At 59.6% G+C, this 60948-nt stretch overlaps 3 protein-coding genes across 8 annotated transcripts in view; 2 read left to right on the forward strand and 1 right to left on the reverse strand.

Moving 5' to 3' along the window:
- TACC3 (transforming acidic coiled-coil containing protein 3) overlaps nt 1–539 on the forward strand; it is a 5018-nt gene extending 4479 nt beyond the window's left edge. The window contains exons 14-16 of the mRNA XM_055139419.1: nt 42–148; nt 219–339; nt 408–539. Of these exons, the coding sequence (XP_054995394.1) occupies nt 42–148; nt 219–339; nt 408–473 (294 nt within the window). The 3' untranslated portion in view covers nt 474–539. The remainder of the gene's footprint in view (nt 1–41; nt 149–218; nt 340–407) is intronic.
- A 21050-nt stretch (nt 540–21589) lies between these two features.
- Nucleotides 21590–30338, forward strand: FGFR3 (fibroblast growth factor receptor 3). Of its 3 annotated transcripts, none has more exons than XM_055139588.1 (17): nt 21590–21894; nt 23786–24052; nt 24161–24214; nt 24700–24869; nt 24950–25073; nt 25193–25383; nt 25610–25760; nt 26813–27003; nt 27105–27250; nt 27402–27523; nt 27652–27762; nt 27871–28061; nt 28138–28260; nt 28346–28416; nt 28485–28622; nt 28999–29104; nt 29175–30338. In XM_055139588.1, the coding sequence occupies exons 1-17, from the start codon at nt 21807–21809 to the stop codon at nt 29319–29321; spliced, it is 2391 nt and encodes a 796-aa protein (XP_054995563.1). In that variant the 5' UTR covers nt 21590–21806; the 3' UTR covers nt 29322–30338. The 3 variants fall into 3 exon arrangements, with proteins under 3 accessions (XP_054995563.1, XP_054995561.1, XP_054995562.1); XM_055139586.1 differs by lacking the exon at nt 25610–25760 and adding an exon at nt 26369–26513 and having other exon boundaries at nt 27102–27250; XM_055139587.1 differs by lacking the exon at nt 25610–25760 and adding an exon at nt 26369–26513.
- Nucleotides 30339–32225: 1887 nt separating this feature from the next.
- LETM1 (leucine zipper and EF-hand containing transmembrane protein 1) lies at nt 32226–55115 on the reverse strand. Of its 4 annotated transcripts, XM_055139104.1 has the most exons (14): nt 54829–55045; nt 52953–53013; nt 45857–46310; nt 44102–44245; nt 42644–42781; nt 41679–41882; nt 38211–38330; nt 37793–37924; nt 37449–37592; nt 37083–37217; nt 35987–36121; nt 34694–34884; nt 34280–34418; nt 32226–33870 (listed from the first exon to the last, which is right to left on the reverse strand). In XM_055139104.1, the coding sequence occupies exons 1-14, from the start codon at nt 54905–54907 to the stop codon at nt 33721–33723; spliced, it is 2226 nt and encodes a 741-aa protein (XP_054995079.1). In that variant the 5' UTR covers nt 54908–55045; the 3' UTR covers nt 32226–33720. The 4 variants fall into 4 exon arrangements, with proteins under 4 accessions (XP_054995079.1, XP_054995078.1, XP_054995077.1 ...); XM_055139103.1 differs by lacking the exon at nt 52953–53013 and having other exon boundaries at nt 37083–37214; nt 54829–55115; XM_055139102.1 differs by lacking the exon at nt 52953–53013 and having other exon boundaries at nt 54829–55112.
- Between the last annotated feature and the right edge of the window lie 5833 nt (nt 55116–60948).

Consider the following 60948-nt stretch of genomic DNA (forward strand, 5'->3'; position numbering starts at 1 on the left):
ACCCGGGGCCCCGCAGTCCTGATGGAGCCCGCCCCTCCCAGAACGAGGAGTTACTGAAGAAGTGCATGGAGGACCACGTGTTGCGGCTGGAGCAGGAGAGCCAGCGCTACCAGGCGCTGAAGGCGCAGGCCGAGGAGAAGCTTCGGCTGTGAGTGCGGGATCCCCAGGGGGCGGGTGGACACCTACCGGCCACCCCAGCTCAGCTGCCCCTACCCCAGGGCCAACGAGGAGATCGCCGCCGTGAGCAGTAAGGCCCTCGCCGAGACCTTTGCCATCCAGGCCAGCCTGCGCAAGGAGCAGATGCGAGGGCAGTCACTGGAGAGGGTCGTGGAGCAGAAGGTGAGGGGGGGGTGCACTGGCAGAGGGTCCGGGGCCTGCAGGGCAGCTCTGAGACCGCATTCCCTCAGACCCGGGAGAACGAGGAGCTGAGCAGAATATGTGACGACCTCATTTCCAAGATGGAGAAGATCTGACGGTCGCCCACGGCAGCTCTGTCTTCTGGCCACTTCCTACATCTAACCCCACCTATGAAAGAGCTAATAAAGTTTGTGATGCAAAGGCTCCTGGGACTGGTTCTGGCTTTGCCAAGGCCTGAGGGGATGCTGTGTCTGTCTGTCAGTCTGGGGGAGCTTGAGGGCTGAGCTCACCGGTGCCAGGATGGCATCTGCCACCAGGGGGCACTGCTTGCCTCGGGCGGCCTGGCAGCGGGGGCTGGGGCTGGGATCTGAGGGACAGCTGTCTTCACAGCCCCTCTCTGCCCCCCTCAATCCTGCTGCTGCCCCCTACCGTCCTCCCTCTGCTCGCCCGCCTCACAGGAGAGCAGGAGGGCCACCAGCCGGTCCCCTTCTCAGTCTGAGGGGACGGCCGGGGCTTGTCCCCTGGGAGCCTGCCCAGAGCAGGCCAGGGCAGGCGGCCACTTCAGGGCATCCTGTCTGGCCTGGGCTGCACCGAGGACAGCGGCCGGAGCCGGGACAAAGGGGCCTTATGTGGCCGAGTGGCTGTTTATCCTGGAGCCGGGCTGAGTCCTGGCTCCAGCCTCCAGGGGTAAACACGGCCACGGCGCCCAGGGCCTGCACTTCCTGTGCACAGGGGGTGGGAGCACTGGGAGAGGGGCTGGGCCCGGGGCCCCACAGATACACGGTGACCCCTGGACCACACTGGGGGGAACTCGCTGGCCGCCCTGTGGGCTCTGGGCCAGACACTATTGTGAGAGCCGAGGCTTCGCAGAGAAACAGCCCCTCCCAGGCACGGAGCCAATCGGTCTGGAGACAGGTACTCCCCTGAGCCCGTCCCCTGCCCGTGGCCACCCACCCCTGAGCCCTTCCCCAGGCTCAGACTCAAGGGGCTGTGGGGCCTTAGGACAGAGTCGCGCTGGCATCTCCCCATAGGACCCTGAGGGAAGCCAGCAGAGGGCCCCTGCCCACACAGGATGAGGACCGTGGCAGCCCCACACGCGGCCACTCTGGGGGACCCTTGGTTCCAGGCATGCTTGGTCAGGTGGCCTGCAGGGGGCACTGGTGGTCAGCCTGACCTCACTGGGCCCATCAGCCCAGGGCTGCCTCAGGATGGACATGGACAGTCACCTCTCCCTCCTTCCTGGCCAGCTGCCGGAGGGGCTTTCCTGGCCACTATCAGGGCTAAGGGTGCCACAGCCTGGTGTGGCCACAAATGTCCAGTGGGGTGCACCAAATGCCCCCACGGGTGAGGCCCACGGGTGTGTGCCAGGAGCACCCCAGGACCTCCACTTGAGTCAGCAGGCGAAAGGTCGGGGAGTGAAAGCTGCCGACAGAAGGACAGCATGAACGTGGGGGCGGTGGGACTGGGAGTGAAGGGAGTTCGTGAGTGAGCGTGTGAATGAAGAACGTGAATGGGTGAGTGTGAGTGGATGTGTGTGGGTGTGAGTGAAGGTGAGTGGACAAGAGTGTGGGTGTGAGTGGATGAGTGTGTATGTGAGCCTAGCGGTGAGCTGGAGTCCATCACCTCACTGATGATGTCTTGTCTTTCAGGCAGTTTATCTGATTCAGTTTACTCAGTTGGGTAATGCTGTGAATGTTGTCAAACTTTTCATTTATACCACTTTTTTTTTGGTATGGATATAAAAGAATAAGGTTGGGGGCTGGAGTGATAGCACGGTGGGTGGGGCGTTTGCCTTGCACGCAGCTGACCCGGGTTCAAATCCCAGCATCCCATATGGTCCCCTGAGCACCGCCAGGGGTGATTCCTGAGTGCATGAGCCAGGAGTGACCCCTGTGCATTGCTGGGTGTGACCCAAAAAGCAAAAATAAATAAATAAATAAAAGAATAAGGTCGGGGCCAAAGTGATAGTACAGAGAGGCAGACGTTTGCACACAGCTAACCCAGGTTTGATCCCCGGCATCCCATATGGTTCCCAGAGCACCATCAGGAGTAGTTTCTGAGCTAGGAATAACCCCTGAGCATCACTGGGTGTGACCCAAAAAAACAAACAAAAATTTTAAAAGAGTAAGACATATATTGGGACTGGAGTGAAAGCACAGTGGGTAGGGCATTTGCCTTGTACGCGGCCAACCCAGGTTCGATTCCCAGCATCCCATATGGTCCTCTGAGCACCACCAGAGGTGCCATTCCTGAGTGCAGAGCCAGGAGTAACACCTGTACATTGCCAGGTGTGACCCAAAAAGAAAAAAAAAAGAGTAAGGCATATATTGTGGTATAAGTTAGGTGCAGTGGGAAATAGTGGAGCAGGCATAGGCATATAGGGTCCTGGAAGGTTGGTGAAAGCAACAGTCCGGCAGGGTCTGCGTCTGCACAGCACTCGGTACGTACCTGGTATTCAAGAAAGGGTGGGGTGCACCAATAGCAATGAGATGCGTTCCCTGTCATGGGCAGGTCTGCCTATCATACAAGGAGATGGTTGTGTGGGTGGATAGTTACGTGGGTGGTGTATATCCCAGGGCTGTATTGTTTCTAGTAATAGTACAGGGTTTTTATAGACTAACACTGTGGTGAATGTGCATGTGAGGGGACATGGATTGTGAGACTGGGTGGATGAATGAAAGCAGTGTGATAGTGCGTGAGTGTGGAGATGAGTGGATATGTGTGAGCAGAGGAGTGTCAATGAAGGAGTTTGAGCGAATGGATGAGTGAATAAATGTGTGTGAGCAGAGAATGTGAATGGATGCATGTGGGTGTGGGGTAGATGAGTGTGAGATTAGAAGAGTGAGTCTGAGTGAACATGAGCAAATGAGTAAGTGACTGTATGTGTGTGAAAGTGAGAGAATAAGTGAGCAGGTCAGTATTAAGGAGTGTGTGAATGTGTGTGAATGGATGAGGGTGGGTTACTGTGCGTGAAATTGAGTGGAGGGCCTGAGCGATAGTCCAGTGGATAAGAAAGTCGCCTTGCATGTGGCTGACCCAGGTTCTATCCTTGGCATCACACATGGTGCCCCAAACACCACCAGGAGTGATCCTCGAACACGGAGCCAGGAGTGAGCCCTGAACACAGACCAAAATAAAACAAGAGAGTGAGAGGGAGAGTGAGTGTGACGTGACGTGACATGAGTGAGTGTCTGTCTGGTGCCCTGCAGCCCTGTCCTCCCTCCCGTGGGCAGGGCGTGCTCTTGGGACCAACTAGATCTGCCATGGTAGCACACCAGGAGGGCTTCTATCAGCCACAGGGGGCTCAACAGAGGAGGCTGAGAGGACCCTGCCCGTCAGCTCATGGTAGACCCCAACAGGGGCACAGTGTGGAGAGCCCCAGCCCTGCACGCACAGGTCATCTGTTCTCCCATGGGCTCACTGTGAAGGAGCAAGGCAGGTAGCACAAAAGATGGGGCGGCTTAGCCTGTGTCAGCTGCTCCTTCACAGGGCCTCCTGCTTGGCACCCTTGGGGGGACCCTCCGGGGCAGAAAGGCAGTCACAGACACACACACACAGCTCAGTGGCCAGCTACAGCCTCTTGCGTAAGCCCGCAGCCAAGTCTTATGGGAAGCACAGGGTCCCAAGTGGGTCCAAGCCCGTCAGCCCTGGCCATATACGCTGGCACAGCCACACCAGGGCCGGGCTCGGGGCCAGCACCTTCCGGCGCGGGGACACACCGTCCAGGCCAACCCTGACAGGGGGTCTGAGCCCCTGGCCCTGCCTGGCCCCTCAGGGTGAATCAAAGATTCCCCTTGGCGGTGGGTCCAGGTAAGAGAGGGCCCGGGGTCCCCACAGTGCTTCTCTCCGAAGCGAGGGGCCCTGGGCTGGGCTCCCCGAGAGAAGGGATGTGGGGGACGGGGTGCTTTTGTACCGAGGTCACCGTGCTGGGAGGACCCACCCGGCCAAGGGCCACGGGCCAGACAGGCCGGATGTGCCCTGACATGCCGCAGAGCCCCCGTGCCAGGTGCCAGCCGCCTGCCAGCGCGTGAGTTCACTGCGCCCGCGGCACCCACCCCACCCCGCCGCACCCCACAGGCGACGTGACTTGCCGAGGTCCCATGGCACCCTCAGGGTCCCCCTCCTCATTCCGGAGCACTGCGGGGCTCTGAGCTCCAGTGTCCTCAGCTGCAGGTCACAGGGCTGGCCGTGGCCCCCAGGGGCTGCTGGCCAGCCCAGTGGGGGCCCTGTGGAGCCTGGTCCCCTCCCGGCAGGAAGCAGGGCCGCCCTGCACCCCCTCCCCACACCTAGCAGGAATGTGCCCGCCCCGCCTGGGCTTGTCCACACCAGGTGCCCGCCACGCCCTGGCCCGCGGCTGGGGTGAGCCGCTTCCCGGAAGAGGAAGCTGGGGGCCCAGGTAGCCCCTCGCCTGGGCTCCGGGCCCCTCCCGATAGGAGGCCCCTGCAGCAGGACCAAGTCCACACCCGGCTCACTCTGGGAGGGGCTGGGAGGAAGGGGCCCGGGGAAGGCAGGGCAGGAAGCGCGCTGTGGGGGCTCCGTCAGACAGGAGCTGGCTCGTGCGCCCGTTGGGTGCCCCCATTCCTCCCAGCCAGGGGGGCCCCAGTCTTGGGAGCTCAGAGATGGCCTCAGACACGTCCCCGGCTATTGAGATTTTTCTTCCCAGCCCTTCCTTCCTCACCTGCTGACCACCGCCCTGGGCCCCTAACTCAGGCGCAGAATAGGGCGGGATGGGGGCGCAGCTGCTTCCCGAGGGGCCGGGCCTGAGTCCTGCCCTGCTCAGGCGTCAGGCGGGAGGGCCGGGCAGGGCTGTCCTCAGGCATCTCTGCCAGGCCAGGCGTCCGGCCTGGCTGCAGTGGTACACCCGCCCCAGCTGGGGGCCACGGGGACCCCCCAACTGCCCTCCCTGGCCAGCTCCTGACCTCTGGGCCTGTTTCTGGGCCAGTCTGCTGTGCCCCACGGGGCAGGGGTATTGAGAGTGGGGGAGGGGCGGGGCAGGGCCGCTGCAGAGGTCAGCGGAGGGCCACAGCAGGAGAGGACCCTCCTTGTCCCAGACCCCATGTGTGTGCCCAGCCTCTGTGCCCACAGGCCCCAGCCCAGGGGTGGTTGGGGGCAGGCCAGCCTGCATAGTGGCCCCTCCTGAGAAGAGGCAGGAGGGAGAAAGAAAAGGAGGGAGGGAGGAGGGAGAGTGCATCTCAGCTCCCCCCAACTTCCTGCAAGTGAGGATGAAGGCAGTGGTCCTTCCCCTGGCCCCCTGTGCCCCTCCAGGCCTGCCCGCCCTGCCCCAGATAGTGCTTCTGCCCCGGCCTGATCACCGCAAATCCCAGGAAGTCCCTGCCCAGTCCAGAAACCCCATCCAGCATCCCTGCCCCTGCCCCACCTCCGGGGAGAGCAAGGGGCCGCAGGGCCCCCAGCCCTGAACCTGACCAGCAGATGAGTGCCCATGGAGCCTGAGGGGAGATGCTGGGGGACCCAGAGAGGGGCAGGAAGGCAGCAGGGCAGCCGTGGGGGTCCTGCCTGGAGCAGGGGCCAGGGCAGCCCGACCCCAAAAGACCTAGGGCCCTTCCTGGGACAGTTCCCTGCCTGGGCTTAGCACTGAGCAGGGTGGCCGGCCCAGGGGCTGCGTCCAGCCTGCGATGACTCAATCTCAGTGGGCTTTGTCCCTGGCCCCACCCCCCTGGCCAGATCCTCTGCCCGCGGGCACCAGCCATGCGCCCACCCCGGCTCCTAGCAACCTGCAGTGGAGCATGGGCAAATGGGGGGGCTCCCGGCCACAGGGCCTGGGAACAGCGCCGAGGTGGCCTGGGTGCGGCTGGCTCACCCGTGCCAGTCCCCACGAGGGCATCCTGGGAGTGGCTGAGGGAGGCCCAGGCAGGGGACTTTGTGCGCTGGGGGCCCCCCTCTTCCCGGGCCCCTTGCTCAGCCTTTCAGAGGCTCACAGAGGGAGACAAAGGCTCGGAGATGCAACGCAGGGGCAGAAGATGGGCCTGGACGAGCCGCTCCAGGGACAGCCCCGGACCCTGGCCCTGTGCCCCGCAGCATGGGAAGGCAGCTGTGGGGGATAGACCCCTAAACCCCAGCTTGAGCACATGCGTGAACCCCACTCTCTGCTCTCCTGGCCAGAGCCTGACCTGGCCTTCTGGGTGTGACCTCTGACCCTCCTTCCCGGAGGGGCTCTCAGGGCTGGGCTGTGGGGAAGAGTGGAGCTCCAGGCTATCCCCTGGGGCCAGAAATGGGCACCAGAGGAGGCTTGTAGAGAACAGAGGGACGGTCTGTGTGCCCTCTCCCATGCCGCCCCCTTTGGGCTGGGTCTCAGGGGGAAGGTGACCCAAGGTTGCAGCTAGGGTAGCCTGGGGCATCCAGGAGGCTGAAGGGGGCCAACAGGCCAGTGATGAAGGGGGCAGCAGATGGGACTGTCTCCTGGGGAACCAAACAGAGGGGCTAAATTCAAGTGACACAAGAAATAATGTGGGGCCCCGCTGTGTAACCTCGGGGTGTGGGGTCTGGGGTATTCGACGGGGAGTAGGGGGTCTGGGCTATGTGACAGGGGCCTGGCTGTGTGACAGGGGTCCGGGCTGTGTGATGGGGGTCCAGGCTGTGTGGTGGGGGTCCAGGCTGCGTGACAGGCGTGTGGGGTCCGGGTTGTGTGACGGGGGTTTGGGCTGTGTGACGGGGGTCTGGGTTGTGTGATAGGGGTGTGGGCTGTGTGACGGGGGTCCGGGCTGTGTGACGGGGGTGTGGGCTGTGTGACGGGGGTCCGGGCTGTGTGACGGGGGTGTGGGCTGTGTGACGGGGGTCTGGGCTGTGTGACGGGGGTGTGGGCTGTGTGACGGGGGTGTGGGCTGTGTGACAGGGGTGTGGGCTGTGTGACGGGGGTCCGGGCTGCATGAGGGGGTCCGGGCTGCGTGACGGGGGTCCGGGCTGCGTGACGAGGGTCCGGGCTGTGTGACGGGGGTGTGGGCTGTGTGACGGGGGTCCGGGCTGCGTGACGGGTGTCCGGGCTGTGTGACGGGGGTGTGGGCTGTGTGATGGGGGTCCGGGCTGTGTGACGGGGGTCCGGGCTGTGTGACGGGGGTGTGGGCTATGTGACAGGGGTGTGGGCTGTGTGAGACGGGGGTGTGGACTGTGTGACAGGGGTCCGGGCTTTGTGATGGGTGTCTGGGCTGTGTGACGGGGGTATGGGCTGTGTGACGGGGGTGTGGGCTGTGTGACGGGGGTCAGGGCTGTGTGACAGGGGTGTGGGCTGTGTGACGGGGGTGTGGGCTGTGTGACGGGGGTCCGGGCTGCGTGACGGGGGTGTGGGCTCTGTGACGGGGGTGTGGGCTGTGTGACAGGGGTGTGGGCTGTGTGACAGGGGTGTGGGCTGCGTGACGGGGGTCCGGGCTATGTGATGGGGGTGTGGGCTGTGTGACGGTGGTGTGGGCTGCGTGACGGGGAAGTGGGCTGTGTGACGGGGGTCCGAGCTGTGTGATGGTTTGGGGGTCCGGGCTGTGTGACCTGGGGGCCAGGCAGTGTTCCAAGCTGCCAGGGCACAAACAGGGTCTGTTCCGGGCGGGCTCTGTGGGTCCTTGCGTGTCTGGGCGAGGCTCGTGGCGGGACAGCAGCGGCCTGGAGGCGCCTGTGAGCCCCTGGGCCCGAGGCCGCGATCAATGGCCCAGTCATGGGCGGGAACTGCGTTCCTTGAAGCTATAAATTACGGAGCAGCCGGGCCAGCGCCACCGCAGGCTCTGGGAGGGGTGCGGCTCCTGAATCGGCCTTTCACCAAGGCCCGCGCAGGAAAGAAAACTTTGTTTTATTAAAGCAACAGCAGGGAGGCGCCGGCCAGGCCACAGCGCTGGGCACTGGGCAGGCGGGGCTCACTTGCACCCGCGGCAGAGAAAGGCCCGTTCAGGAGAGAGCCTGGGGGGGACTTGTCGGGCTCAGGGGGGGCTGGGGACCTCACTGATGTAGCTCCCAGGGTGCCGAGCTCGCCTGTGGCATATGGGAAGGAGGGGACAGTGGGGGCCCCTTCCAGAGACACGTCAGGGAGTCTTGTGGGGAGCAGCGTCCTTGGACTTGGCAGACCCTCAGCAGTGCCAGGGCCTGGCTATCAGGTCGTCTCTGCCCACGTGCCCTGGAGGGTGTCTGGAGGACCCCAGGGCCCAGAGAGCCTGCGCTCCTTTTGTTGGCTGGGGGCCACCCCTGGCCCTGGCGGTGCTCAGGGCACCATATGGCATGCTGGGGATGGAACCCAGGTCAGCAATGTGCAAGGCAAACGCCCTCCCCACTGTGCTCTCTGGCCCCCCTGCTCTCTGGGGGTGGGGGTGTTCCTGGGATGTCCAGAGTGGGGCAGGCTCCCTGGGTGACCCCGTGGACAGCAGCAGTCCCTCAGCCCTCCCTGGAGTCTGGGGTCTCTCTCTGCTGGCCAGCAGCTGACCCCTGCCCAAGGCCTGGTCTCAGGGAGAGGGGGGTTCCCCACCTCCCACATGTGCCAGGATGACTCCAAGCCAGCATCTATGACAGGCGGCCATGGACAGGCCCCACCGATGGCCCAGGCTGGGCACAGAGCAGAGAGCTGGACACAGAGGTCTGGGGCTGAGGCTGGGGGCTGCGGGGAGGCCCAGCATGCCCTGTTCCTGCGCTTCTGTGATGTGGTGGGCACAGCTTCAGGCCTGGGACACCTGGTACTACCTGATGCCCAGAGATGAAAGGCCTCCCCTCCCCCACACCCTCCTGTGCCCCAGGGACGGGTCCAGGCACAGAGGGGGCTGCCCAACCCGGCCACCCAGGGCCCGGCATCCAGGCCAGAGAGGGAATGCACAGCCCTGCGCTGGGCCGGGTCTCAGCCTGGCAGCTCAGACTCTCCTGGGTCAACTGGGGGTCTTCCGAGGGCTCCCCCAGCCCCCACCGCCTCTGCTGAGCCCTGAAGCCTGGCTGGGGCTTCCCGGGTTCGGGAGATTATGCAAATCCCGAGGCTCCTTAATTAAATCCTTAACGAGGCGCTGGGGCCCGGCCAGGGGGTGCTGAAAGCCGGGGTCACGCTCCGAGGGGCCCAGCTCCGAAGGCCCTGGGCCTGGGAACCGCCCGCGCCCGGCACAGCACCTGCGGCCAGGGGTCCCCCGCGGGCGGGCTGGGGCCGCCAGGGTCGGGGGCGGGCCGGTCCAGGCAGCCTCCCCCCCCCCGCGCCCTCCTCGCCCCTTTCAGACGCTCCTTGTTGGCCCAACAGGCAGGCTGGGCTCAAAGGCCGGGATTAGTGAACATTAGCGCCTGGGAGCCGCGGGGCGCCCCCCGCATGCCACCGCCCTGCCGCTCCTGGACAGGGCCAGGGCAAGTGGGGACAGGGACGATGGGGCACGGGGCTGGGGGAGACCCGGGACTGGAGGAGACCTGGGAACAGGGGGACCATGTGGGGTCCAGAGCCTGGGGTGCTGCAGGGGACAGGAACTGTGGGATCCAGGACTGGGGCGACCGAGGGGGTGAGGGGGGCTGGAGGGTGGGGTGCAGGGAGACAGTGGGCTTCTTTGCTGGGGAGGGTTTCTGCTCCCCCAGGGAAGAGGGGGCAGGATACAGGGGCCCTGGGGCTCGAGCATGCAGGTGGGCTAGTGGGGTGGCCACTGCAGTGTAGCTGCCGGCCCCCTCAAAATTTGGGGCGCAGAACCGGGATCAGCTGCTGACACTCCTCCTGACCCTGCCCACCCTGCTGGTGTCAGATGGACAGAAGGGTGTCCCAGGCGGGGCCCCAGGCCCTGTGCCCCCTTTCCCCAGAGGCTCGGTGCAGTGTGTGCCCCAGGGGACAGCAGAGGAAAGACCATTCCTCACCTGCATACGTGGGGCCTATGGGGGTCCCACAGCTCACAAAGAAGTAACCAGGAAAAGGGACCACACTTGCCCCTCCTCCGTACAGATGGGGAAACTGAGACACACTGCCGGTGAGTGTGGAGTGGAAGCCCCTGGGCCTCTGCCAGCAGACCAAAACATGTATGTACACATGCACACAAACCACATGTACATGGGGGCTGGTGGGGGATGGGGACCAAAAAACCCACATGTACACATGAACACACAAAAAGCACACTCAGAAACACATGTGCACTGGCACAGGGAGTATATTTGCACCACACATAAACACACATCGGATAATGTACATACATGGATAACGACATTCACAAACACATCTCACGCATCACATGCACATGTGCACACACATGCATACACACGTGCACTCATGGGCATGCACATCATACATGTGCATGACATCACACATGCATACACACATCACACACATGTGCACACGCATGCGTGCATACACACACACACACACACACACACACATACACACATTCCCCTCCCCGCGGCCCGCCCAGGAAGGGTAAACATCTCCAGAGGAGGCAGCTCCTGCTCACCCCAAAGAAAAATGTGGCCAAACCAGACCGGGGGCCGTTCAGCTCCCCAGACTCACCAGGGCTCTCTGTGCACTGAGAGAGCACTGTGGCCCCCAGGGGCCAGCCCCAGGGCCGAGGTGGGGGGTGTGGCTGGCAGAGTGCCACAGTGGAGGTGCCTGGCAGGCCCAGGGAGTCAGCTCTGGTCATTGTGGAAGGAGGGGACCCCCCAGCTGGGAGCAGCAGGGACGGCTCCGGGCCCTGGACTCCTGGGACACTGCCAGGCTCGCTTCTGCTGGCTGCAAAGGGCAAGGCCAGCAAGGCCAGGCGCTATCAGATGACTCGGCACAAACCACACAGAGCCTGGGGTTTGCAGCCGGACCCCCGCAAGTAATGACAGGGTTGTCTGTCGTGGGGGACGACTGCCATGGGTGAGGAGTCCCTACACCCCACCACAGAACTGGGCAGAGACAGAACCCCACAGACAGCCCCTCAGAACTGTGTTCCCCAGACAGCTCCTCAAATCTGTGTCCCCCACAGACAGCCCCCAGAACCTGTGTCCCTCACAGACCCCACAGACAGCCTCTCAAATCTGCGTCACCCCAGAACCTATGTCCCCATCTGTCAGCCACCAGCTGCCCTGCTCTGGCCTTCCTCATGCCCCCACCTGCCCCTCAGCCTGGAATCCATAGAACCTTCCAGAATCCTTGGAGCTGCTCTTTGGAGTCCAGCCTGAGTCGACAGGGCCCAGGGATGCTGGGTGTCCCCACAGCACAGTTGGGCCACGTGCCCCGTGAGGCTGCAGCTCTCTGAGCAGGCTTGGACCTTTCCTTGGACGCTGCCCAGCTGCTGGGGCCCCAGTCTGGATGGGCCCTTGGCGGGAAGCGGGAGTCCCCAGGGGGGACTCACCAGAAGCTGACTGGCATAAGGGGAAACTGAGGCAGGGCCCAGAGGAAGAGCAGGGGCTAAGGGGACAGGCGCTTGGTGCTCCTCCGCCAGGTCTGCTGCAGGCAGCTTTAATTGCCCCTTGCTGGGCCATTGAACCCGCTAATCCGGCCGCCACGGGCGGCTCAGGCAGCTGCCCCTCCCCCGTGGCCTGGGCTCCGGGGTCCCTGGGTTCCCACGTCCCGCCGGCCCCAATTAAAGCGAGATTGGCGGGGGCGGGGCAGCCTCGCTAATGAGCTCCCAGCTGGGCTCCCTGCCAGACCAGGGGGTGAAGCGGGACAGGGAGGGGTGCGGGACCCAGAGCCCGAGACCCACCTGTCCAGAAAGGCCTGTGACCCCAGTCAGGGACAGGCGCCCCCGCCAGCAACTAGAAGGACCTGGGCAGCACACTCTCGCCAGGTCAGGGCCTGGGGCTGGGAACTTCTGGGGCTCCCACCCAGCAGGTGATCCTGGGTGGCTGAGGGGCTCAGGCGGTTGTGATGGGGTGGGTGCGGAGCTGGGCACCCTGCAGGAAGACCCCATTCTGGCTACAGGACCACGTGGAGGCTCCTGGTCTGGCTGGGGCGGGGTGCTGGGGCCCGGGGCCAGCCTCACCAGGAGATGGCTCAGAACGGGGTCGGGGCTGACCACCCACCTCCCCGATCCTGGGGACCCCATCACCATTCCTGAGGCACTGGCAGGCCCAGAAGGCGGCAGCTCACCGGGACCCTCTTCCTGGGAGCCGAGGGGGGCGGGCACCAGCCAGCAGCTCCAGGCCCCAGTTCTCCTCAGGGGGAAACTGAGGCCATTGCCCCTCTGTGCAGGGGGCTCTGGGCTGGGAGAGGGGGCGCCCTGGAGGCTGGCCGTCACTCCCCAAGGACAGCTGGGCAACGCGAGGCAAGGTGCTATCTGTGGCAGCCCTGGGGCCCTGGCACCCAGACCGTGTTGGCGCCTGGGCTGCGGCCAGCTGGAAACCCAATACCACCCTGCCTGCTCTGCCCCTGGGACACGGGAACCCTTGTCCGGGTCCATCTGCCGGACACTGCAGAGGCAGCCCCACAGGGGAGGTGGGGCGGGGGTCCCCTGGGACTCGTCCTTCCTGCCACACGATCTAGGTCACAGTGGGAATAGCAGGGAAACGGGCCTGACCCACGGGGCCTGCAGCGCCTCCAGGATCCTTGACCAACTCATGGCCCAGCTCACGCCTCCCCAGCCGGCTGTGGCCTCTGAGCCCCTTTCAACCCTGCGTGTGCGTGTCTATGTGTGTGTGTCTGCGTGTGTGTGCATCTGCGTGTGTATGCGTGTGTGCGCGTGCATGTGTGTGTGTGTTGGGGGGTCCTAGGGTGGCCATGTGTCACCATCCAGGGAGTCTGGCACTGTCCTCTGGTGGGGGGGCTAGCCCCGCCCCTCTCCCACTCCTCTGCACTTGGTGGGGGAAGGACAGCTGCCCCCTGTGCAGTCTGGCCAGAGGGAGGTGGAAGGCACCAGCTGCGCATCCTGCCTGCCCCAGAGCTGAGCGGGCAGCAGCAGCCACTGACCCCAGGGCCTGGGGCCACTCTCCGCCATGCTCACCTCGAGCATGTCCCCACTGACAGCAACATGTGGGGTCCCCAGAAAGCCATTGGCCAAGCATCAGGGGACCTGTGAGGGGGCGGGGTGGTTCCGCCCTTTCCCTGCAGGGGCAGCGGGACAGGCCTGTGGTGGGCTCACTCCTCAGCCTCCCTCCCCCCTCAGGGCGGGCTTGTGGGGGGCAGGGAGCAGTTGGAGAAAGTGGCTGCCCTACAGGACTGGGCCTGTTGCTGCCCCGTTGGCCCCTCCAGCCAGGACACCTCCTCCAGGAAGCCCACTGTGCCCCAGCTCTGCCCCCTCCTTCATCAGAGTGGGGTGGGCACGTGTGCGACTCCCCCTGCCAGACCGAGTGGCCCCTGGGCGCTGCCTTCAGTCCCGTGTGCTCTCTGCAAGGCCTGGCCTCTCCTTGAGCCCCCCCCGCCCCCCCCATTTGTCCCGCCTGGCGTGAGCACTGTGGCGCCTGCCGAGACGCGGCCCGGACGCCCCCCAACACACACTAGACTTTCCTCAAACAGAACAGCGTTTGCCTTCGGCCCGATTGTCTGTGTGGACAAAGGCTCCTTTCAGGCCCGCTGAGGTTCAGCAAATAAATAAATGAATGAGGTCTGGTGGGGTGGGGGCGCGGGAAGGGCCGGGGGCGTCTGCTCCCCTCAGCCAGCAGGCTCCGGGAGGCTGAGAACGGAGCGTGCCGAGGGCCCGTGATCGCAGGGACACTGCCGCTCTGTCCTGCCCCATCTGTTCCCGTGTCTTAGCACCTGGCCTGTCCTCATGTGTGTCCACCACAGCGTGGCCTACAGCCAGAGCCCTTGGCCCTTATGCCCCTAGAGTGGCGCCCAGGAGGATGGCGGGCCCTGGCAGGGACCACACCTGTTGCAGGGCTGGGCTCCAGTGGATGGAGCTAGGGAAGTCCAGGAGGGCTGCCTGGAAGAGGAAGGCAGGGGTGTGCCTTCAACAGAGAAGGGCCTCTGCTGATCAGGCGCAGTGCTGACTCTGGCCATTCTGGGGACAACAATGGCCAGCATTTAAATTCCAATTGAGTCGGGCTGAGTGGCCTCAGGCGGGCGTGAGAACAGGAGCCCCCACCCCCAGCTCAGGCCCCGCCCGACACATTCCTTTCTCCCCAGCGATGGCCGTGGCCGGCCGTCGCCAGGGGGCCCGGAATGCGGAGCTCAATGGCCTGGACAAGGGCGCTTTGAGCAGTGACAGGCGGGATTGAGGCATCAGTGGGGCTCGTGGTGGGGGGGGCAGTCTCCTTCAGGTCAGGCGTGTCACAGGCCTGCCTGGGTGGGGTCCCCCTCCTCGGGTATCCAAGGTTGAGCCCCCAAGCTTGGCTTACTGTGAGGGGGGCTGTGGGGCGCGCCCAAGAACCCCGGCTTCCTCCTGGCGGTGCTGGGGACTGAACTGGGTCAGCTGCCTGCAGGGAGACGGCCTCTCCTCTCGGGAAGAGCAAGCAGGGCTTTAGTGTCTGAACCGGATCCCGCGCTGCGGGGGGAGCACCAGCCCCGGCTCTTCCCAAGCTGGTCTTAGTGGGGGGCTACATCTGGCAGTGCTCAGGGCTCACTCCTGGCTCTGTGCTGGTGAGTGTCTGAGTGTGAGCATGTGTGTGTGTGGTGTGTGTGAGTGTGTGTGTGACAGTGTGTATGTATGTGTATGTGAGTGTGTATGTGTGTGTGAGTGTGTGTAGATATGTATGTTTGTGATAGTGTGTATGTATATGCATGTGTGTGACTACATGTATGTGTGTATGTATGTATATGTGAGTGTGACTGAGTACGTGTGTATGTGAGTGTGTATGTATGCGCGTGATGGTATGTATGCGAGTATGTATGTGTGTATGTGAGCATGTACCTGACTGTTTGAATGTGTGTATGTGTGCATGTGAGTATGTGTGTGTGTGTGTGTGACTATGTGTATGTGAGTATGAGTGAATATATGAGTTGTTTGTGTTTCCTCCCGCCCAGGAGGTGTGTGCGTCCATCCTGGCTCACCTGCTTTCGCTCCTCTCTCCTCGTCACCCACAGAGCAGAGCTGGGACCTGCCCGTCCGGTGTCCAGTCCTGTCTTGGCAAGGCTGGCACTCCAGTAGTCCCTGGCAGTAGGGGCAAAACCCCACACCCCGCGCATTGTTCCCTAGGCCCGGGTCAGAACCTGAGCTGGGAGCCATCAGGGGGCAGAGGGCTGGGGGTGGAGGGGCTGGCCTGGGACCAGTGCAGGGTGTCATCAAGATGCCCCTTCTGCCTGCTGGACAGATGAGCTCTTTGCTGTCCCCAGACACGGGGGATGGGGTCAGGTGTTCATTCTTGGTGTGCTCTCATCCTGCATAGATATAGACACATACACATAGAGACAGACAGACACAGACACACACAGACACACAGACTCATACAGACACACACAGACACAGACACAGAGAGAGACTCTCACAGATACACACAGACACACAGTGATTCCCTCAGACATACACTCAGAGTCACAGACACACACACACAGATTCACACAGACACAGACACTCAGGGACAGAGTTAGACACACAAATACATACGCATACACAGCCTCACACAGATGCACAAACATCAGGTCCTGGGGTGGGGCTCAGACGTGGTGCTGTCCCACAGACACAGACACCAGGACACCTGTGGGGTGGGACTGGGCAGTGTTTCCTGGCTCTGACCCTGTACATCCTTGGCGTTCCCTCAGAGCCAGCCCTGGGGGGAGGCCCAGCCAGCCCGGGGCACCCAGGACAGGCCAGCTCAGGCCCTGCAGTCAGGCCCTGACCTCCAACCTCAGGGCACTGACCCCCCGAGGCCCCGTGTCTCCCCCTGTCCGCAGGTGCCCCAGCTCTGTTCTCACACCATCTTCTTCCTCTCTCTGACTTGTGGGGGGCTCAGACAGGGTCCCCTATCCCACACACTGCGGGCTGTGTGTTTGTGGCGGCTTGTTCCCCAACTGTGGCCACACATAGGGCAACCTGGGGGGGCTTCTTAGCCCTGTGCTGCCTCCTCAGAGGAAGGGGACCCAAGCAGGAGGGAGCCCCTGCCCTCAGGGTGTGGCGGACACGTCTGGCAGATGCCCACTAGCCAATGCCCTGGAGATCAGGGCCCAGGTCTGGGAGTGGGCTGGGTGTTGGGGGTGGCCTGCTGGGCGCCTCGGAATACCGAGCTCCAGGCAGACCCCGGCTGGCCAGCACCTGCTGTGCCCAACACCTAAGTCTTGTGAAGGTGGAGCCCAGAGCTGAGGGCCCCTCCAAGCTGACCTGGGGCTGACCCTGTCCTGTTTAGTGAGGGACCTGGGGCAGGAGGTGGGCACCTGGGGGGGCCTCTCTTCTCCAGGGTGCAGGTTCTTACAGACCCCATCGACCCCAGTGGGACCCTGCCACACCCTGCCCCATCCAGGGCTCTCCACTCAGCCTGGGACACCCACTGGGCAGGGCTGTAGGAAGTGAGGGGAGGTCATGGGCAGGTGGGGCAGCCCGGGAGAAGTGCCCTGCATGGAGAGCCGGAGAGCCGGCTGCCATCGAGTCTCCACCTGCCCGCCGCCCGTTTCTGGCGCTTCCAGTTCTGTGAGCTGCGCGGGGAAGAGCAAGCAGCCCTGAATCCTTTAAGCCCTTTACAAGGAAACACCACATCGGGCGTGTGAACGTCTGTGAGTGTGTGAGTGTTGGTATTTTTGTTTGCTTGGGGCCACACCTGGCAGTGCTCAGGGGTCACTCCTGGTGAGCTCAGGGAAACACATGGGGTGCCGGGGATTGGACCAGGCTCAACCATGAGCAAGGCCAGCGGCCCCCCTGCTGTGCTGTTCCTCAGGCCCTATAAGAATGTGTTTGAGGGGTGTGCATGCGCGGCTGTGTGTGTATACATGGTGTGTACGCGCATGTATGTTTGGGGTGTGTGTAGGGCATATATGAGTGTGTTTAAGGGATGAGTGTGAATGCATGTTTGAGGCATGTACATGTGTGCTGGAGCATGTGTATGTGCATGTGTGTTTGGGCATATGTGTGTGTTTAGGCAGGTGTATGTGCATGTGTGTCTGGGACATGCATGTGTGTGCGTGCATGTTTGGGTATGTGTATTTGTGTATATGTTTGAGATGTGTGTGTGCATGTTTGGGGCATCTGTGTGTATGTGTGTGTTTGGGATATGATTTGCATGTGTGTTTGCGATGTGTGTGTGTGCGCATGTTTGGGGCATCTGTGTGTGTATGTGTGTGTTTGGGATGTGTGTGTATGCGTGTTTGGGCACGTGTCTGTGTGTGTGAGCGTATTTGGGGAATGCGTGTGTGTGTGTGTGTGCTGGGGGTGCCTCTGCACTGAGTCCCACCCAGGCTGGATCCCACTGTGCCTGGGAGCCAGAGACTGGGCAGGGCCGGCCTGCAGGCTGGGCTTGCCGCCTCCTCTCAATCTTGGGGACCTCATGAACTCTGTATCGGGGTGTCTTGGACAGGAAAGCAGAGGGCTGGGCTGTACCCCGAGCAGTCAGCCCTCTGGCATGTCCTGTGGGGTGAGGCCAGAACCAGGCAGAGGTCCAGTTTGCTCCCAGGCCCACAGTGCTCCCTGAGCACTGCCCAGTCCCCTCAATGGCTGCCTGTGCTGTGAGGCTGTGCCCTCCGTGTATGTGGGAGTTTGCAGCCCCAACCCCAAAACCTGGGGGCTGAGGGGGGCCCACGAGCAGCAGCGCCTTCCCCATGCACAGCCCTGAGCACATGTGTGGGTAGCGGGGGGCTACTGGCCTTCCCGCACCCATCTGTCCCTCCATACACTGCTGCTTCTGGGGTGCAGCTGCTGTCAGGCACCACTGGTCTCGAAGGGTGAAGACAGTACCAGGAGTTGCCAGGTGCAGCTCTGGGCCCCCCCACTTGGCGTGACTCCCCTCAGTGCCCCGAGCTGCAGGTGGGGATCGAGGCTGTCCCTGCTGGGCGACAGAGCAGGGAGTGCCCAGAGAACCTCAGGAGGACCCTAGGGACAGACCCCTGTCAGGTGCCTCATCTCTAAGGCAGAGCAACTGACTGCTCTGAGCTTAAGCAGACAATATCCCTATCCATGCCAGAGAACACACCTGTGCCCACCTGTGCCCATCTGTGCCCACCTATAGCTGCCTATGTCTGCCTGTGCCCACTGGTACCTGCCTGTACCCACCTGTATCTACCTGTGCCTGCCTGTACCCACCTGTATCCACCTGTGCCCACATGCACCCACCTATGTCTACCTGTGCCTGCCTGTACCCACCTGTGCCCACCTGTACCCACCTGTGCCCACCTGCACCCACCTGTATCCACCTGTGCCCACCTTTACCTGCCTGTATCCACCTGTGCCCGCCTATACCTGCCTGTATCCACCTATGCCCGCCTGTACCCGCCTGTATCCACCTGTTTTGTCTGTCTGTACCTGCCTGTACCCACCTATATCCACCTGTGCCTGCCTGTACCTGCCTGTATCCACCTGTGCCAGCCGGTACTTGCTGGTGTCCACTGCACCCACCTTACTCACCTGGATCATTTGAGTCCACCTGTACCCACCTGTTCCTTCCTGACGCTGTCTGAGCCCACCCGAGCCAGCCCAGCACTCCCAGGTGTTCCTAACTTCTGCAGGGCCAGGGCTGGGGCCCAGGGGCCTCAGGAGTGTGTCATGGGGTGTTTCAGCCGTCAGCCTCGCAGAACACATGCCCTGTTTCCTGCCCCTTCCATGCACACTGGACCCTTGTCCAGTCTCCCAGAGTCAGTGGGCTGGGCGGGCTGCGGGCCTGAGTGCCTTCTCCTTGGGCACAGCAGGTACACCCCGTGGGGTGTTGGCTCCCCCAGGCCGCACAGCCGCCTCTTCCTATATTTTTTTCTTTTTGGGTGACACCAGTTAATGCACAGGGATTACTCCTGGCTCTGCACTCAGGAATTACCCCCTGGCGGTGCTCAGGGGACCATATGGGATGCTGGGAATCAAACCCGGGTCAGCTGCATGCAAGGCAAACATCCTACCCACTGTGCTGTTTCTCCAGTCCCAGCCACCTCCTTCTTGGGGGACACCTGCTCTGGGCTCCCTAGTGGAACTCAGTGCCCCTTTGGCCCCCAACTCAGCAGAGGCCTCCTGAGGCGAGCAGCTGGGCGCTGCAGCTCTGTGCCTCAGTTTCCCCAGCCAAGAGAGGGGAGGCCATCAGAGGCCACCAGCCCCGGCTCAGCTCAGCTGAGGGGGATTGTATCTGGGAGCAGGGCTGGGCACGAGTGCGGTGGCCACGCAGGGCTCAGCAGGCAGGCCGGAGGGCCGGGCCGCAGAGCCAGTGACACTGGCCTCATGTGGGCTGCGGGCAGCCAGAGCTGAGGACTCAGCCTTGTTTATTCCTGGCAGGAGCCAGGAGTGGGGCACGGCAGAGGGGAGGGACGCCTTTTCCAAAAAATAATAATAAAAACGCTCGTTTAGAGGGCTCCCAAGCTGTGCTGAGCTCCAGAAGGGTCCTGGAAAAAATGCTGAGAAGGTTTAAGTGTAAATGGACCCGAAACACCATAATTAAATTTCCCTTAAATCTACCAGAGTTTGGGGTCAAAGAAAAAATAAAACTGAGGGAAAATACACTTGAGGTTTCGGGCAAATGCCAAGTGCTTAGGAAAATAGGTTTCTGAGCTGCTCCGCGGCTACCGGCCTGGCCCTGCCAGCGGGGGAGGGGCAGTGCGGCCCGCCACCCTGGTGCCAGCCCCTGGGCAGGCACGGTCTCTGCTGGAGTCTCTGGGCCTGAGGGGGCAAGGGCGTGTGAGCTGGCTGGCCCCGCACCCAAAGAGCCCTGTGCACCCCGCCTGCTCTTGCTCTAAGAGGAAGGAGATTTGCACACACGTTGGTCCGAGTGTTAGTCCGAGGCTTTGGAACTATTTTCTTTTTCTTTAACAATCTGTGTCTGGGGCTGGGAGAGGGCTCAAAGGTCTGGGGTCTGGCCTGGGCCCCTGGGTCCTACCACAAGGGACCCCCTAGCCTGGAGCCCGGAGGAGCCCCTGGCTACTGCCAGGTGTGGCTGAAAACCAAATTCCATTTCTGTTACAAGCCAGAGATCTTTTCATTTTATTTCTCAGATTCCCTTAGAATAAGTTTGAAAGGCAGGCATTGCCCCGCAGTGCGGCCTCAGGGCGGGAGGCGGGCAGGGAGACCCAGGCTCACTTTCCTAGCCCTGTCAGCCCAGGCCACTGCAGAGGGCCCAGGGCCCCCCACTCACCTGACCGCACCCCTGTTCCCGCCTGGCCGCCTGCCGCATCCCTGCCCCGGGGCATGCTGTGCCCGCTCCCCACCCACAGCGCCCCCCTCACCCTCTGCCTCACACAGGCCCCAGCAAGCTGGAGCGCCCGCTGAGTCACCACCGCTGGGCCAGCCCGCCTCATCGGCCTCCTCCCACGCTCCCCTTCATGGGACCCCCGTGGGCGTGGGTGCAGGAGGCAGGTCCCCCATCACCTGTCCACGACAGACCCAGCAGAGGGCATGGGGGCCTGTCGGGGAGCTGGGAATCAGAACACTGAGAACCAGCCGCTGAAGGGCTGGACTGTGCGGGGTGCTCCGAGACATGGGGCTGTCCTCTGTGGGGTGGGGACTGTCTCTCTGGGGACCTCAGAGTGGTGTTATCAGAGCCACCAGATGTGGCAGTGACGCTAACCGGGTCCTCCAGGTGAGTGCAGAGGGCCCTGAGACCACCATGGCAGGACCCACTTCCACGTCCTGAGCTGACCTGGGAATACAGCCTGATCTGAGACAGGATGTCCGTGGTTCAGTGGCACGGACAGGTCTTCTCTGAGATGAGGGACGTGGGAGGCATCCCCAGGAGGGTAGGGAAGGCAGCTCCTCTGGGACTATGGCTGAGACCCCAGCTGCCTGTCCAGGGGAGGTGACCCCACACAGGAAGCTGTGGACAGAGCCTGGAGCACAGGGTTTGGCCCAGGTTGGCAGCTCTGGCCCGGGCCCCCTGGGCAATCAGGGTTCAGAACAGGTGCCCTGACAGGGGCCCAGAGGTCCCTGCAGGGCAGGCACTTGGGCTGGGACAGGAAGAGGTTGGGTCTCCAGAGGTGCTGGGCTGGTGGCTGTGGGCTGCGTGCCCGGACTGCTAGGGAGGCCAGGCCCCCCCAGCTCCCCAGACCTGCTGCGTGCACTGACGCGCACTCTGACCCCAGAGCGCTCTCGCCCGTGGGCTGGACACGGTCACGGTCACACCAGGGTGTTCGGGGCTGGGCCCTGAGCGCTGACCCTACAGCATGTGTCCCCGCACTAAGCTCCGCCCGGGCGCGATGGGGGTCCGGCCCCGCGCGGCTCCCACGCCCCCCGCGCCCGCCCGGCGCCCGCGCGCCCCGCCCCGGGGGCGTCCCCGGGGGCGTCTCCAGGGGCGTCTCCGGGGGCGGGGCGGGGCGGGCCTGGCCGCGGCGCGGGGCTGCCGGGCTCAGTGCGCGTTGGCGGCGGCGGCGCGGACAGTGGGCGCCGCGCGGTCCAGCTCGGACGCCCCCGCCCCTGGACGGCGCGAGGAGCGCGCGGCCCGAGCCGGAGCCGCCGGACCGGGGCGCGGGGCCGGGGGTCCCGAGCCCCCCCGCAGCCTCCTCCCGCCGGGCCGGACCATGGGGGGCCGCGGGGCCTGAGGACGCCGCCCCCCGCGTCATGGGCGCCCCGCGCGCCCTCGCCCTCTGCGTGGCCCTGGCCGTCGCGGCCGGCCGCGTGTCCCCGGGAACCCCGGGCGGAGCGACAGGTAAGTGCGGGGTCGGCGCGGGCGGGGCGGGGCGCGGGGGCGGCGACCGCGTGTCCGGCGCGTCCAGCGCGTCCAGCGCCCCGCGCTCCGCCCGCCCGCCCAGCGGCCGCGCCTTTGTGCGCCTTGGCGGGGGGCGCAGATGCGGGCAGTCAGCAGTCCGCGAGAAAGACGCGACTGCCCCGGCCCGCGGGGACCCCGCCAGGTGCGCGCCGGCCCCTCCCGAGCCGGAGGAACAGGTAGAGAGCGAGTTGGTGGGTCAATAAACTTAAACCGGTTCCGTAACGAGCCGGCCCCGGGAAAGTACAAAGGCTCGTGAAAACGTCAGCGCCGGGCTCACTTTCCCCCGCGAAGCCCGGGGCAGCTGGCGTCAAAGCCTGGGAGCCGCGGGCAGCGGCGCCCCTCGGTTGGGAAGCCCGCGCGCGCCCCAGGGGTGCCTCCCTTGGCCCCCGCCCCGGCTGGACTTTGACCCGGACAGGCTGCCGGGTGGCTCATTAACCCAGCTCGTTCTGGCCTCCAGCCCAGCCCGGCTCCCCCAGGGCTGCCGGCCCCACTGCGGTGGACCCCGTTTTGTCCAGCCCTGACAGGGGCGTGCGGTTCTCTGGAGAACCCGGGTGTTTGGGGTGCTGCAGCCTGAGTGCTTCTCAGCACCTCCCAGCCTCAGTTTCTCTCCTTGCAGGGGGCGTGGTGGGGGGGTAGGAGGATTAGCCAGATAATCCCGTAAACCCTCATTAGCCCGCCCAGCCCTGTTCCCCCCTTCCTTAACTGAGAAACCTGAGAGTGTTTCCTGGTGGGAGGCGGGAGCTGGACGCTGGGGTCTGCCAGTCCCCGCCCGGGAGTGCTTGTCCTGGCTGCTTCCTTACCTGCTCCCCGAAGGCTGGGGACCTGGGCTCTGGGGACCTGGGCTCGGGACCCTCGGGCTATGGGGACCCCGGGGCTAGGGAATCCCGGGACTGAGTGGCCTCCAGGCTGGAGGGGCTGGAAGCCCAGTCACCCCTGCCAGCTCCTGCCTGTTCCCCTGGGGAGCCCTGCCCAGCACTCCCTCTCGGTCCCTCTGGGCCTGGGGATCCGGGCGTGGGGACTGCCCCTGCCCGAGCCCAGCAGGGTGTGGGTGGCGTGTGGAGGGACACTCTGCTCCCTGCAGACCCACCGGAGCCGCCGCTTCTGCCCAGGGCCAGGCCCGGGAGCTGTTGGCTGCGGGTAGTCTCCAGAGGACTCCGGAGGACGTGGGGTCAGGCTCTGCCTGGGGAATCTGGGGTGCAGGCCCAGGGGCACCGGGGGACAAGCGTGGCTTTCAGCTGTGACTGTGGACCTGAATCTAGGCTGTGCAGCTGTAGAATGACAAGTGTGGGCACAGCTGACCCAGAGGGCCAGGACCACCCCGTCTTGCCCTGGGCCCCGCGCCCGGGCCTTGCGCCCGCTGCCATTATCCGGCCTGGGCTGTCTGCCGTCCCCCCAGGAGCTGGGCGGGACCCCAGTGGGCAGCAGCCCCAGGAAGGCCTCTCCTCTGAACTGTGGGCTCCTGTGTCTGCCCAGAGGTGGCCCTGTCCGAAGGTGGGCTTCCGCCCAGCTGACTCTGCGGGGGCCCCTCGCCCTCTTCCACCTCAGAGCCCCACTGCGGGAGCATGGTGCTGTCCACCTTGGTGTGCTAGCCGCCACACTTCCAGAACATTCTTGGTAGGCGGGCGGGTGCTCGGTGTGTGAGGAGTGCTCCCCTCCCCTGGCATGTGAGGGCCTGGGTCCCACCCTCCTCCCCAGAGAAAGCAGCAGCGGTGGGAGAGAAGAGCTCGTGGGTCTGGGGGACACAAACCTGGGCATCGTTCCCCGCTGTGCCGTCCGGGCTCTGTAGGACAGCTGGCAGGACTCGGGTGCCAGCCTCATGCTCTCTCCGCAGAGGTCCCGGGCCCCGAGCCTGGCCCGCAGGAGCAGCTGGTCTTCGTCAGTGGGGAGATCCTGGAGCTGAGCTGCCAGCCGGCAGGGGCGCCCGTGGGGCCCACCGTGTGGGCCAAGGACGGCGAGGGGCTGTTGCCGTCCCGGCGAGTCCTGGTGGGGCCACAGCGCCTGCGGGTGCTCAATGCCTCCCAGGAGGATGCTGGCACCTACAGCTGCCGCCAGCGGCTGGGCCAGCATGTCCTGTGCACCTTCAGCGTGCGTGTGACAGGTGGGCCTGGGGGACAGCCGGGAAGAGGGGCAGCGAGGGGGGAGAGGCGGGGCCTGGGGGATGCCGCTCTTCCCGGCTGTCCCCTACCAACCCCCTCCTCACTCCCAGATGCACCTTCCTCGGGAGATGACGAAGATGGGGAGGATGAGGCTGAGGATGCAGGTGAGACAGGGGTGGGCTCGGGGTACTCAGGGGGGGCTGCAGGTGGCTTTGTGGGGACAGGCCTGTCCTAAGGGAGCACACGGGGGGGGGTGGGAAGTTCCCGATCAGACATGGGTCTCAGTGGGGGTACAGGGAGGGGCGGGGCGGGCTGTGGAGAGCAGAAGGAGACCCTGGGCATGAGGACCCCCTACTTAGACTGGGGAGTGCTGGGCCCCTGGACAACTGGGGAAGCACTGGCCTGGCAATGCAGCGGACATCACACAGGTCCCCTAGGCACCTCCTGGAGTGACGTCTGAGCACAGAGCTAGTAAGCTCCGAGCTGCGCTGAGTGTGGTCCAAAATGCGCCCCACCTCAGAAGACCATTTGGAGTCTTGTCTTGACAGAAGGCCTCCAAAAGGCCCAGCACAGGGAGGGAAACTGAGGCTGGGTGGGGTCAGTGGGCAGCCTTCCTGGGGCCGGGCTCTCACAGGTCCCCTGCCAACAGGTGCCCCGTACTGGACCCGGCCTGAGCGCATGGACAAGAAGCTCTTGGCCGTGCCGGCTGCCAACACCGTTCGTTTCCGCTGCCCGGCCGCAGGGAATCCCACCCCATCCATCTCCTGGCTGAAGAACGGGAAAGAGTTCCGGGGCGAGCATCGCATCGGGGGCATCAAGGTGGGACAGGGCTTGGGGCTGGGGGCGGGCAGGGCTCGGGACGCTGGTGCAGGCCAGCTTCTCACTGGGGCCCCCCGCAGTTGCGGCACCAGCAGTGGAGTCTGGTCATGGAGAGTGTGGTGCCCTCTGACCGAGGCAACTACACGTGTGTGGTGGAGAACAAGTTCGGCAGCATCCAGCAGACGTACACACTGGATGTGCTCGGTGAGCCGGTGGGGGACAGACGGGCCGGCTTGAGTCGAGCCCATAGCCCTGAGCCTCGCTGAGCCCTGAGCACGCCCTCCACCCCCCGCCCCTGCCCTGAGCCACCCCCTTTCTGGCAGAGCGCTCCCCGCACCGGCCCATCCTGCAGGCCGGGCTGCCCGCCAACCAGACGGCGGTGCTGGGCAGCGACGTGGAGTTCCACTGCAAAGTGTACAGCGACGCGCAGCCGCACATCCAGTGGCTCAAGCACGTGGAGGTGAACGGCAGCCGCGTGGGCCCCGATGGCACCCCCTACGTCACCGTGCTCAAGGTGGGCACCCCCAAGGCCTGGCAGGCCTGAGGGTGGGCGGGTGCGGTCAGCCTGTCCTGGCCTTCGGCCTGCAGCCTCCCTTTGTTCCTGCAGCCCCCCCGGCCCCCCTCCGCCCCGTGGACACTGGGGCTGTGGCTGCTTAGAGGCAGGCGGGGGTGGGCCTGCGCGGAGCCGCCTGGCTGCCCTCGGGCCTCCACGCCTCCCGCCGGCTCTCTTGTCCCTGCAGTCGTGGATCAGTGAGAGTGCAGAGGCTGATGCGCGCCTCCGCCTGGCCAATGTGTCCCAGCGCGACGGGGGCCAGTACCTCTGTCGGGCCACCAATTTCATAGGCGCGGCTGAGAAGGCCTTTTGGCTGCGTGTCCGCGGGCCCCAAGCAGGTAACCACTCTGTCCCACGCCTGCCTGGCACGCAGAGCTGCAGCTGACACCCGGCCTGGCGCCTGCCACTCGCCCCAACCTGCTCGCCCCCTCCCTCCCACCCTGCTTCTACACCGCTGGCACCTTGGCCTCGACTGTACCCACCTGCTTCGGCCCCGTGGCCCATGCTGACCCCACCTCCCTCCCTGCCCCCGTGCACCCTGGATGCTCTCAGCCCTGGCCAGGCCGAGCCCCCCTGTGAGCCTCCACCTGCCTGCGCCCCACTCTCTCCGGCCTACCGCCTACCACTGCCCGCTCACCACTCCTGCTGAGTGTCTGAGCCTTGGCCCTCTGCCTGCGCCCTCTGCCCCCTCCCCCCGCATGCCACGACCCCCCCACCCCCACGCACTCTGCCGCACGCCTGCGCTCACCTGGGACAGAGGACCTGTCGGTGGAGGGACTGGCTTCGGCTCGGTGTGGACGCGCGCGGCGGAGGATTGTCGGCTGGCCAGCCGGCCACGGTGGTGGCGGCCCTTTTCCTTCTTTGCAGCCTGGCTGGATCGTCGCTGGACGGGCCGTGGTGCGGGGGTGCTGGCGCGGCCTATCGCTGCTCTCTTCTCTCTTTGTAGACCGCGGGCGCTAACACCACCGACAAGGAGCTCGAGGTTCTCTCTTTGCGCAATGTCACCTTTGAGGACGCGGGGGAGTACACGTGCCTGGCGGGCAATTCTATCGGGTTTTCCCACCACTCTGCGTGGCTGGCCGTGCTGCCAGGTACCGCTCCTGCGGCTGCTCGCTCTGCACCTCTGGGCGCTGCTGGCTTGGGGCACACCCATGCCGGGCCTGGCCAGCCTCGACAGCTTTGGTGTCTCCCTGGGTGGCGGGTGCTGGCGCCTCTGTCCGGCTTCTCTCCTGGGCCTCCTGACTCACGTCTGCCTCTAGGACCCTCGGCCAGGCCACCTCCTGGGGTGGTCGCTCCCTTCCCATCCCGGCTGTGCCTGCAGCTCTGGCCCAGTCCAGCCTGCCCCCTACCCCCAGCCTGGGCCTGGCCCGACGCCCCCATGTCTTTGCAGCTGAGGAGGGGCTGGTGGAGGCAGCTGAGGCCGGCAGTGTGTACGCGGGCGTGCTCAGCTATGGCGTGTCCTTCCTCCTCTTCATCCTGGTGGTAGTAGCCGTCACGCTGTGTCGCCTGCGCAGCCCCCCGAAGAAGGGCCTGGGCGTGGCCCCTGTGCACAAAGTCTCGCGCTTCCCGCTCAAGCGACAGGTAACAGGAAGTAGCTGCCAGAAGCCCGTGCACAGCTTGGGAGGGCAGGCGGGGCCCTTCCTTGGCTCCCAGCACCGACCTGGCCCTACCCACTCAAGCAGGTGTCCTTGGAGTCCAGCTCGTCCCTGAGCTCCAACACCCCACTGGTGCGCATCGCCCGGCTGTCCTCAGGGGAGGGCCCCGCACTGGCCAACGTGTCTGAGCTCGAGCTGCCTGCTGATCCTAAGTGGGAGCTGTCTCGCGCCCGGTGAGCACAGCCCCAGGAGGCTCCTGACGATCCAGATGGACATGCGGGAGTGGGGGTGGTGCCTGGTGATACCTGAGGTCATGATCGTTACGGTTAAGCTTGGAGAGCTTCCCGGGAGTGGCGGTGCTCATGGTGGCTGTCTCTGCCTCAGGCTGACCCTGGGCAAACCCCTGGGAGAGGGCTGCTTCGGCCAGGTGGTCATGGCGGAAGCTGTCGGCATCGACAAAGACCGAGCAGCCAAGCCCATCACGGTGGCTGTGAAGATGCTGAAAGGTGTGGGGCAGGGGGGAGGGCAGAGGGGGGCATGGGTGGGGAGCACTGTCTGAGGGAGCACTTCCTCCTGGGGCAGGGGGAGGGGGTGGGTGGAGAGCACTGCCTGATGGAGCATTTCCTACCTGCAGATGATGCCACAGACAAGGACTTGTCAGACCTGGTGTCAGAGATGGAGATGATGAAGATGATGGGGAAACACAAGAACATCATCAACCTGCTGGGCGCCTGCACGCAGGGTGGTGCGTGTGCGGGCATGGGCACCCCTCCCGCTTACCCCCATGCACGCACAACCCTCTCATTACCCCAAGTGTGGCGTGGATGCCCATTCTGAGCTGCCTTGCCCGTAGGGCCCCTGTACGTGCTGGTGGAATACGCAGCCAAGGGCAACCTGCGGGAGTACCTGCGTGCGAGGCGGCCCCCGGGCATGGACTACTCCTTCGACACCTGCAGGCTGCCTGAGGAGCAGCTGACCTGCAAGGACCTGGTGTCCTGTGCCTACCAGGTGGCCCGGGGCATGGAGTACCTGGCCTCGAAGAAGGTGAGTGGACGGGCAGCGCCCCCTGGTGGCTGGACTGGCAGCCACAGCCACGTCATGGGAACCGCCCCGCCCGCAGTGCATCCACCGGGACCTGGCAGCCCGCAACGTGCTGGTGACGGAGGACAACGTGATGAAGATTGCGGACTTTGGCTTGGCACGCGACGTGCACAACCTCGACTACTACAAGAAGACCACCAACGTGAGCCCAGTGGGGGCCGGGGGCGTGGAGGGCTACAGCAGGAAGGGGTGTGCACTCAAGGCACCTTGTGTGTCTTGCTCCCCAGGGCCGGCTGCCTGTGAAGTGGATGGCGCCCGAGGCCTTGTTCGACCGTGTCTATACGCACCAGAGTGATGTGTGAGTGCAGGGGTGTGGGGTTGGGCTTGTTGCTGGGACAGGGCCCCTGATGCATGGTGCCCCCACAGCTGGTCCTTCGGGGTGCTGCTCTGGGAGATCTTCACTCTGGGGGGGTCGCCGTACCCCGGCATCCCTGTGGAGGAGCTGTTCAAGCTGCTGAAAGAAGGTCACCGCATGGACAAGCCGGCCAACTGCACACATGACCTGTGAGTGCCCACCTCCCTGCACCCATGACCTGTGAGTGCTCACCTCTCTACATGTATGAATGTGAATGCCTGGTCCCTGCACTCATGACCTGAGTGCCTGGTGCCTGCATGCATGACCTGTGAGTGCCCACCTCCCTGCACCCATAACCTGTGAGTGCTCACCTCTCTACATGTATGAATGTGAATGCCTGGTCCCTGCACTCATGACCTGAGTGCCTGGTGCCTGCATGCATGACCTGTGAGTGCCCACCTCCCTACATGCGTGAATGAGTGCCTGCCCCATACAAGCATGACCTGTGAGTGCCTGTGCTTGCACTGCACACATGTGAGTGGTGGGTAGGACATGCCAGCTGGTACTGAAGTGCTGTACCCACAGGTACACAATCATGCGGGAGTGCTGGCACGCCGTGCCCTCGCAGAGGCCCACCTTTAAGCAGCTGGTAGAGGACCTGGACCGTATCCTCACCATGACGTCCACTGATGTGAGCAGGACCCCAGCTGGGGGTGGGGGAGGCGGGTATGGAGCCGACTCACAACACACCCCGCCCACAGGAGTACCTGGACCTGTCGGTGCCTTTCGAGCAGTACTCGCCGGGCGGCCAGGACACCCCCAGTTCCAGCTCTTCGGGGGATGACTCTGTGTTTGCCCATGACCTGCTGCCCCCAGCACCCTCCAACAGTGGGGGTCCGAGGACGTGAAGGGCTGCTGGCTTGTAAGAGGACTGCGCTTGCCAGGCTGCTACCGCTGCAGTGAGGCACTGGAGCCGGCCTGGGCCTGAGACATGGGTGGGCGGGTGGATAGATGCACGGACGGATACCTTAATATGTGCGCGTGAGCCTCACAGCCCAGTGCCAGGTCTGGGTCCCGCCCTGCTGTATCATGCCCTTGGGGACCGAATATAGAATGTAAATGGGGGTCTTCTTCCCAGGGACCCCTCCCCCTCAGGCTCCCTTGCTTCCACTGCCATGCCCCAGGAAGCATGGTGGTGGCTGGTGCCCAGGGTGCCACCAAGTGCTCTGAACTGAGCCCACAGGCTCAGGTGTGGGGGAGCATGTGCAGAGCCCTCAGGCCTGCCCTTGGAGACTAAGATTACGGGTACCTGAGACGGGGCCTCTGCCTCTTCTCCCAAGGCACGCACCATCCCCGTGGATGGCGGGCACACCGTGCTCATCTCTGGAGACTGGGGTGTGGGGGGCCTCATGCTAGAGAACAGTGTGGGGGGGGCGTGCCTGCCCCCGCAGTTTTGTTTTAGAAATTGTGCCTGGGCCTATGTACTTGTAAAGCTATTTATGGCCCCAGCCCTCGCCCCCTAGGGGGGTGCTATTGGGGGACAGGCCCCAGGAAGGACCCCGCAGCCCCTTCAGTCACCTCTGCGAGGAGTATGTGCGGGTGCGGCGGGGGGGCCAGGCGGGAGCTTTGGGCAATCCTGACTCAGTGTCCTCCAGCTTCTGGCCAGGCGGCCTCCCACACGCAGGGTCCGATGTCATTAATGTTACAAGTTTATATAATTTATTGAGTTTTGATAAGATATATTTGCTGTAGATTTAACCCTTCTGACGCAATGCTTCTAGACTTCGGGAGCTGGCCCTGCCACTCTCAGCTTGGGGGTGCCCTGGGTTGGAGGGGCAGTGCCGCATGGCCTGGGGACTCTGCCGTCAGGCCCAGCCAGGCAGATGCGCTTCCCAAGAAATAAAGATAACTGGTTGCGGCCTCGATCCTGTGTGTGTGCTGCTGTTGGGGCCCCCCCAAGGTGCTCCTCATCTCCACCCTGCCCCCCCCTCGGGAGAGGGGCTGGAACTGACAGGAGCGGGAGGCATGAGGGTTCTGTCTACATTGGCCACTCCCTGCTCCTGGCAGAGGCCCTCTCTGTCCCAGGGTCTCCTGTACTCGGCCACAACAGTGATCAACAACCAGTGGCATAAAAGTAGACCCCCATCTTTGGGTGAACCCTTCATTAGCTGGATTCCAAGTTCACGGTGTGGGCACAAGACCAGGGTGGAGGGGCATGGTGGAAACAGTCTGGGAAGACTCCCTGGAGGGGACATGTAGGGGCATTTTAGTGCCCCTGGAGCTAGCTGGTGCTGCTGTCTTGCCCCTGCGAGGCCTTGGGTGTGCCTTGTTCCCCTAGACCCAGGAATGAGGAAGGATCCCCTCTGCGTCCCGGGTCTCTCACTTGTCCTAGTGCCTCCTAAGCCACAAGCTGTCCTAGTCCTCACTGGGCTTGGGGTCTGCAGCAACTTGGGGGCTGCGTCTTCTTCGGCCCAACTCTGACTGGAGGGAACGCCTCCAGTGGGTGTGGGGGTGGCCCGCTAGGGTCGTGGTTCATCTTGTTAAGCCCCACCTCTCACACAGCCCAGCACCCCTTTCGACTCCGTGGGGACGGACATCCAGCAGCAGCCCTAGGAAAACAGGTCTGGGAAGAGAACCTGAGCCACAGCTGGTGGTGCCCCCTAGTGCCGAGCAAGGAGGCTGACAGGCAGAGAGAGCAGGCCGGGACCCAGGGCCGGACACTGGCCAGGACACCAGCAGGATGCAGCCCATTCCTTCTTGGGGCCCTGGTCTGCCCCACCATATCCTACTTGCTATCTGGTCAGAGCCTGGAAATTGGAGGTCTCGCACCCTTACCCGATGGGCTGGCACCACCCTCTTCCTGGTATCTGGTGCATGAGCCCTGAGAGTACAAAGGTCAAAACTGCCTGGTGCACAGCTGTGGAACCCAAGCTGTGAGCCCAAGCTGTTCCATGTGAACACACACGGAACCCAAGCACCACTAGGTGTGACCACCCCAGGCAGGGGGACAGGGTAGCACCTCAGTGCTACTGCACCGTCAGCAGTCTCCTGACAGGAATTCATGAGTCCTGCATGGGAGGCCCCGAAATACTAAACCACAAAACAGGTGCTGGAGAGTAGGGGAGGAAAGGCTTGTCTCACATGCAGCTACAGCAGTAGCTCCTGAGCTTGATCCAGGTACCCAATCTGGTCATTTGAGCATTGCAGGGCTCAGTGCTGAGCAGACTTGGAAGTCCCTATGCCCCTTCTCCTGTGGCACCAACAGAAGGGATCTCCAGCATCTTAGCCCAGGTGCTGTTGGCCTGGGGGCAGTGCCCCTAACCTGCTTTGTCCTGGCCAATCAGTTGGAAGGCCCTCGGGCTGCCTCTAGGAAATGAAGCACATCTTTCCTTTCAGGATGAGGTTGGGCACCAGGCTGGTGTCTATGTGTGGGATTGTCCACATGCTGCCTCAGTTGCCGCCCCAGCCTTCGGCAGCTGCCTTATGTGACCTCCTGGGCTGAGGGGGCGGGGGCTTCCCTAAGCCTTGTACCCTGGGGTGCATTTTGACTTCTTCAGGCTCCCGGATGTCTGAAGGGTCACCCCTTGTCTCCTGCCACTAACTTTTGGGCTGGGGAGGCCTGCAGAGGGCAACTGCAGTGGACACAGCCTGGACCTGGACCTCCCCGGGAGGTCACACAGTTCAGATGCTGTGGGAGGGTGCAGTCGCCTCTAGCCAAGCAGGCAATGCAGGGGTCGGGTGTCTGGGAGGCTGAGCTGAGCCTGGCCAGAGCAGGAAGCTCTCCCCATGCTGGACAGAGCAATGACAACAAGGGATCCACACGGGCTTTATTACCCCTTTCCTCACAAAGACTGGAGTGCCAGTCCCGGGACATGGCAGAGAGGTCACACACAATAGATGGAGCTGGAACAAGAACAATTTGTTTTACATTTTAGTACAAAGGAGTTGACACATGGCCCGGTCACTGCACAGGGGGTCAACACGCCCAGCTGCGAAGACCAAGGTCTGATGTGGGGCTCTTGGCTCTGAGAGTCTGGGGAGCCCGGAGGCAAAGGTGCCATTTGTGGAGCAGGGCTGCAAGGGAGGACTCCCGGCTCCCTTTCAGGTTCAGATACAAGGCTTCTTCTGAAAACCAGACCGGGCCAAAGAGCCCAAGGCTGCACAAAGGAGGTGCCTGAGGCTCGGGGTAGCTGCTTAAACCGATGCCCAATCACAGGAAGCTCTGGCCTCCAGCCTGCATTTGCGATGCTCATTGCAGCTGCAGTAAATAAAAGTTCAGTAAGGTGAGAAGAGCACAGTGTGAAAGGCTGGAGGCCCTCGCCCCCAGCCGTGGGCAGTCCTGGTGCTGAGCAGCGTGGAGGACAGAATGGTGGGCCAAGCCTTCCACAGAGCGGGACAACACTCCAGCCCGCCAGATTGCAAATGTGTTTCCCACTGTGACCTTTCTTAGAGTGGAGCGAAGAGCTGTGGGTGAAGGCGTTCTTTCCTGTCGGTTCATGCCTCATCCTGGTGAGTCTGGCACTGGTCTTCCAGCTCTGAGGTATGAATCCCACACAAGGATGTTGAAGCACAGGCAGATCTGAGCAGCGGCAGTGAGTTTTCGGGAGAGTAGCCCCTGAGGCTGAGTTGCCAGGTGTCAAGAAGGCTGAACCCCAGGTGTGGGGCAGCTGGGCCTAAGGTCATACCCTCCTCCCAAAGGAGCTACCTTGGCTGCTGTAGGAGTGCCCTGTGCTGAGGACCCCCGCTGCACCCCGCCACCCCGAGAGTGAACAGCCTGGCTTCTGCAATGATGGGGGGGGGGCGGAGAAGACCTGTGATAGGCAGCCACTGGGGAGAAGACATTTCCCAAAGGCCAGAACAGATGAAGGATGTTGCCCTGACTTTGGAAATGGGCCCAGGGGACCACCTGATGGGGGCTAAGGGGCCAAGGCCCAGTTCCGAAGGGTCTCTCAGAAGCAGAGGCTGTTGGGATCTGCTCCCATAGGCATGTGTCATGGGCATGCCATGCCAAGAGCGTATCAGACATTTGAGGCCCCAGTCTGGCCTGCAGCTGCCTCTACACCAAAAGGCCAGTGCCAGGCCCCTGTTCCCTGTTGGTCACCACAGTGGGGCCACCACAGCCCATGACTCCCTGGGGGACACGGGGGTCCACACTGAATCTTCATGGAATGATAATTAAAAATTTACTTGATCATGGAAGCTTCCAATTTATTCCAGACAAAATATTAGATCTGTCACTAAGAATCACCTCTAAAAATCACTATGTTGGCAGGATCGTGTGGCGGGAGCAGGCAGACATGACAGCACTTAATTCTTGGCCTCTGCAGCCTCCTTCCCAGCCTTGCCCTTGGCTTTCTCCTTTTCCTCCACTTTCTCCTCCTTCTCCAGCATGGCCACAATCTCAGCCATCTGGCTGGTGGAGATGTGAACATCTTCTTTGTCCACCAGCTCTATCACCTGCACACGGAGAGTGGAAGTTCAGGGTGGGGCAACACTCCCCTCATCTGTGAGCTGTGCCCAACCTGACCTGGGCAATAGGCTCCAGGAGAGGGCTGGGCATAGGAGTGGGTGGTTAGTCAAACCCAGGCTGCCTCATAAGGACCCGTCCCTTACAGGGTAGGACCTGTGCCTTCTCCAAAAAACCCCCAGCCCGAGGGTGAGGCTACACCAGCCCGACCCCCATGACCAAGGGATATAACTTTTATTTTTGGCTTTTTGGGTCATACCCAGCGATGCTCAGTGATTACTCCTGGCAGGGCTCAGGGGTACCATATGGGATGTCAGGGATTGAACCTGGATAAGCCGCATGCAAGACAAATGCCCTCCTCCCCACTATACTGTTGCTCCGGCCCCCCAAGGGGCATACCTTGACCAGGTCATTAATGTCAATCTTGCCGTCCTTATTCTCGTCCAGTGCTGTGGCCAAACTGAGGAGTTTGTGTTCTGGAATGTCCTTAATCTGCTTCATGGCACTGATGAGCTCGGTGACACTGACGATGGTCTCCCTGGGGGCAGAGTCTGAATATAGCCCCGCTGGCCGCATCCCAGCCTCAGGGAGGCACCTGGGGGAGCCCTCCCTTGAGTGCCCTAGCTCCCTGCTGTGGTGTGTGTGCATGTGCATGGGAGTGACACTGAGCAGCTGTAGCCAGTCACGTGCTCACATGTGGCACAACGGGCCAAGAATGAGTGTGACAGGCCACGGGGCTCTTGTGGCAGCCGGACTCAGGTTGGAGGGGAGGCATGCCAGCTCAGCTGAGGCCAGCTCTGCACCTGGACTCACCCAGATGGGGCACCCTCGGTGGCAGGACCGAGCTTGCCGGCCTTCTGGTCTGCCTCGAGCTGTGAGAGCAGGCTGTCCATCTGCCCGATCATCTGTTGCACCCGTCTCGTCAGCCTCTTGCTGGCTTTAGACTCTTCCACGTACATTTCCTCTCCCGTCTTTGAAAGTTCCTTCTTGATCTCTTGTAAGTCCTGAATGAAAATCATGAAAGTTGCAAAGTCTGGGGGCTGGAGCAATAGTACAGTGGATAGGGCGTTTGCCTTGCACGCGGCTGACCCAGGTTCGATTCCCAGCATCCCATATGGTCCTCTGAGCATTGCCAGGGGTGATTCCAGAGTGCAGAGCCAGGAGTAACCCCTGTGCATTGCTGGGTGTGACCCAAAAAGAAAAAAAAAGTTGCAAAGTCTTATTTCTTACTCTACTTTGCAAACTGGTCATTGATATTATTATGTTTTTTTGAATACAGTGGGTAGGGTGCTTTCTTTGCACGCCACCAATCTGGAATACCATATGGTCCCTCAAGCACCATCAGAGTAATTCCTGCGAGCAGAGCCGGGAATAAGCCCTGAGCATTGCAGGCCCAACTCCCACCACCACTACACTAAAAAGAAAGAAAGCTGCCAAATATTTCGCTCATCTCCAAATCAATCACCTTTCCCAATTAATTACCAGTAAGCAGAGCTTGGAAAGCACATTAGGAAGATGAGGAGGTAATTTTTTTTGTTTTTTTTTTAGGCCACACCCAGCATGTGCAGGGGTTACTCCTGGCTTTGCACTTAGGGATCACTCCTGGTGGTGTTCATGGGACCATATGGTGTGCCAGAGATGGAACCCAGTTGGCTGCGTGCAAGGCAAACGACCTACTTGCTGTACTATGGCTCCAGCATCAGAATATTTACATTTTTTGTTTGTTTTTGAGCTACTCCTGCCAGTACTGGGGGACCATGCAGCTAAAGGGAACCAGGAACTTCCCCATGCAAAGCCTGAGCTCAGTCTGCTAAGCTCTCTGTAACTAATAAATCAGAGCTGGGGCACAGTTGGAAGGCAGCGCAGGCCACCTCACAGGGGAGACACTGGGTCCCTGATCCTGGCAGCATCCACAGATATTGAACAAATCTACAGCATCGGAAAAGCAGTCTCATGATAGAGTGCATCCCTTGGGCCCGAGTGTGGACTTCGATGTGGGAGGCCTGAGCACTGCATGGCCCTGAGCACTGGAAGCACATGCACGTGTGCACGGAGACCACTCTGCTGGGGAAGATTCAGCTGTCGGGTGGGGTCTGCAGGGCCCACCTCGCTGTAGTCCTGCACGTCCTCCTTCAGCAGTTCCAGCTCCTCCTTCTCCTTGGTCAGAGGCTGCTTCTGCTCCTTGAGTTTCGAGCAGGCGTCACTAAGGACATCGATCTCCTCCTTGGTTATTTCCTCTCCCTGGGAAGAAATCAAAAGACACCTAGATTAAGCATAGCTGTGGCTTTTACCCCAAAGCACCTGCTTCCTCTGAAGTGCAGTGCCCCCTGCTGCCTCCCTCTGCAGCAAAGCCCTCATGCTGGTGGTGACGGATGTTGCCCAGCTGCCTCAGGGGGAACATCTGTGCCCAGGTCTGGAGGACACTTTGCCTGGGCATGGCCCGGGTCCTGCGCAGACAATGGAATCTCCTTGGGGCCAGAAAAATGTCCTAAAAGGAGGCCATTCCGCAGAGGGCCTGGGAAGCCTCCTGAGCAAACCGACACGGAGCCAGGCCCCCAGTGACCCTGGGTCGCTTTCCCGACCCTGAGGGGCAGGCAGGCATCTGCCTGCTGCCTCCATAGTTCCTCAGACTTGGCCTCTACAGTTCCCCAGTCTGGACTGTTCAGGAACCCCAGTCCCCCTCACCTTCCTTCCCTGCAGGCCTACCAGCCTGGCTGATCCCCAGTACTTGCCTGCCGGGGTATCCCCTCCAGCTCTGCTGAACAAGGCTCCTGCCAGCCTCAGCGAGTCCACACTGCTGCCACAGGAGCCACCTCAGCACACATCAAAGCCTGCCCTCCTTCTGGCATGGACATGCTCAGGTGGACCCTCTGGGGCTGAGTCCCTAGCACTGCCCAGTAAACGGGTAAGCCACCCTCTTCTGGCTCCTTCTTCACTCCAAGGGCAGCACCTCCTCCTCCCAACATGCCCTGTGGTTCCACCCATAGAGTTCCTCAGAACCAGGACCCACCTGGGAGTCTGGGGGTGAGAGGTCCCAGCAGACAGGGATGGCCACTACCAGGAAGGACCTCCCAGCAGCGGGAGATAAGTCTGGGGAGCAGGAAGGTTTCCCGGAAGCAGGAAAGAAGTGGGGGGGATGGAATGGGGTGGGGGGTGCCTGTGGGATGTCCGTGAGGCACAGACAGCAACCTTCTGGCCTCACCTTCAGGCCTTCCAGGACAGGGGCTGTGTCTTTCAGGACCTCAGATGAAGGGGTCACACTGGCCACCTGTGGCTGCACACTGGCCACTGGCCTCCCAGGGGCGATTTCTGCCAGTACTTCAGGCTCTGCTTCCTTCTGAAAGGCAAGGCCACAGCTGCTCAGTACCCACGGCGGCCTCCTGGGGTATCACATGGGGCCTGATGCGCCTCTGGTCAGACAGGCCTGTACCGTGAACAGGGAGACTGACAGAAACATGCCCACAGGCAGCGGCACACTTATGAAGGCGACTGCTGCAACCCAGCTCCCCCCTCCAGGGAGTACCCTAGCTGGGTGGGCCCCCTCCCCCGGCTGAGCCCCACTGCTCACCGCCCCCTCCGAACGCCGCTCCAGCTCCTTCTCCCGATGCTCCTGCCGGATGGCCGCCTCCTCCTTCAGTGTGGCCTCAAGCTTGGCCTTATTGTCCACCTGCTCGCCTTCCACCTCAGCCACTTTCATCTGGGCCTCCTTCGTCTTCAGAGAGGGGATGCCTGTGAGCGAGCCCGGGACACACGGGCCGAGTACGCCCCAAGAAACCCTGGCCCATCTCTGAGGACTGTCCCATTGGGAGCTCCCGAGAGGGGAAGTACAGCTGAGGCTGCCCTGATATCCCAGGGCCAGACCCAAGAAAAGGGGGACCCAGGGGCCCACAGCACCAGCTCCATGGCACGTACCACTGTCTCCGGGAGGGTCTGCAGTGTGGACTTGAGCTGGTCGGCAGGGGAGAGTGTGTCTGGGAGGTACATGGCCCGGGAGAGGATGAGCAGCGAGGACGGGATCTCCTGGTGCAGGTGAAGCTCCAGCCACTGCAGGGAGACCCACACTCAGGGCTTCTCCAGATGCCCCATCCCACCCAGGGCTTCTCCAGATACCCTGGCCCAGATTCAGGGCTCTCGGGGCAGCCCGACTATCCCCACAACTCTGTCTCGTGGCTGTTTGGTTGGAGAGAGAAGTGGTGGTGAAAAGACAACCGGGCGTAGCTGCCACGCCGAGACCTGAACGATCTCCCAAGTCCTGGGCACCGGCTGCTCTTCCTGCGTGTGGCCTAAAGGATGCACAGACCACATTGCCTGCACACGTGTGAAGACTCACCTGCTTTAGCTGGTCCCTCAGCCGATCTTCCGTGACGCCAAGGGCACGCATGCCTCGAGCCCGACACGCTGCTTGCAGCTCCTTGACATTCAGGCTGCCCACGCCTTCCTCGTCAATGAGCTGTGAAGAAAGCCCTGGTAGTTCCATGCATCTGGGGAGGGTGGCAGAGCCTGTGCCGCCAGGCTCCAGCGTTCAACCGGAAGAACTAATCCAATATGCTGCTAAGTAGAAGTCAAGTTGCCTAAGGGTCACTGCTCACCCTGAGAGGACCCAGGGCTGCTGGGGAGGTGACAGGTGTCATTCCACACTGCTGCAGGGGATAAGGGACAAACCTGGCTGACCCAAGGGAAAGGAGAAGCAGCTATGCTCATTGGCCAAGGCACTGGTGAGGTCCCCTGCTCTCCACTGATGGTGGCCTCTGCTGGAGAGCAGTAGAGGTCCAGTGCAAGACGACAGTGGAGCCAGGCAAGGGCAGTGGGAGGAGAGGGCAGGAAGAGAAGCACCCCATTGCCCCAACTCCACCCACCGGGAAGCAAGAGCCCCATCTCTCCTATAAGCCACATCCGAGAGCGGAGCAGATGCAGAGCCCGTCCCTGCGGTGCAGAACCATACTTGGGAGCTGTAGGCAGTGGCCCCTTCTCTCCCACGGTTGACCAGCACCTGCAGGGGGGTACCAAGCGGAACCCTCCCTGCAGAGGCAGCTTCAGAGACTACAGGGCTGGCAGTGGGGGACATGTGCACTCCACCTCTGAAGTCCAGGGATCTGGATAGAACTGCTGCCGTCCAAGCTCTCCAGACACCCCACATGGCCCTGCCACATGTGCTCAGATCCCAACCTTGCAGACCTCCATCTCTGAACCTAGAACTGCTAACGTCAAGTCAATTTTCAATGGGCCCTTCCTAGTGAAACAGGCCTAACAGCTCAGGGATGGGGAGGAGGGCCACAGTGGCACTCAGTGTCTCACACATGCCAGGCAACTAAGCTGCCTTGCTAGCCCTGCTGCCACTGTCCAGGGGGGTGCCAGGCACTGAAGGATGTGTACGTTCCCTTTTGGCTCTGCCCACCTTTCACCCCTCTTTGTCTCCCTGGCATTCTCTACTGTAGAGCACCATTGAGGTCTGACCTCGCAGGGACTCTGCCCTGTTTCTGCTGGTGTCACTGTAGAGCTGTCCAGGGCATGCATGGGACAGCGGCCTGCAGGGCATTCTGGCACGCCTGCCCTGGACACAGCCTGTCCTCTTGGGGCCTTGCTGAGTCTTGTAGTCCCTTCTGGTTCTCTGCATGAGGAACAACTCTGTAACTCACCCCCTTTTGACCTTCTGTCCTGGCACAAGGAGGAGGTACTCTGACTATAGATTGTGCAATGATAATGTGGCACCAATTGATCAAGCTAGGAACTACAGCTGTTCTCATTCCCCTGTGCTCTGCCTCTAACGGGTGCACAGAAATCCTCTAGCTCCAAACCCTGTTTTCACTTCCTGCCCAATGACAAACACCTCAGGCTGGCCACTCCTACAACCAGGGCTCCAGGCAAGTCCCACAGCCCCACCTGCTGTGGTATCCAGGCCTCAGCTATTTCCAGGGGACCTGCCTACTCAGCAGTACCCAGGAGTCAAAAGTGTGCTCTGCAGTAGGCGGGGCTTCTGCCGGCACAACTCCTGCCTGCTGTGTCCGCTGTCCTGTATCTGCTGGCACCACAGTTCTAGTTTCCTGGCTGGGAATGGCCAACAGGAGGTGGTGGCTCCTGGGGTGGAGAACAGAGGAAGTGCAAGCCAGCAGGGAGACAGGTTTTGCCAGTACTCAGTACCTCAGGGCTGCCAGATAGGCTTTATGCCCCCTCCCCCCACCCCACTCCAGTAAGGACCATGCAGTGTGTCAAGGATATCCCCAGGTCTCTGGCTAGGTTTTCTCCTCCCACTTTTCTGTCTTGTTTTTACTTTACATCCATGGGGAAGTATCCACCATCTCCAGGGCGGGGGGGGGGGGGGGCGGAGGGGAGCAGTGTCATTCATAAGGCCTTGGAGCCTGAGGCCTAAGCAGGGAGAGGACCTGGCCAAGGTCACAAAGCAAGTGGGGCATGGTGTGCAGCCCGGCCAGCCCCCATGCCTGGCCACTGCAGGGCCCACCACCGGCAGTCTCGTGGTCCCTGGACCACACAAGTTTCCCAACCCACCACAGGACTTACAGAAGCAGTGTGGGGTCTCGTGGGCTGGGGAGGGGAGGAAGCAACAGGGGAAAAGCCAAGCAACCGCTGAAGGCTGGCCTCCCGCACCCTGAGTGCTCCCAAACTAGAAAGGGCAGATTCAGGTCAGTGGTGAGGGGTAGAGCAGAACACTCAGCTACCCCTCTGGCAAAAGGGCGACACTACCCAGAAACCCTGACACTTCCCAATGTCTACACTGGAGGAAAACCTACACAGCCCGAAAAGACCAAGGGAGAAGAGGAGTGAAAAGGCCTTAGATGAACCTGGCAGTGCCGAGACTCAGTTCAGGAAAGACAGAAGCTTGTTGGGGCAGGCTCCGTGGCAGAGCTGCATCCCTGCCCTGGCCATTTACCATATTCGACCCCCACCTAAAAGGCACACCTCGGGGCTGGAGTGATAGCATAGCGGGTAGGGCGTTTGCCTTGCACGCGGCCGACCCAAGTTCGATTCCCAGCATCCCATATGGTCCCCTGAGCACCGCCAGGAGTAATTCCTGAGGGCAGAGCCAGGAGTAACGCCTGCACATCACCGGGTGTGACCCAAAAAGCAAAAATAAATAAATAAATAAATAAATAAAAGGCACACCTCAACTCAAGTGCGGACCCCAGTGTACACACTGCAAGCAGAAGCGAGCTCCCAAAGCAGCACAAGTGTGCACCAGCCCTGGCACCCAGTGGCAACAATGCAGGACGGGAAAGGAAAGCAGAGCAACAGTGAGTGTCACCTCAGAAGGAGTGAAGTTAATACAAGAGGGGCTAGAGAGACAGCACAGCGGGGAGGTGTTCGCTTTGCATACCGCTGACCCCATGTGTAACTGGCACCACTTACGGTCCAGTAGTGATCTCTGACGCAGCGATCTGTATGGAGTCAGCCCTCAGCCATGAGGGTGTGGCCCCCCAAAAAAGATACTACTGCAGGGACTGGAGAGAATACACCAGCCATGGTGCATGCCTTGCACACAGCTAACCAGTGTTCAATCCCTGGCATCCATATGGTCCCCCCAATCCCGCCAAGAGAGATCCCTAAAAGCAGAGGGAGGATTAAGCCCTCAGCATCACCAGGTGTGGCCCCCCATAAAGATTAATGCAGTGATGCTTAGGATAGTAAAAGATACGGTTCCTCCACATCCCTTAAAATATGCGAATAGTCACCAGCCACCTCCACTGAGTGTGAGGACGGAAGGCTCCTCACTCCCTGCCAAGTGATGGGTTCACCATTTGCTCACACATGCACAGGGGTGGGAGGGTGGCTGAGGGCAGTGCACCTTGTCATCGGCCTTGATGGAACGCAGCCGCATGGTGAGTTGGAAGCGCAGGAAGTTGTTGGTGCCGATGGACTGCAGCTCCAGTAGCTTGCACAGAGCCACCAGCTGTGGCCGAGTCAGATTGTCCAGGGTCAGCTCATCCTCGAACAGTTTGGAAAAACGCATGATCTCCTCATTGCTGGGCCTCTCACCGGTCTCTCGGATCTGCAGGAGCCACCACAAGGGTCCTCTGCAGCAGGTGTGACCCTCTAGCACCCCCATCACTCCCAGTAGGAGATAGCTAGTAGTGGGGCACAGCTCCCAGTGCCTCCCCCAGATTCACCACTGCTCAAGAGAAGCCCCCAAGAGCTCACCAGGCCATAGCAGCCTGCATCCCCAAGAGGGATCCCTCATGGATCCGTCCTGCCATTTCTGGCACTGCCCAGGCTGGTCCGGGCATCCTATCTGCCCTGCACAGGGTGTGAAGCAGAGCAGGGCTGCACCCCAGCTCAGTGCCACAGGACTCTGCCTCCAGGGTGCAGCCTGTGATATAGTAACACCCTGAGCTTCCGGGAACCCTCGGCCCCACCTCAAGCTTTTAAATCTGGTGTCAGCCTGGGCTCCCTGCAGGAGCTTGTGGGGCTTCCATGGCCCTGCCCTCCGCTCTGGCAAGCCTCTCTGAAGCCGCACTCAGGGGACCTCAACTGGATGGCCCTAGGCCATGGGACCAGTGTTTGTCCCTCCTCCAGCCCAGAATGTCTTGGGGTCAAAGGTTTCCCACATGCCAAACTCCACTTCCCCCAGATTTGCCATAGTGGGGAGACAGTAGCAAGTGCCTGTGGATCAGCAGATTCCAGTGTGGGGTTCCTGCTTCGACCCCCACCAGCATCTCGGCACCACCCAAGTAAAGAGAGGGGGAAAGGAAGATCATGCCCAGCTGGGGCTGGGGCCCAGGCTCTGGACAACCGCAGGCTGTGGTCTAGCACCTTCTGGAAAAACATGGAAAAGTCTTTGGTGGCATTCCCTTTAGCTGCCTTGTTCTTCAAGGCCATCTCCTCGATGGTGTCCTGAAGAAACTTGGCCAGCTCCAGCTTGACTCGCAGTTCCTTCTTCAACCGCTCCTCCTGCAGTGAGGGAGACCAACAGGGCTCAGCACACCAACACTTACATTCTTGGAGGGGACCAGGAGCACTGAGTGGCTCTCTGGGAGGAGGGACAGAGTGAAACTCGAGGGTTTATGTATCACGGGACTCCCAGAGCTGGGCAAGCACTATGTCCATAAAGGTCAGTTTGTGTGGCAGCAAAGTCCAGAACTCTTGCTGGGGGGCACATAAGCCTTAGAGAACCCTACTCAAGCCAGCGGGTCGGTCCCCAAATGAACTTGGTGACCAAAATATGGGTGGGCAATCTGGTCAGCGGACCCTGTCTCTGACCTCCCCCCACTACCTACCCAATGGATCTCAAGCACTCCATATAGTCCTCCTTATCTTGAAAAGTCATATATATTTTTCCTACTTATTTGAGGGGGGAGGTACTTGGGGTCACAGGCCACTCTGTGCTCAGAGGTCATTTCTTTTTTTTTTTTTGGTTTTTGGGTCACACCCGGCGATGCACAGGGGTTACTCCTGGCTCTTCACTCAGGAATTACCCCTGGCGGTGCTCAGGGGACCATATGGGATGCTGGGATTAGAACCCGGGTCGACCGCGTGCAAGGCAAACGCCCTACCCGCTGTGCTATCGCTCCAGCCCAACAGAGGTCATTTCTAACACAGTGCTTTTGGTGTCAGTCCTGAGGGTACTCTGGGACCAAGTTGTGCCAGGACTGAACCAGGGAGAGCTGCCTGTAAGGTGTAAGGTAACACCTTACCCTATATTATCTCTCTCATCCAAGACACCATATTTTATTATTATTATTTTGGTTTTGGGGCCACACATAGCAGTGCTCAGAGCTTATTCTGGCTCTTTGCTCAGGGATCAATCCTGGCAGAGCTTAAAGGATAATACGGGATGCTGGAGATTAAATCTGGGTTGGTCACATGTAAGGCAAACACTCTCCCCGCTGCACTATCTCTCCAGGGGTCACTCCTGGCAGACTTAGGAAGAATTATATTTTATTTCATTTATTTTAGATTTTGGGGCAAAATGCAGCAAAACTCAGGGGTTACTCCTGTTGCTGTATTCAGGAACACTTCTGACAGTGCTCAGGGGACCTAATGAGATGCCAGGGATCGAACCTGGGTGGGCCATGTGCAAGGCAAGAGCCCTACCCGCTGTACCATCACTCTGGCCCCGAGAAGCCATATCTCAGATTAAATGCATGCAACAAAAATGACTCCAAGCCCAGCATCAGTTAAAAAGGGTCCCAGCCCAGCCCAGCCCCAGGAGGTAAAGACACAGAAGTGATACTGATTGTCAACAGAAGGTTCGCTGCCCCCCACTGTTACCTTGATGGACTGAGTCTCAAAAGTGGATGGCAACATGTTGGGGAAGAGCTTCACGGCCACTGGCAGAAGGAACTCCATGAAGGGCACTACCACGAATACCAGGAAAGGCACCAGCCGGAAGAGGTCAGCACAGATCCGGAGGAACTGGGGAGAGGCAACAACAGGAGAGAGGTGCAAAGGGGCAGAACCCAGAGGGACTGCACATGTCACTGGCCATGTGACACCCCCCTCCAGGTTCTTGGTCTGTGGAGTCAGCTTGGATAGGACAGGCAGTGTCATCTGTATGTGCCACACCAGCGTTGCAGGCTCTGTCGAGGCTCTGAGCAGGGACCGCCTGCACCGGGGTATGGCTGCCACTGACCAGGCGCTGCTGCCCTTCCAGGTGCTCACCCTACTCAAACACTCAGCCCACCAGAGCACAAGCAGCACTCTCTCTCCTCATGGTCTGTGGCTGAGTGTTCTGGAAGGTGCCACTTTCACACACTCATCTCCTTGCCTTTTACACATGCTCTCCTGTGCATCACCTTCCTACTTTTCTTCTGTGAGATCAGAGAGGGCTCACTACCACCGACACGCATCTTTAAGGGTGCTCGGGATGCCATAGACTACCGTGCACCCTAGGAGCAGCCCCTGCTCCATCCTGCAGACATTAGGTTTATTCCCAGACCCGGACCCCCGGTTCCTCCCCCACACTCCATGCTCTCTGGGGTCTGTCTTCTGGGGTTAGGAGCACAAACCTTTAAAATGCTACACCATGTGATGAATTCACCCTTTTTCCGTGGCAAATGGCACTGGCAGCCCTCCCCTCTTTCCCTGTCTGCCTCTTGGGCCTCAGCACTTCAGTATATTTCTCAGAGACGCAGAGCATTTGGTCTCACTTTTATATGGTCACCTTGAATATGTAATAAGACTGGAAAAAGAAAATGCCATATGGCACCTGAATAGATACAGAAAAAGCATAAAAACAAAACCTAAACTCTGCTCCTGGGAAAAGTTGTTGCAGTTTACAAAAACAATAGTGAAGACAAAAATAGGATGAAGAGCAATATGGGAACACTCAGGTGTGGGCCCACAAAACATAAGCAACCTAGGACACTCAGACTGACCAGTGTGTTGAGTCTTTACACAAGATAGAAGATCCCTAACTCCCAAAATAAACTATGTGTCCTTCTTTTTGCAGGGAGGGAGTTGGGCCCACCTGTCTCATTTGTGTTCAGAAACCAGTCCTGGCTGTTTTTTTTGCTCTGGGGTCAGGGTGGGGTGGTTTGGAGAACTCAAGGGCTTGAAGCTACTTTGGGCCCAGGAAGAGGAGAAAAGAGGAAAGGTAGCAATGCACCAGGCACAACAGGGCACCCAGAGGTCAGGAGTCTGGGAAGCCTTGAGGACCCTGAAGATCTAAAGGAATCACAGGCACAAAGGCTCAATGTCAGGGTTACAGGCTATGGAGTTGATGACGGAGATGAGACCAGGTCAGGAACACAAAATCCAAGAGTGGAAGCAGTGCAGTCAGGAGGGAGGCGTGCACACACCGAGACTGGAGCCAGCTCACCCTCAAAGCCATATACCAAGAGGTGCCTTGAGAGGTGACGAGGGAGGGGCTGGGATACTCCTCAGTGGCAGACCACATGCCTGGTCACGGTGGCAATAAAAAGGGAAAGAAATGACAGGAGAAGAAGCAGAAACAGGGTGTTAGAAGAGCAACCCCAGGAGGCACGGGGCCTGCTGCAGCTGCACCCTGAAAGAGGCACCCCTTACCTGCCTGCGCTCACGGCGGCTCAAGGTGTGGCCATTGAGGATGCGCCAGAGCATGCGCGCAGCGATCTTGGTGTCAATCCAGAGCAAGCGGAAGCCATGGTAGTAGTGCTTCAGCTCGTCCAGAACCTTCTGCCCCAACGACTTCTTCACAGCCACCTCAGCAGGGGGGCTGTACACAGGGCCCCCCTCCTCCAGCTTCTTGTTCTTGTCCTTCAAGGACTTGAGGGACTTCTCCACCACCGAGTCATCACCTCGCGGAGAGGAAGAGTGCCAGCCACGCACGGGAAGAAGCTGTAGCCCTGTGGCAGCACTCCCCGTCAAAGCAGGAACACATGGTGCCCTGGCCACTGGCCACAGGTGATCAGTCCTTGGAGTCCATGAGCCAAGGAGGGTGTCACCTTTGAAAGAAAGGTACCCAGGGTGGATGCGGGCACAACAGCCAGATGGGATGTTCCTTGGGAAGCAAAAGAGAAAATGGCAGTGAGGACCTAGGGCCTCCCATGACCTGCCAGCACTGTGTCCAGAGGAGTGACAGAGACCAACCGTGGCACAGCAGACACCCACCTTCCCTGCACAGAAAACACTCCCACTGCTCCCTATGCCTGAGAAACACCCAAGGAAGCAGGACGGTGCTGCAAGCCCAGTACAGAGCAGCACGCCAGCCCATCACCTGCCCACAAGAGGGTGCCAGAGGGCCAGCAGGTAACTGGAGGATAGACAGGGCCAGCCTCTGCGTGGGTCTCAGAGGTGAGTGCCAATGACTTGGGGAGCTGAACCCTCCTTTGGAATTTGGGGGAGAGGGTGGGGTGCAAAGGAGGGAATTCATGGAGTCTGAGGTTCTCTCCCCTAGCAGATGGTTTTCTTTAAAGACCTATGGTTCTGGGGCTGGAGTGATAGCACAGCGGGTAGGGCGTTTGCCTTGCACGTGGCCGACCCGGGTTCAAATCCCAGCATCCCATATGGTCTCCTCAGCACCGCCAGGGGTGATTCCTGAGTGCATGAGCCAGGAGTGACCCCTGTGCATTGCTGGGTGTGACCCAAAAAGCAAAATAAAATAAAATAAAATAAAAAAAATAAAGACCTATGGTTCTGGGGCCAGAGAGAGTAGAGCTACAGGATAAGGCATTTACTTGCCTTGCAAGTAGCTGTCTCAGGTTCAACCCGGCATCACATATGGTCTCCTGAGTCCCATCAGGAGTGCCCCCTGAGTGCAAAGCCAGGAATATGCCCTTATTAAAGACCTGAAAGTCAAGTCCTGAAAATCAACACGGATGTTTCTGAAACAAGTTTCTGAAACAAGTCCTGAAAATCAACAAGGATGCACAAATCCTAAGGCCCTGGTACCAGCTAACCAGAAGTTATTGCCCCCCCCCCCCGAAAGACCCAAAGACTGTCCCTCCCTCAAAGTGGGTACCAAAGGATTTCCCAGTGAAAGAACAAGGACTTGTCTTGAGCACATCTTGGGAGTTAGCTGTTATGTTTGAGAGCAATTTTGGCTTCTGATTTTAACTTTTACAGAAACTCACTTTGTTTAACTTCGTACAGCTTTTCCAAGAGGGGCTGTTTCAAAGGGAAGTTGGCATCACCTGACTGTTTCAAAGGAATGGCTGTAGTAGAATCACAGACTGATTGGTATCTAGTGGACACTGATCACAGCATGTGGGCTTTATAAGCTTTAGGGCTCAGGGTCCCCTTCTGCTTCTCCCTATTCTGCTGTGAAAGTTGTGTGGGTTTTATTTGTCAGTGTTTATTACTTCATTGGGGCAGTGCAACTTAAGTAAAATGAAAGTGCTGGAGCAGGTGAGAAAGTCCAGGGCAAGGGTCAGGGAGGATGTGGAGTGGAGAGTGGTCCCAGTTTTCAGGCTGAAGAAAAGGGTGTGGCAATTGGTGAAGGTTTCTGTCCTTAGGACCTTGTAGGTCATTTGAATTCAAACACAATGAGGGTGATCTGAATGGTACAGAAAAGTGACTATGAGGTGCAAAGAGACAGTTTAGGGATTAAGGAGCTGTTTAATCCCTGGCCCTGAGCAACACGGGGTGTGGCTCAAATCCATCCCCACCCCCTCAAAAAAAAAAAAAGGAGGGGGAGGGAGTATAGAGCCAGAGGGAGTTGATTCAAAGATCTGAAATAAGAGCTCTGCATGTGGGAGCTCCAGGTTCGAGCCGAGAGCAGAGGTGTCTACTTCTCAGCCCCCAAGGGTGTCTGTCACCTTCTTGGTTTATAGACGCCAATACCTGATCCCCTGTGGACAGTGGCCAGGGCACCGTGGGTTCCATGCAGCTGCTTTAGCCTCTACCTCCCAAACAAAGAGGAAGTCATTGCAGCCCTGTTTCTGTGCAGACATATGCTCTCCACAGCTCCTGGTACAGCATAGCACAGCCCAGAATTTGTGGGTGCTGGGGAGAGGGCTCAAAGGACTGACTGTATACTTTTCGGGGTGGTGTGGGGTGGTGTGTGTGTGTGTGTGTGTGTGTGTGTGTGTGTGTGTGTGTGAAGGACTCCAGGCTCAAGCTCAGGCTGATAGGAACAAGTTCAAACAGTGAGGTAGGAATAGCACCTGATCATCACAGCGCCTCCCCAAAGCCAAAACCAAAAAACTGGGCTGTAGAAACAGGACAGCAGAGAGAACATTTGTCTTGCACATGAACGACCTGGGTTTGAACCATGGGGTCCCCCAAGACCCACCAGGAGTAAGCTCTGAATGAGAAAGGAGTCCTGAGCACCACTGGATGTGGTCCAACCTCTGCAGCCCCAAAAGTAAAAAAATGAGGGGCTGGAGCGATAGCACAGTGCATAGGGCGGTTGCCTTGCACATGGCCGACTCGGGTTCGATTCCCAGCATCCCATATGGTCCCCCGAGCACCACCAGGAGTTAATTCCTGAGTGCAGAGCCAGGAGTAACCCTTGTGCATTGCCAGGTGTGACCCAAAAAGCAAAAAAATTAAAAAAAAAAAAAAGAAAAGAAAAAGAAAAAGAAACTAACAACCCAACTTCAGGCCAGTCTGTTTCTAGGATTCCTGCAGGTTCAAATCCCCCGCTTTCTTTTCCCTGCCCTTGCAGACCAAACTTAGGGGCCCAGGCCCCACATACCCTGGAGGCAGGTTACTGCTGCCCCTATGCTGCCATTTCAGTTGTCTCCACATCCCAGCAGAGGACTGAGCTCAGAGCAGATTGCTCAGTTCAGAGTCCAGCTCCAGTGACTGCTGTGTGACACAAGTCAAGTAACTCAATCTCTCTGTGCTTTAGGAGACCCTGTGTGAACGTGAAAGAGCTAAGAGAATGTGTAAAGTACCGGAACGCACATAGGATGGCAGCTCTGAGATGACCTCACCAGAGCAGCCGGGAAAGTTGGGATGTTTTGTCCCACTGCTCCTCTTTTAGGCAGGACCCTTCTGCCTCAGCAGGTATCAGACTCTCCCCAGCGGCCTCCTCCCTGTGCTAATGCCCACTTCCTGACTCAAGGGAGGTGGGAGAGGCTACACCCAGCCGGGCTCCCCAGCATGTCCGTGGCAGCATCATCAGCAAGGGAGACAGCCAGACCCAATTCCAGGCCCTGGCAGCTCCTGTCAGATCAGCACCACAGAACTTGGGCTACATGTCACCTTTCCCAGGGACAGTGCACCAGGATACCAGTCTTGACTCATTCCTTTAGGGAAACACACTAGTGGAGACAAAATGACCCCAATAACAGGCACTAGCACCAAGAGGGTCAAGTCTAGAAGTGAAGGACACCTGTGCCCAGGAACAAGGTGGAATCTGCTCAGCTACAGACCACATGACCCTTAGGTGAGAATGGAGATGTCACTCACAGGAGCCTCAAGGCTTGGCGCCTCCAGCTTGCCACGTGCAGAAGCAGGGCCAGGACCCAAAGTCACAAGCTCATCTCCCTGATGACTCAGAATTCTTCTCGTGGCCCTCCCTACCCTGGCTTCAGTCATGGGGGTGGCATGGATATCCCATGGGCTGGACTGGAGGGTCACACTCCTGCTGCGGTGTGTCCTGGCTATAGTCTCACGGTAGAGGGTGTCACTGGTGCCCACACAGTGATTACACACCATCAGTTTTGGTGTTTATATACCACTATGGTGCAGGCGGTGTGTGTGTGGGGGGAAGAGCAGACAAAGTCTCAGACAGAAGAGCCACCAGGACCCACAGCACATTTGGATGATATGAGGAGTTGAACTCTTGGTCTCAACTCCAAGGCAGGCATTTGGTCCTCTGCCTTCACTCCAAATCCAAGGGCCAGAACTTGTAGGAACGTGCCACAGTCTCCTCACTCTCTTAGCTCAGAAACTTCCACCCACTCACCCTTCAGGGGTCAGACCATTGCCCGTGCAGAGTCTGGAGATTGCAAAATCAACGCCTAAAGGGCCAACGGCCTGGATTGCTGCTACTCAGCCAAACGGCAGGATTTCTAATGCTGCCCAATTAAAAGCACCACACGTTGACAAAGCCGAGACTTACCAACAAGCCAACTCTAATGTGTGTGAGCTCAGCAAACAACTCTACAGCTTTCATCTCTTGACTTTCTAAAAACTGTGTAACTTTCATAAAGGTTCTTTTTCTGTGGTACCAGAAACTGAACCCAGTACCTTATGCATACAAGGCAAGTGCTGTACCATGAGCCACAACCCCAGCCCAGAACTTAGAAAATGCTTGTATTAATAAAGCACAGCTTTTCTTGATTGCTTTTGCTTGGGGGGGCCACAATGGCAATGCCTGTGATTGAACCAGGTCTCCTGTATGCAAAGCCTGTGCCCCAAGCCTCTGAGCCTTCTCCTAGGTCTAGGCTTTATTTTCATTCTAGTCTAAAAAGATGCGTGTTAGTAAGAGTTACAGATACCTTAAGACAAAACAAAGAAAATACTCAAAACAACATGAAGAGCCAGGGAGAAAGCTCAAAGCACAGGCCTGCAGGCATTTTTTTTTTTAATTTAGTCACAGTGAAATTGCAGTTATTCTTCACTGGGTGTCAAGCATACAATGTTTCAACACCAATCTCTTCACCAGCTTTCACTTACCTCCAACAATGGCCTGCATCTTGAATTCCATCTCACTCCAATTGGTGGATCCCAGCTAGGAAGCACCACTTTACCCACCCAAGCACTGACTGTCCGGCTGGCAGCCAGGCTGGCATTGACCAGTAATTCCCATGCCAAAGCAGGCATTTAAGAGTGGACAGTGAGGGGCCGGAGCGATAGCACAGCGGGTAGGGCGTTTGCCTTGCACGCGGCCGACCCAGGTTCGATCCTCAGCATCCCATATGGTCCCCCAAGCACCGCCAGGAGTAATTCCTGAGTGCAAAGCCAGGAGTAACCCCTGAGCATCGCTGGGTGTGACCCAAAAAGCAAAAAAAAAAAAAAAAGAGTGGACAGTGAGAGAATGTCCTTCCCACCAACTAGCCACATCTGAATGTCTCATGGCAATACCAGTGTTCTATACCAAGAGGAGGGCACACCTTTTTTTTCAGAGAAGAGGTTTCAAACCAAAGACTATACCTATTTTCAATAGTATTCCCCCAAAAGTTTCGTGCCATTCCAGTTACAACACCCAAAATACCAGTTTAGAATAGAATTCAAAAATTCATCTACAGAGGTCCAGAACAGAAGTGCCCGCAGCCAGGATGACAGCAGGCTGGACAACTCTTGAAAGTAAAGGACTGGACAAAGACCCCCACCCTGCCAGCTGGCCAGCAGCAGCTCCATGGCACTTTGCCTCACCGGAGGTTGATATAGCAGTGAGTCCTGAAGCCCTGAAGCCAAGAGGCTACACCAAAGCCAGATGTGGGGATTCTCTTGAAAGCCTAGGAACTGACCTTGCAGAACCACATCTTGTCCTGCAATCCTGGCCTGCTGGACCATGGATAAAGGACTCTAAGGAATGAGATCCAGAAAGTGTGATCTGCCCAGAGCACAGGAGTCCCAGAAAGATCCATGTCACAAAAAAAGAAACTTCCTCAGAGCAGCCTGTGACTGAGGATGTAAGCCCAATCACATCCAAGCCTGGAGCTGCTAGAGTATTCCCACAGCAGGACAGCCACAGGAAGGGATTCCAAGACAGACCAGACTCTAGCCCCAGTGGTACCCAAGCAGCACCAGCCTGAGAACTGCAAGAAAGGAAGAGAGGGAGGGAAAAACAGAGAGCTCTCTTCTGTCCTGGACAGTTGAGTTCAGTTTTAATGCTAAGAGGGAGGTCTGGGCATTGCACAAAAATTTAAGGAGAAAAGGAGACTAAACCCAGGGCAGAGGGTATAGTGGGAGATGAGTGCAACAATCCAAAGGGAAATTCAAGTTCAAGGGCAACAAAGGGCAGGGAAGTGCATATACTGACTCCTCTAGGAAGTCCTCTAGCTTTGAGGAAGACATCTAGCTTCACGGCAGTACTATGACCACTCACCACTGAAGAGGGTATGCCAAAGTCTACATGCTCCAGATTTATCCCTAGAACCAGGAGCACCCAGTTACCATCCTGCTCTGGCAAAAGGGGAATGAAGAGGGAAGAGAAGGTGGTCGGTGTGCTGCCTGACCCATGCCCAGTATTTTTCTGCATAAACTCATGAAAAGTCCTTGGGAATGTTGAATGCAGGAGGCAAGGAGAGGTCTGTCCCATTACGTGCCTTACTGGTTCCACTGTCCAATGTAAGAAGCAGATAAAAAAAAAATCTTGGAAAAAAATGCAGTAAAAGCTAATATTTGTGGGAATGAAGCAATAGTACAGTGGGTAGGGCATTTGCCTTGCATGCGGCCGACCCGGGTTCGATTCCCAGCATCCCATATGGTCCTCTGAGCACTGCCAGGGGTGATTCCTGAGTGCAGAGCCAGGAGTAACCCCTGTGCATTACCAGGTGTGACCCAAAAAGCAAAAAAAAACAAACAAACAAACTAATATTTGAAAGAGCTCTTAGAATTACAAATGTTCACTTTATTTTCCAGTTTCACTAAAGCATGTCCTTATATGTCTCAAACTTTTAAAAACAGATTTCTAAAAACAAAACAAAGAATAGTAGATTACGTTCCCCCCAAACCCAGCCATGCATCACTTGTGAGTTGTAAGTGTCGACTGTTGAGCAGGTGGAAAGTGAGTTTCTTGACTTACATGCGGTTTATCAAGCCCACGGTGCTGGCACAGCTGAGACATGCACGGTCCCCCAGAGCACCTAGGCAAAGCAGAAAGTGCTAGGTCAGTCCCAGCCCTTCCTGTGATGCAGACCCACAACCTGAGAGAATCATCTTGGCTGAAACTTCTGGAACTGCCCAGTGCTAAGTGAAGAGTCTTCTTGAGCTAGGAGTACAGCCCCAGGGGACCCTCAGGTTGGGAGAGGAACCCAAGAAGGCAGACCCTGGCGCTGAAGCACCCAAAGGGGAGAACCTCAGAGCCTGGTGCATACAGAACTACTTTACTTGCCCCAGTTGCCTCAGGTAGGCAAAGTCCATGCACAATGATCACGATAAACAGTACCAAGAGAACACAGCAGGACTGAGGTTCTTGCTGTGCACCCGAGGGACAGGAGCCATGGAATGAAGGAAGCCAACCACCAGAGTAGCCATTGCTTGGGTGAACAGCACAGAACCAGTGTGGGGCACGTTTCTGGGGCTTTCATGTATTTGTGGCATTCCATTAGTTCCCAAGTCAGAGTTCATTCACAGAAGCAGGATTGGGGCAAAGAGGTCAGAGGTGCCATTCCAACTTGACTAGTGGCTCCAGAAAGATGGTAGCATCTTGATATACTCTGGCCCCACAAGGGCTCACCAAAGTTCTGGGCTCCAAGAAAGGCACTGGGGAGCCAGTGTGGGCAGGAGGGATATGGGAAACCAACTTTCTATCCTGCTTCTCTAGGGACCTCTGAAGATGGTAACACCTGTTACTTTTTTTTTTGAACCACACCCTGATGCATTCAGGAATCACTCTTACCGGGGCTCTGGGGACCCTAGGGGGTGATGGGGACAGAACTTGGGTCATCCACATACAAGGCAACCCCAACCCTATGGGGTGGTGGGACAGAACTTGGGTCATCAGATACAAGGCAAGTGCTCTACCCGCTGTACTATCTCTTTGGCCCCTGACACCTGTCACTCAGGGTGAACTCACAGGTCAGAATCTGCAGAGTGGACGGGCTTGTCAGATGCAGCTAGGTCTAGGTCAGTAATGACTAAGGACACCACTAAGTGGCAGAGCACCCCCCACCCCCTGCCAAGGATGGCAAGGCCCACGGTGACACCTGGGGGCCTGGTGGGATATGGAAACCCAGAGAGGCTATGTGGGGGGACAGGTGGTTAGGGGACAGTAGGGTGTGTCTGTGGGGAAAGGAAGGGCAGGAGGCGGTGGGCTCGATCTCGGCAGCGGGGTAAAGAAGCCACTGATTGTGGCTGCAACACCAGCTGCGGCGTCAGGGTGGGGTTCGGAGACCGGTACACCCCCTCCGCCCTCGGTCCTACTCGAGCCCAGCTGAGACTCAAGCACGAGAGAGCACCGGCACGGCGGGAGGGCGGCGCGGGGCGGCCCAAACGTCACTGAACTGTCACAAGCGTCCGCCGGGCCGGGGCGTGGGGACACCGGGCCTGAGCGGGGCGGCCGCTCCCCGGGACTCCCCGGCGGGCGTCTAAGGTCACGCGCGTGAGTCACCGGGGCCGCCGCGGGAACGCCCGGCGCCTCCCTCCCTCAGCCGCCGCCGTACACGCCGCGCCTGCCCCAGCCCTGCCCCGCACTCCTCAGCCGGCGTCCAGATCCCCGCGTTGGGCCTCAGCCCCCGACGCCGGCCTCAGGTCCGCTCTCCTCAGCGCCGGCGCCGGCTGTCAGGCCCGCCTCAACCCCCAGCGCCGGCCCTCAGGTCCGCTCGCCTCAGCAGCCCCCCCTCCCCCGGACCGGCCCTCAGACCCGCCTCAGCCCCCGGCGCCCGCCCTCAGGCCCGCCCGCCTCAGCCCCCGGCGCCCGCCCTCAGGCCCGCCCGCCTCAGACCCGTGGCCCGGCTTACCCCTCGGGGCGGCGGCGCGGGGCCGCGGGAGCCGGGCGGGCCCCCGGGCGCGGCAGCTCCTCAGTAAGATGGACGCCATGTGGCCGGCCGCTCCGCCCGCTGCAGCCGCCTCCTCCGCCGCGGCGGCCCGGCCGGCTCACACGGCTGACGGTAACGGTCCGCTGTGGGAGGAGGGCGCTCAGCTCAAGGACCCGAGTCCGGCGGCGGCCATGTCCCCGCACCGACGTCCGGCGGCGCGGGGCGGGGCGGCCGGCCGCGACTCCCATTGGGCCCCTCGGCGCCCGCCGCCGGCCAGGTGAGGGGCGGACCCGGCGCCAGCGGACTCGCGCTCCCGGCCTGCACCGCGCGCCCGGCCTGGCTCCGCCCCCGACACGGTCCGGACTGACCCCGCCCCCTCGACTGGCCGCGGCCCCGCCCCAACGCGGCCGGGACTGGCCCCGCCCCTCCTAGCTCCGCCCCGGCTCCGTGGCCTCGCCCCTCCGCACGGCATTCTGGGTTCCCGCTGGTGGCCTCCTGGGCCCCGCAGTCGCAGTTCCGGCGCTGGGCTTCCAGAAGCCTCCTTCCCGCGCTGTACCCGGATGTTGGCCGCTCCGCGGACCCCACGGGGCGGGGGACCTACCGCCCCCCAACCCAGTGGCGCCGGGCCCAGTCCGGAGCGCCCACATGTCTCGGCCCTCGCCTTGCCTTACCTCCGTTAGCCCCGCCTGAAGGCGTTTCCCAGACTCTGCACACATTCTCCTGGCTAGTTCGCTGGTTTGTGTGCCTCAGTGAGGCCCCCATGCACGCCCCTCAGGCCTAGTGCATGCATGCTTGTGGGGTCCCGTGCATAGGCGTCAGGCCTCGTGCAGGTTGGTAAGGGCCCATGCACACCCGTCGGGGCCTCATGCGGGTTGATCAGGTCGCATGCACGCCCATGGATTCCCATGCACGTCCATCAGGCCTTGTGCAGGCCGCGTGCACGCCCGTTGGGCCCCCTGCAGATAAGTCAGTGCCCATATGCCCCGTTGGGTCTTATGCATGCCCCTTGGGCCCCGTGCATGCTGCTAGGGTCCAGTGCAGGTCAGTTAGATCCCGTGCACGTGCATCAGGTTCTTTGTGGGTGTGCATTGCTGGCTGCAGAGGCTGGTTGCCCAGCATCTTCCACACTCTTATCTGGAAGAGGCAGGCCACCTGCCATGATTATCCTGAGCCACATCTACCTCGTGCTAGACCAGGAAGGCCTGTGGTCTCGTTTCAGATGGAAGAAGATGGCACCATAAGTGACAGCCCATATGTCACTGGGCAGCAAGCTCTGTAGCCCAAATGGAGATGGAATGAGGCTGAGTGCCAGGATGCCCACAGACCTAAAGCCAGGGCCCTTCTCTGAAACTCTGCCCCCTCAGGAGGCACAGAAGGGTTAGGAGAGACAATCTTTTTTTTCTTTTTGGGTCACACCTGGCGATGCACAGAGGCTACTCCTGGCTCTGCACTCAGGAATCACCCCTGGCAGTGCTCAGGGGACCATATGGGATGCTGGGAATCGAACCTGGGTCGGCCACATGCAAGGCCACATGCAAGGCAAACTACCACTGCATTGCTCCAGTCCCATGAGGGACAATTCTTGCCTGCCCCTTCCTCCAGACAGCCAGGGCTGCCACGACTGGCATCTGGAGTCTGAAGTGTGCAAGGCCTTGGTCAGTACTGGTAGCTGCCAGGGCACTGCTATCCCAGAGCTATAAGGGAAGAGGAGTAGACCCTGAGTAGGGGCTAGCTTCAAGCTGATCCCTAAGGCTGCTTCTGGTCCCTTCCTGCTGGACAGGGCTGAGTATGAGGTGTACCTGGTGAGCGTGTGCAGGTGTGCATGGGACCAGGCCTGTAGGATAACATGGGGTTTGTCCTTTTAGCCTTGCTGCAGGGAAGTTTACCTTAAAGCAATGTCCTCCTTTCTGTATGGACACAGGAAGACAGTTAATATTATGCTTTTTAACTTGGGAGTTGATTAAGTCCAATAATATTTATTCCTAGGCATCTGCTTTCTCAACTCAGTTGCCCTTAGTTCCTAGTATCCCAAAAGCAGAGTCCTGACGAGGGACAGAATGGACCTAGGGCAAACTGTGAGTTACCCTGGCATCGAAATGGGTCAGGCCAAAGCGCCACAGTACTCAACTATAAGTTGAGAGCGTGGTCATAGACAAATACTGTCATGATCCAAAAGTAATGACAAGACTAGGACCCTGCTGGGGTTAGGAAGACTAACCTGACCTGAGGACTATAGTCTAGAAAATATAGTGAGATGTCCTCAGGAAGAACCAAACTTTGGTTTCAAAGTTTGATATATCTCTTACTGTGCTCATACAGAATGACATTGCTAGAAATATTAGAAGTAAATTTACTATAACTATTTAAGTGGATTGCTAGCTGAGGGAAGAAGAAAGTGACACATCCTGGATGGGATCCTGCCCTTGAGTGGATCTCCTAGTAATCTGAAGTAATCTTCTTAGATGAGATTTTGTTAGAGTGGTCTTATCCCTCTTTGTTGATTTGTTAATGTTCAACCCACCTTTGTGTTACCACCCTATGTGATTGCTATATAAACTAAGATTGTAAGAGAAGTAGGGGAGAGAAGACAGAAGCAAAGGAGAAGACACAGAAATGAGGGAGAAGACACAGAAACAGAGCGCAGAGCGAAAGAGAATCATCGGAGCCAGAAGCAGGGGAAAGAAAGAGCACAAAGCGAGTGAGAATCAGAGTCAGAGTCAGAAGTGAGAGCGACTGGGGCTCCAGAGACTGAAGCAGAAGGGCTCTGGAGAGAGAGATCGGAAGAAGAGAGATCGAAAGAGATCAGAGGAGAGACGACAGAGACAGAGAGGTCAGAAGAGACCAGGGGAGAGACTACAGAGATAGAGACAGAGATAGAGAGACAGACAGAAGAGAGCATATCGGCACACACAGAAGCAGAACACAAGGAGGAGCCATCTAATCCAGTCTGTACACAGCTGCTCGAGAGCACCAAACGTGAGCAGCGCACGAGAGAGTGTGCTGTCCTGAGAGCTCTCAAACAACACGACACATGTCACATCACAACCCCTTCTGCACGCGCATCTTTGAATTTTTTACGCAGGCCACCTGCCCCGTATGCAGGTGAGGAGGACCAGTAGGGCCTGCCCAGAGGACCACTGTCCAGCCCAGCCAGGAGGGTGTTTTGGTTTTGGTTTTGACCACACCTAGCATTGTTCAGTGTTACTCCTGGTTCTGCACTCAGGGATCACTCCTGGGGGTGCTTGGGAGACCATAAGATGGATGCCAAAGGTTGACCAGGTTGGTTGCATGCATGGCAAACAAACGCACTACCTACTGTACTATATCACTCTGGCCCTCCAGCCAGGAAGTGGGTGTGAGGGAGGGAAGGTGCAAAACAGGGTATCTGCAGAGTCCGAGTTGGTCCCTGGGCTCTATCACCCAGTTGGGTGGCCTGAGAACACCCACATTCAGACATGACCCTGTGTGTGAGAAGCCCAGGTTTGATCCCCAGTACTAGAGTCAAAGAATATTCATTTTCAGGCCTGAATGATAGCATAGTGGATAGGGCATTTGCCTTCCACGCAGCCAACCTGGGTTCAATTCCCAGCATCCCATATGGTCCCCTGAGCATCACCAGAAGTGATTCCTGAGGGCAAAGCCAGGAGTAACTCCTGAGCATCACCAGGTGTGACCCAAAAGGCAAAAAAAAGAAAAAAAAGAATATTCATTTTCAGTAAGTGTAGCAGACCTGTCAGTTTCTGATTTCCTCAACATCCCTTCCGGCTTGTATAGCCACGAGGTTGATGAAAATACTCAGAACCAAGTAGCGCTCCATGCGCCTCAACTCCCAAGGCTGCCCCACCCACATGCCACCCGTGAAATGGAGGCCTTTGGCCTTTCTCGTCTCTTCTTCCCTATGTCCCTGCGTTGACTGCTCGATTCTCCACGGTGTGCATGATGATAGTTGCAGTGCGCCCGGGTAGTCGGTGCGGAACATGGGAATGTGGCTCCGGGCAGGTGAGGGCCTCAGGGATCAATTTAGGCCCCAGATTAGGATATCAGTTTAAGGCCGGTTAGGGATGGGTTTAGGGAATCCGCTTAGAGTGAGGATTAGGGCCCCACTTAAGGTTAGGGATGGTTTCATCTGGGTTAGAGATCAGTTTAGACTAATCCTTAGGGGCTAGGAAGACAGCCTAGGACTGTGTGCTGTGCTTTGTTTCCAAGTGGTGGGGTAGGGGTGCATTTTACCAGGCTGATTTTGCCAGGAAGTGGAAAGAGCGGGACTGGGGCCCAGGATGTTTGCTCAGGCCATGTTGACCTGGAAGGCCAAGCTGGTGAGGGAGGGAAGCGGAGGGGAGGAGAAGGGAACTCAGGCCCTGGAGTCCAGCTGAGTGAACCCAGGAATGAAGCCTGTGGTGGGGCTGGCTCAGGGCAGTTCTTGCACTCAGCCTGCGGAGCTAGTCCAGAGTGATGACAGCATCAGTTTTGCAAACTTCTAAAGGTTTTGATTATGTTTTTGGTGGCGCCTGACTGAATCCAGGCCGCACACTTTCAGGGCACGCACTCTATTTTTTTTTGTTTTGTTTTGCTTTTTGAGTCACACCTGGCAATGCTCAGGGGTTACTCCTGGCTCTGCACTCAGGAATTACTCCTGGCAGTGCTCGGGGGGATGATATGGGATGCTGGGAATTGAACCCGGTAGGCCGCGTGCAAGGCTAACGCCCTACCCGCTGTGCTATCACTCCAGCCCCAGGGCCCGCACTCTAGCACCTAAGTACATCCCTGGCTTTGGGGTGAGGGCTCCCAGTTGTGCACAGGCTGTTGGCTGAAGTGGCCCATCCTCGGGGGTCCTCTGGTGCAGGGAGCCAGGCCTGTGCCCTGGCCCTCAGTCCTGTTGGCTGCCCTCCTGCCCGCCGACCCCGGGGCCCCCCCCCCTCGCCCCACGCTGAGGGTTTTAATGCTGTGACTAAATTGAACTGAAGGGGCTGGAGCGATAATACAGCAGGGAGGCCATTTACCTTGCACAGTTCAAACCCACAGCTAATCCGAGTTTGACCCGTGACATCCCTTATGGTCCCCTGAGCACTTTCAGGAGTGATTCCTGAGTGCAGAGCCAGGAGTAACCCTTGAGCATTGCTGGATGTGACCCCCCAAAAAAAGCCAAAAAAAATGAAGCTTTCACGCTGGCAGACAGCAGCCAGGCATACACCTTCTCCCTACCCCGTGCCCTGCACTTCTCTGAGGTCCCCAAACTGAAAAGCTGTGCTTGTCTGCTGATACGACACTTTGGTTTTTCTGTTTGTTCAGGGCCACACATGGTGGTGGGCTCAGGGGGCCATATGGGCTGCCATGGTAGAATGTGAGTCAGTCGGGTGCAAGGCAAGCGCCCTATCCACTGTGCCATCACGCAGGCCCCAAGGGTGAATTAAGGTTAGGCTAGTCAGCTTAGAATTCAAGTGGGTTAGGGTTAGGCTGCTTAGACTTGGCTTGCTTAGTGGTAGGAAGGGTTAGATTAGGTTAGGTCAGGGCGAATTAGGGTTAGGCTAGTAAGGTTAGGGCAGGGAAGATTAGAGTTAGGATCAGGTAGGGTTAGGGTAGGTCGGTTAGTTAGGGTTACGTTAGGGAAAGACCTGTGAGGGTTAGGTTACCTTGATTAAGGTTATGTTAGACTCAGGGTCACTGGGGTTATTTAGGGTTAAGTTGGTGAGGTCAGTTAGGGTCAGGCGAGGTCAGCGCTAGCTGAAGAGCCTGCCCTCTGGGCAGTGGGCATGAGCGCGGGAGGCTCACTTTGGTAGGAGTGTGTGTGCACTGCAGCTAAAGGAGTTCAACTCCAGGAGCTGAGTCCTGCAGCCTGGCGTAGGGTCAACCTGGTGAGCACCACAGCCAAGCACTGGAACACCAGAGTGGGGCATGCATGTGTGTGATCCCCACCCCCTTCACAGCCCTGCATGGACTTTGGGGAGAAGTCGTTCTTTCTATATCCTGCTGGCCCTGCCTATGGCTCCCATTATTCTGTGGGGCACCTTTTCCCTTCACGCATTAGACCCTGTTTCTTCCTTACTTTAAGAAACTGCTTCCAAGTGTCTTATAGGGCCAGTCTAAGGCGGCTCCCACCACCCC

Source organism: Sorex araneus, chromosome 5 (genome assembly GCF_027595985.1).
Source record: "Sorex araneus isolate mSorAra2 chromosome 5, mSorAra2.pri, whole genome shotgun sequence".
Classification (NCBI taxonomy): Eukaryota; Metazoa; Chordata; class Mammalia; order Eulipotyphla; family Soricidae; genus Sorex; species Sorex araneus.

What these genes read in the sequence shown, in the direction of transcription:
- LETM1 (XM_055139102.1), bottom strand. Translation starts at nt 55,094, where the DNA reads ATGGGAGTCGCGGCCGGCCGCCCCGCCCCGCGCCGCCGGACGTCGGTG. An exon ending in CCGCGCCGCCGCCCCGAGGG is followed by an intron (nt 46,311 to 54,828) that starts GTAAGCCGGGCC and finishes TTGCTTCCCAAG; the next exon opens with GAACATCCCATCTGGCTGTT. An exon ending in TGAGGGACCAGCTAAAGCAG is followed by an intron (nt 37,925 to 38,210) that starts GTGAGTCTTCAC and finishes GTCTCCCTGCAG; the next exon opens with TGGCTGGAGCTTCACCTGCA.
- FGFR3 (XM_055139588.1), top strand. Translation starts at nt 21,807, where the DNA reads ATGGGCGCCCCGCGCGCCCTCGCCCTCTGCGTGGCCCTGGCCGTCGCG. An exon ending in GGCTGTGAAGATGCTGAAAG is followed by an intron (nt 27,524 to 27,651) that starts GTGTGGGGCAGG and finishes TCCTACCTGCAG; the next exon opens with ATGATGCCACAGACAAGGAC. An exon ending in AGTACCTGGCCTCGAAGAAG is followed by an intron (nt 28,062 to 28,137) that starts GTGAGTGGACGG and finishes CCCCGCCCGCAG; the next exon opens with TGCATCCACCGGGACCTGGC.